The sequence below is a fragment of the Aquarana catesbeiana genome, linkage group LG11 (assembly GCF_042186555.1).
Source record: "Aquarana catesbeiana isolate 2022-GZ linkage group LG11, ASM4218655v1, whole genome shotgun sequence".
Taxonomy (NCBI): domain Eukaryota; kingdom Metazoa; phylum Chordata; class Amphibia; order Anura; family Ranidae; genus Aquarana; species Aquarana catesbeiana.
This window is the reverse complement of record NC_133334.1, coordinates 233,635,780-233,697,182: the sequence shown is the minus strand read 5'-3', so window position 1 is coordinate 233,697,182 and position 61,403 is coordinate 233,635,780. Positions and strand designations below refer to the sequence as shown.

General features: G+C 45.3%; 2 protein-coding genes across 2 annotated transcripts in view; both read right to left on the bottom strand.

Annotated features, from left to right (window-relative positions):
- Positions 1 to 2,837: 2,837 nt before the first annotated feature.
- GCSH (glycine cleavage system protein H) lies at positions 2,838 to 36,918 on the bottom strand. Its single transcript, XM_073605506.1, has 5 exons — positions 36,720 to 36,918; positions 18,421 to 18,500; positions 16,998 to 17,061; positions 11,937 to 12,068; positions 2,838 to 3,411 (listed from the first exon to the last, which is right to left on the bottom strand). The coding sequence occupies exons 1-5, from the start codon at positions 36,829 to 36,831 to the stop codon at positions 3,311 to 3,313; spliced, it is 489 nt and encodes a 162-aa protein (XP_073461607.1). The 5' UTR covers positions 36,832 to 36,918; the 3' UTR covers positions 2,838 to 3,310.
- A 22,893-nt stretch (positions 36,919 to 59,811) lies between these two features.
- LOC141111748 (uncharacterized) overlaps positions 59,812 to 61,403 on the bottom strand; it is a 5,642-nt gene continuing 4,050 nt past the window's right edge. The window contains exon 3 of the mRNA XM_073603884.1: positions 59,812 to 61,054. Within this exon, the coding sequence (XP_073459985.1) occupies positions 61,023 to 61,054 (32 nt within the window). The 3' untranslated portion in view covers positions 59,812 to 61,022. The remainder of the gene's footprint in view (positions 61,055 to 61,403) is intronic.

The window sequence follows — 61,403 nt, the reverse complement described above, 5'->3', positions numbered from 1 at the left end:
GCGTGTGAGGAAAGGAAAGCCGATAACCAGCAAGTCTGTTTACATTGTGATTAGCTGTGATTGGATACAGCTGATCACATGGTAGAGGGCAGCTGTGATTGGCCCTTTACCCTGGATCTGTGATCAGCTGTGTCCTAAGGACACAGTAATCACAGAGTGCATCGGATGTGTGCCCCAGGGGGCATGGTTCCTGGAGGACGTCCACGGACACCCTCCTGGAACAATAGAGGCTGTAGCTATCTTTTGGCTATAGCATGGTAATTAAGTCTTAAAAACAAGGTAAGAGGAGATTATAGACATATTAGTGCACTTGTAACAGAAACAATTGGGTACTGTCTGCATTTTTAAAAAATTTGCACTAATATCCACATTTTCAGGACAAGCTTACGGGGTATAGCCCCTTCAAGGTCTAAGCATTACTAATACACAAAGTTATAGCAGAATGTTAATAAGACAATCTAAGGGGGGAGGAGAGACACAAGCAGACATACACATCAATAGTAATTAAAGTGTTACTAAACCCAGTAAAATCAGTCTGTATATGCAGTAAAGCAAGCTTGTTATACTCACTGTGGAACCTAAGGGATTAATCCTCTGTATTGTGTAAAAAGGATGTTTAATCCTGTCTTCTCTCCTTCACTGTCCCCATTATATGTCCTGATAATAGAGAGCCAGGGAGGAAGGGGGAACAGGCTGGTGTGTATTGCTAGAGAGTTTTTTTTTTTTTTTTTTGGGAGGGTTCATGTGATTAGCACAGGGCCAATCAGCACTGTCAAGACAGAGGGTCAGGGGTCCTGCATCCTGATAGGACAGTCATTGCAGAATTAAAACTTCTGCTACAAGCTTTAACCAGCCACTCATAGAAGTCACAAGACTGCCATATACTGCTGATGAGAAAGGGTATTTAGCAGTTTACATTTACTAAAATAATTGCACTTCCATGTTCTGTGGGAGACCAGATATCGTGAATGCAGAGCCCAGGGTTTAGTAACACTTTAACCCCTTCCCGCCGACCGAACGCACATATGCGTCCTCGGCTTTCCGGGGTTATACCGGGATGATGCCCGCAGCTGCAGGCATCATCCCGGTACCGTTGTTTTCAGCGGGCGATCGGCTACCCGAATATAACAACCGATGCGGCTAAAAGCCGCTCGGCTGTTATACCGGAGGAGCGGGAGGGGACATCCCCCCCCCTCCCGCCGCTGTTACCGGGCCTCCCGTGCGATCGGGAGGCCCGGTGTCCATTCGGGAATCTCCGGCGGCTGGGGGCGGGCTGGAACGAAGCTGTGAGCGGCTTCGTTCCAGCCTTCTAATTGTAAACGCGGAAGCGACGTCATGACGTCACTTCCCGTTTACTCGGCTGCCAATGGCGCCGAATTTAAAAAAGTACACAGTATTCAGAATCGCCGTTTTCGGCGATCTGAATACTTTGAAGTGTAAAGGAGGGATGGGGGGTCTTTTAGACCCCCCATCCCTCCATAAAGAGTACCTGTCACCACATATTACTGTCACAAGGGATGTTTACATTGCTTGTGACAGCAATAAAAGTAAAAAAAAAAAAAAAATTTTTAAACACAATTTATAAAAGTACAAAAATAAATAAAATAAATAAAAAAAAAAAAAAAAAATTTTTAAAGCGCCCCCGTCTCCGCGAGCTCGCGCAGCGAAGAAAACGCATACGGAAGTCGCGCCCGCATATGTAAACGGTGTTCAAACCACACATGTGAGGTATCGCCGCGATCGTCAGAGCGAGAGCAATAATTCTAGCCCTAGACCTCCTCTGTAGCTCAAACCTGGTAACCGTAAAAAATTTTTTAAAGCGTCGCCTATGGAAATTCATAGGTACCGTAGTTCGTCGCCATTCCACGAGTGCGTGCAATTATAAAGGGTGACATGTTTGGTATCTATTTACTCGGCGTAACATCATCTTTCACATTATACAAAAAAATTGGGGTAACTTTACTGTTTGGATTTTTTAAAATTCATGAAAGTGTCACTTTTCCAAAAATTTGCGTTTAAAACACCGCTGCACAAATACCGTGTGATAAAAAATATTGCAACAATCGCCATTTTATTCTTTAGACTCTCTTCTAAAAAAATATATATAATGTTTGGGGGTTCTAAGTAATTTTCTAGCAAAAAATACGGATTTTAACTTGTAAACACCAAATTTCAAAACTAGGCTTAGTCATGAAAGGGTTAAGCTTGTATAGTTAAGTGGGATAAGGCAGGCAGAGAGTAATTGATTGAGAGGGTGGGGGGGAATCAGAGGTCAAACTATTAGATAATGATTTAGAAAACTGAGGTCCACATCTGGTCCATTTTATTTTGTGTCAAATAGAATTATCATTCTTAGTTCAAAAGTTTACCTTTCCTGAGTAGTTTTGAAGTTCCCTATAAGAACTAAAACGTGTCTTCCATAGTGCGGTCTGGTTGTGAGAAATGATGTTCCAGGTGTGCAGAAATACTATTCCTTATGCTCTTTAATGGTGTGTCTGCGTAAATTTGTAATTTCTGTCCTGTTTCCCCAACATAAGATCACTTGCTGCATATTGTGCATTGGATGAGGTAAACAACATTGCTGTAGTAACTGTCTTATTAACATTCTGCTATAACTTTGTGCATTAGTACTGCTTAGACCTTGGACATTGAAGAAGTGGTATACCATGAAAGCTTTCCTGAAAATTTGGATGTTAGTGCAAATAAAAATTAAAATCACGGACCCTGCTCAATTGTTTCTAAAATAAGGATAAAGCAAACCATTTGTCAAATATGTAAAAGAAACATCAGAAACTCATCTCGGTGGATTACTACAAGGAAACAACAACGCCAGCAGACAAGGTGTCAATGTTTTTATTACACAGTATTATTGGTAAACCTGCAGTGGGGCTTTTACGGTCATTCATCATGATTACCAAAAAAATATCATCTTCATTAAACACATTGTTTTCATTTACAATGATTCCGGTACAGGAAAAATATGGCAGTCTTCGGAAAGTATCAAATCTAGTCTTCAAAATTGAAGGGAAGCACACAAAGGGAACCAATATAAAGACTATCCTATTCGGATAATTATAGTTGTATTTACTGTAAAATTTCAGAGTAATTTCTCCTTTAAAATAATAAAAACCACAAAATTAGGAGGATCCTGAAGCTGCTTCTGTGTCGGCCAGTCCAACTTAGGTTACATGGCAGGAAGCTTAGTTAACAGTTACCTCTGTAGTAGGCACATAGCGCCAACATGGGCGTAAACCGCTACTCTGACTCTAAACATGGCTAAGATGTCTAGCTGGACATATTCCTTCATGGATCAGTGTTCCTCAATGGACTTCACATATTTCTCATATGCATCTTCACTCATCAGATCATCCAGTTCAGAGGGAACATCTACAGTCATCTTTATTAACCATCCTGTAGGCAAGAAACAGTACATGAGTAAGGGTCAGTCAGCAATGGCAAATCTCATCTCCACCCACACAACAGCACTTTAGAAACAGAAAAAAAAACTGAACAAAAAAAATTGTTCTGAACGATCTTTTTAAAAAGAACCCCACACATTTGCTTTCTACAATTCAGTGACACATTTCCTATGCCCTATGAATATGCACAGTAAAATGAATCACTGCTTGCAGGCAGCAAGGTATTAATGCAGGGTTAAGAAACCTTCTAGAGGTGGAGACCTACCTGAACAACTTGGGAGAAGAAGTCAAAGATCACAGGGCACAGTGTCGCCTCCTCACACCTGATTTAAATCCCCAATTGCCGTACTATCATGTCACAATCGTGTGCATCGAACGGCAATCATGGGTTTAAATCTGGTGGTGAGGAGGCAACACATCACGAATGTATATGCTACACCCACTAATCATGACAGGGCGTATAACTCTTGCTGCGGCTGCAACATGTGTGCACCCCTGGACACTGCAGCTAAAAGGGATGCGGTTGGGGTGGGGTGATAAAAACACATCTTAAATTGTACCACACCCCAAGCTGCAAATGTAAATGAAACCCTTACTGTTCTGAGCCCCCTATAAGGCTGCTTTCACATTGATGTGCTGTAGCTTTGCCATAGAATTCTGTTATATCCTCCAGGTGTGGTGCACTTTCTGAAAGCGTACCAAAACTCCTGCATTCAGAAAGTGCATCAAACCCACAGGATATAATAGAAGTCTATGGCTAAACACAGCAAACCCTCAGGAAAGCTACAGGCACACTGTAATGCACCTGTGGTGTGGGTAAACTGCAGCACATCAGTGTGAAAGCAGCCCTATACTATTATGCCTGATGTATTGCTTCACACTGACCTGAAGATCTCTTCTTTCCTGCTGCTGGCAACACTCTGGAGAACGCTAGCCGGGATAAGAGGTGGAGTGCATTTGTTATCACTCCGCATGGGACAGAAGCCAGTACTGCAAAGGAGGCGTCGGCTTATGCGGCTCTTACTTCCTACTACAGCTCCAACTTTACAAGTAGTCCCTCTGAATTGCACGTGGTTTGATGCTCTGGAATGGCGGGTCAGCAAGCCCAGGCCGCAATCTACCAGTCACGTGTCCGTAATCTACTGGTAGATCACAATCTACAGGTTGCTGACCCCGTACTAAAGGAACGAACAGAGGAAAGCTGCAATACATGCAGGGAATCCAGGAAGTTGTGGAAAGAGATGGGCAGAAGACAGGCAGCACTCACAACATGAAAGGAGATTTTCAACTAAGCTTATAATGGACGGGGGCGTGGCCGGATGGTGAAAAGAGCAGTCGCATAGACACACAGCTCCGGCTCCCAACGACCATCCTACAGCTATCCTGGGTCCTAGATCCTCGTGGAAGACATCCTCCGGTTCCCCACGGCTGTGGGCATCCTCCAGACTGGCTGACATGGTGAAATACGGGCCGCCGCGGCCCTCACACACGGCGGAACAACTAGCGCGGTTCCGGAGGCAAAATGGCGCCGAGACACATGCAGGGCACTCAGACGCGCTGCAGCCCTCCTCCTCAGCCATCCAGGACTCTGTAACAGGGGTGAGTGCATCTGTTCCTGCTATATTCCGCACACCTACAGAACCCCTGCAGACACCAGAATCACAGCAATCTGCTGAATTTAGTCAGACCACAGACTCCCCCCATGCTGAGCCTACATTATCTACAATTATGCTGGCTATTCAGGACTGCAAGGCCTCCCTCTCCACTCAAATAGCCTCTATCCGTATGGACTTTTCTTTATTGAAACAAGATGTCCAGAATCTCAGAGACCGCACAGGGGATGCTGAGGAACGGATTAGTACATTAGAAGACACTGTACACCCCATGTCTGTTACTATACGTGATACCACAAGTGAGATGGCGGCACTACGCACTAAAATCGACGATTTGGAAAATCGCTCTTGCAGGAACAATCTCAGATTTGTGGGTTTCCCAGAACGCGCGGAAGGTTCCCATCCTGAAAAGTTTCTTTATTCATGGCTGCGGGACATTTTCGGTAAAGATGCACCCTCATTCTCACATGTTATAGAACGTGCACATCGCACTCCCCCTCGTCCACCCCCAGTGGGAGCCCCACCGCAAACCATCATAGCACGTATCCTTAACTTTCAAGATAAAGTTGCCATCCTACGTCTGGCACGTGAAAAAGGCCCGCTCTCATTCAATGGCAATAATATCTCTGTTTATCCGGACTTTTCTGCGGAAGTTCAACGCCAGCGGATCTCCTTCTCAGCAGTGAAGTCTAGATTGCGCACAGAAGGTCTCTCCTACGCCATGCTTTTCCCTGCTAAATTGCGCATTATCCATGAAGGTAGGGCCCACTTCTATACTAATCCTAAGGAGGCCATGAAATGGCTGAATGATCATTATGGTGCAGCACATAGAAGCAGAGGAGACTGAGGACACTCTTAACCTGCAAGGAAAGATCTACATCCTGCTATGCAAGTTACAGCGTCAACAATCTGCATGTCCCCTTATTGCAATGAGGGAGTTTCTCCCCCCCCTTTTTTTTTTTTTTTTGGTTTCTTTCCCCTTTTCATATACCCTTTTTTTTGGGGTCCCTTCTACTTTACAACCCAGCCTGCATTGCTACGATTTGCATCTTGTGAGGACCTGCATACTGGAACAATCATACCAGAACAATTATCCACCAAAGAAGGGGGAGAGGAAGGATATTATTTTCCTTTTTTTTTTTTTTTTTTTCTCTCTCCTCTTCTACACCATTCCTTTTGTTTTGTCTTTTTCTCCATGTGAACAACCAGCTTATCTACCCTTCAACAGGACTTGTCTACTAGGGGGAGGGGAATAGAGAGAAAGAGGATTTTTTTTTTTTTTTTCTCTCTCTCTTTCTCTCTCTTCCCTCTCTCTTCGGTCAATAGTTGGGAGCCTCACCAGACCCCACGTTACCCCCCTTACCAGCTTGTGGCGAGGCCACGGTACAGTTTTTTTCTTCCGCAGTTCCTAGTTAGGAAGGACTTTTAGTATAGGGATCCAAAGCTTGCTGTGTTTGGGATGGCTAAGCGGGGTGGGGGGCACGAAGGTTTAAAGAAAAAGGTGATTGGGGTTTTTTTTCATGTTTTTTGTTTTTCCCTCCCCTTTTTATTTTTTATGTCCTTTCTAACACACCTATATCATTTGCTAATGGAAGGTCATCAAAAATATACCGGGTTATTACATGTAGAGGTTTATTAACACCTCTGTGGTCATTTATATGTCCAATGTTTTTTTCTAAGGTAAAGCAGGGAAAATGTTCATGGTCCATGTTACCTTATCGGCAGACCCACGCATTTTTTTGTTATGTGCTTGTGTGTGCTTCAGGTGGCGCGGCCTATCTACTTATATTGATACCAACTCAGAGGTTTACTTATGCATCTTTACCACTTCCTGTTTTATTATGGCACAACCCCTTAGGATAGTCTCCTGGAACACTAGGGGCCTGAATGCACCTCAGAAAAGATCCTTGGTTTTTTCTGTACTAAAAAAATGTCACCCTCACATTATTTGCCTCCAGGAGACTCACCTGACAGGTTCTAAGGTACGGGCTCTAAAACGTCCCTGGCTCTCTAAGCTATATCATGCCACCCACACTAACTACTCAAGAGGTGTATCTATACTCCTGGCTAAATCCCTTCCAGCTGAATTAATTAGTGTTAAAACAGACCCAGAGGGGAGGTATATTGTTCTTATATTACGAATTTCTACTATAATCTTTACATTGGTGAACGTCTATGTTCCCACTCCATTCTCAGTGGAAGTACTCTCTAAATTATCCCTGCACTTACTGAATAGACCCTTGGGCCCTCTGCTTTATATAGGGGATTTTAATGCAGTCCTGGACCCAACGGTGGATCGCTTGGGTGGGGGAGGCAGATCTTTTCCCTCCTTTGTAGACTGGGCTCAGGTTCATGGACTGACGGAGGTGTGGCGATGGAAACATCCGGAGAAACGCCAATTTTCCTGCCATTCGGATTCCTTCCATACTATGTCTAGGCTAGATATGGCTTTTGCGTCGACGGAGACCCTTCCGGTCGTCTCCGCCGTCTCATACCTGCCCAGGGGGGTTTCCGATCATGCCCCCTTGTCTGTGTCCCTTCTCATCCTTCCAGGTTCGGGACCTGTTTTGTGGCGCCTGAATTCATACTGGCTGGAAGACGAGATAGTGCAGGGTGAGTGTAGGACGAGTATTTCTAACTACTGGAAGCAAAACTTAGACAAAGTAGACCCCCCCACGGAGTGGGATGCGTTTAAGTCCACATTAAGAGGTACCTTTATGTCTATTACAGGAATTCTACGTAAAAATAACAAGATGCGCACTGAGGAATTAGAAAATGCTATGTTAAGTGCAGAATCTGCCTATGCCTCTAACCCTGTCTCTGACACTAGAGAGACATGGCTACAGTGCCGTAGGGAATATGAAATTCGTTTGCTGGATCTCACACAAAAACGCATGTTGTATGTCTCACAAAAATCGTTTGAATATGGTAATAAAGCAGGACGTCTCTTGGCATATCTGACCAAACCTGAGCATACCCCCATTTCTATACCACGAATCCTGACTGCTCAAGGTACGATCAGTGACAGCCCACGGGATATCCTAGACTCCTTTCTAAATTTTTACAGTAAATTGTACACTTCCAGGGTTGACTATGACGACTCCCAGTTGTCTGACTATCTGGCTGACATATCCCTTCCCTCCCTGTCAGATGAGGGACGAGACATGTTAGAGGAACCTATCACGGTAGAAGAGATTGCAGCAGCTATCTCCCAAATGCCGGCACATAAAACCCCCGGACCTGATGGTTTCCCGACTGAATGGTATGCTAAGTTCAAGGATCTCCTATCCCCCTTCCTTCTCCGAACCTATAACAAAGCCCTGGAGGCTGGGATCCTTCCTCCATCAATGAGGGAGGCTTTGATAGTTCTTCTGCTGAAGCCCCGCAGGGACCCACTTCACTGTGAATCTTACCGTCCAATTTCACTTATAAACGTGGACGTTAAGATTCTGGCCAAGATATTAGCAAATCGTTTAAATACTGTGGTCACATCTTTGGTCAATAGCGACCAGGGTGGATTTATCCCGGGCAGGTCTACCAGAATGAACATACGCAGATTGTTCCATAACTTGCAGTATCCACATGACTGCCCTTCTACACGTGTCATTGTGTCACTGGACACCTGTAAAGCATTTGACAGTGTGGAATGGCCGTACCTCTTTCGGGTGTTGCAGAAGTATGGTTTTGGTCCCCGAGTGATAAAATGGATAAAAATTCTATACACCTCCCCAACGGCTAAGATAAGGGTTAATTCATTTATTACTGACTCCTTCCCAATTACTAGGGGCACTCGACAGGGGTGCCCATTGTCACCTCTGTTATTTGCTCTGGCTATGGAACCGCTTGCAGTTCGCATTCGCTCCTCCCCTATAATTAAAGGCCTCCCAATTGAAAATATAGAAGAGCGCATTTCTCTTTACGCAGACGATACACTGGTATATCTGGCAGATGCTGATGAGTCTTTGGGGGCGTTACTGGAAGAGGTCAAGACCTTCGGGGACTACTCAGGATTCCGAGTTAACTGGGATAAGTCCAGTCTTTTCCCTTTAGATGTGAGTGACCCCCCTCAGGTGCACCCAGACTCTAAGCTTCAAGTGGTGTCTTCTTTTAGATATCTTGGGGTGTTGGTTCAGGCTCCTTTATCTTTGTATGCCACTAATAATCTTGACCCTTTGCTGACCCGCCTCCAGGAGCAAACTAAACAATGGATGGATCTACCGTTAGACCTCATGGGGAGGGCCAATATACTTAAAATGATTTATTTACCTAGACTACTCTATATCCTCTCTAACTACCCATGTAAAATATCCAAAGCTACTTTCAAACGCATGGATACGATGTGTACTTCTTTCCTGTGGAGGGGCGGATCCCCCAAAGTGGCACTGGAGACCTTGAGGTTACCAGCCCATCTGGCAGGCCTAGCATTCCCTAACTTTTTCCTTTACTACATGGCATCTCAGCTGGTGCACATACATGACTGGATGAATCCAGATCCAGCTAATGCCTGTACAGCCACAGAGGGGGCTATCGCATCCTCCCATGAAACCTTACATAACATAATATATAGAGGTCAGGTCCCAGACCGCCCTGGAACCTCTCTGCTCTCAGTCTCCCTCTCACTGTTTAAACACATTACTACAAAAATATCGAAACATCCTTGGACAAAATCCCCTAATAACCCCTTGTGGTTCAATCCCAATCTGCAAGAACTATACTCTTTTCCAGATGCCAATCGTTGGTATTCAAAAGGAGTTAAATATCTATGCCATTTATATACTACGCAGGGCTTTAAAACCTTCTCTCAGTTGAGTACAGACTTTGATCTACCAAAATCTCATTTATTTTATTATTATCAACTTAGACATGCCATACATACCCAATTCGGTACCCTAGATGATGTCACTGATCTGCCTCCACTGGAAAAACTACTTAGGCAACCAGAACCCTCTAAATTAGTTTCCACCTATTACGCAGCTTTAGTGACTGACTCAAACCCTAGGTTTCACAGAGCACAGGAGAGGTGGGAGACATTAGATATTGATATGGCAAACGACGATTGGACAGAATTTAGTGACACATATAAAACCTCTGTCATTTCCTCCCGAGACCGTATTATACAAATTAAAATTTTTCATCAAACTCACCTCACCCCGGCCAGACTGCATAGGATGGGTCTATTGCCATCAGCTGTCTGTTTCCGAGGCTGCGGCCAGGAGGCAGACTTTTTACATTGCTTCTGGTCATGCCCAATAGTTAGTGACTTCTGGGAAGAAGTGGGTGGTTTTATTTCAACTGTGTTGGGCCTTCCCAATATAATACACCCTAAGAACTGCTTATTGGGAGTATTTGGAGATTTACACATACCATCACATGCCAAGAGACTGCTCCGTATTCTTTATTTTTATGTTAAAAAATCTATTCTACTGTCCTGGAAAGGTGCACAGGCCTCTTTGAAGTCCATCTGGCTAAAACTTATCAATGACTCTATTCCATTATACAAACTAACCTTTGAAATTCGTAAAAGAAATAAAACCTTTTATAAAATCTGGGGGAAATGGTTGGATAGTCCACTAACTCTTTCCAAAAATTGAATACAATTGATCATTGATAGGCCGTGCCACAGGGACCCCAAGTGCCAGGTCCATTACTATGGTAATGCTGTGTAAAAATGCATATATCTGACTGTTGCGATTACCAATTTCCTAACTCTTTTGAAACGAAATAACATGCCTACAATGACCTGTGTGATCTACCCACTGATTGTATATCGCCTGTGTATACTGAATGGATCAGATATTCATGTGTGTTTTGTTTTTTTTTTGTCTTTTTTTTTTTTTTTTCTTTGTGACTGTTTTGTGTCTGTTGGTTCGTGTAGAACCTAAAACCAATAAAAATATCTTTAAAAAAAAAAAAGCTTATAATGGACTGTCAAAAATAAACATTGTTTGTATTCGTCTATTGATCAAAGCACAGGCTGCACACATTTCACCATACATGTCTCCACATGAGGGGGTGGGTTTCTGCGAATACACTGAAACTTTTGATGGTGCCCACTACAATTCTTTCAAAAAGGTTCATATGGTGGTCTATGCAGAATGGAAGGCATCAAAGCCAGAAGCTTTCTACTGAAGTAGCTACTGAACACAGCACTCAAGCACTGAAATTCAGGCACCTCCAGGAAAAAGGATTTTCAGGAGAAATTGGTTTCTGATTCTTGATAACACAAAAAGATTTTAATCTACTGCAGCTCTCAGTAGTTTTTCTTTTTTTTATGTCGTGGTCGGGAGCACTACATAGGAGGAGAGCCAACCAGGTACAGGGTTTCTGGTTTTCTTGGAAGGCCACTCTAACAACTAAAAGTATCCCTTTTTTGTAGGTTATCAGATTTAAGGCCCTTTCACACGGGCGGTTTGCAGGCGCTATTGCGCTAATAATAGCGCCTGCAAACTGACCTGAAAGTGTCGCTGCTTTGATTCCAGTGTGAAAGCCCCGAGGGCTTTCACACTGGAGCGGTGCGCTAGCAGGACGGGAAAAAAAAGTCCTGCTAGCAGCATCTTCGGAGCGGTGAAGGAGCGGAGTGTATACCGCTCCTTCACCGCTCCTGCCCTGCCCCTATACCACCGGCAAAGCACCTCTGCAGAGGCGCTTTGCGGTGGTTTTTAACCCTTTCTCGGCCGCTAGCGCGGGGGGGTAAAACCGCCCCACTAGCGGCTGAATATCGACGTTAAAGCGCCGCTTACAATAGCGGCGCTTTACCGCCGACGCTGCCCCAGTGTGAAAGGGCCCTTACAGTAACCTTTCCGCAGATAGTGAAATATGAGGTAGACCATGCTGTATAGTAATGACATGACCACAGAAAGGACAAATCTAAATACAACTCTACTTTGCATACGTTTGGGTTTACCTTCATCATAGCAGGATTTGTTCACCAGGCCGGGGTTGTCAGCTAGGGCTCCATTTGTATCTGTTACTTCTCCCGTCAGTGGAGAAAATAGTTCACTAGCTGCCTTTACACTTTCTAAGGTTCCAAACTCGTCTATGAGAAATCAGAGATAGGTTATAAGATGCCCAAATGTAAAAGTGACTCATACAAATCAAGTACACTGTGTAGAGGCATAGCACTACTTCAAAACAAGCACATAACCAAATATGTAAGATTATTTGTTCTGAAAGGGCCTGTACTACAAAAAAGTATACAGATTGATAAAACCAAAGCCAACCTTTCTGCATCAATAGCTATTTAAAGTGTAACTCCACTTTTGTTGAGAAAAAAAAATCCCCTCTGGGTGATCTGTGCATTAGACCCCTTTCACACTGAGGCACTTTCCATGCGCTATAGAGCTAAAAATAACGTCTGCAAAGCGCCTCTTCTTTCACTCCTGGAGAGGTGCACTGGCAGGACGCTAAAAAAAGTCCTGCAAGCAGCATCTTTTAGGCGCTGTAGGAGCAGTGCTTTTAACCCTTTTTCGGCCATTAGCAGGGGTTAAAAGCACCCCGCTAGCGGCCAAAAAGCACTGCAAAAGCGATGGTAAAGCGCTGCTATGAGTAGCGTCATTTTACCGCCGACGCCGCCAGTATGAAAGTGCCCTTAGAGACAAGACATATAATGTGGCCCAAGTTCTCAAAGTTCCTGCTGCACTGATGAGTCTATGATAAAAAGTCTTCACTACATCAGTTATGTAGCTGCAGCAAAAAGAAAGGAAAAGTCCACTGTTCCAGGGCCAGACTTATCAAAGGGATATGCAAAAGAAGAAAAAGATACAGGCGTCTCTGAGTGTAGACTGTTAGATTGTATTCAAATTTCACAAGAAGTAAACTTGCGTGTTAGAAACCAATAACAGGCACATCATGGTGTAAGTATTGTCTGGTGGTGCACCAATCACACGAGTCCATGATATAGAGCTGTCCCAGCCGCTCTGACGTCTGTGTTGGCCGGTGTTCCGTCAAAATAGGCAATTCATCAAGATCTCCAATTACGTCACTTCCGGATACTGTAAACCGTCAGTAACTGGAGATTTCAACAACTTGCTGTTTTGACATAACACCGGCACCCGTATACACTCCGGTACACGGTATTAAGAGGGGATATTGTTAGTCTGCTCTGATACTAACAAATTGGCCCCCTCCGCGGCGGCGACAACTTTTTCCTCCTTACCCGCTGTTGTGTCAAAAGAACAAAGTCTTCGTGTACCGGCTTGTCAGTGTTGTGTCAAAATGGCAAGTCATCGAAATCTCCAATTACTGGTTTACATCAACCGGAAGTGATGTAATTGGAGATCTTGATGAATTGCCTATTTTGACAGAATATCGGCAAGAGGGTAGAGTGATGGGAGAAAGCTGGGCTGAGGCTTGGAAAGCTCCCTGGACTGCAGCACTGGTCAGGATGACGTCACCGGCGTGTTTATGACGCGTTTCCAAGCTGGCGCACCTTTGTGGTGGGAGGAATGCATGCTCTTTTTTCAAGCTAACAAGAACAAAGGCTGTATATGTATTTATATAATGTTGGTACTGCCATCTAGTGGGGAAAAAAAAAAAAATTCAACATGCAGCATTCACTATGTTAGTGCTGCCATCTAGTGGTGAAAATTTAAAATGGCTTCAAATTTAAAACTTCAAAAAGCAGCATTAACCAATTATATAAGGAAAATACAATTTTACATGAATTGGAGATAATATCAGGTTAAAACATGGCACAACAAAATAAATATGCAAATGAAAATAACAACAATCTTTCATGGATATACGTCTTACATTTATCGTAAAATCAGTAAACATAGAATTAAAATTAGACAGAGATAGAATACAGCAATTATATCCGTATTGCTACATTTGCTAGGTACCAGGTGTTGTATTACTCAAAAAAAAAAAACTTGTTTTAGAAAAGGGGGGGGGGATTGGGTAAATTAACATAAAAATGTAATTAAGACATGGCTGGACCATCTCTTCTATATATGGCCCTTTGGCCCTCATGTTGATGGCATAAGGCTCAAAGGTGTTGCAATACCCAATGATAAGGACTGGGGTCTTAAGATGACTCCTATTTACTTCATTAATATGGTCCAGGGAGCGTTTCAAGCCTCAGCCACAGCTTTCTCCCATCTCTCCACCATCTTTCCGGCCAACACAGCCGTCAGATCGGCTGGGACAGCTCTATATCACGGACCCGTGCGATTGGTGCACCACCGGAAGATCCTTACACCGTGATGTGCCCGTTATTGCTTTCCAACATGTGAGTTTACTTATTGTGAAATTTTAATACAATCTTACAGTCTACACTCAGAGGTGCCTGTATCTTTATCTTCTTTTGATCATTAATTGCATTACAGAGATTTTAATAAACTTTGTTGCAGATTCCTACCTTTTGTTATGCTGAAAAAAATCTCTGTGTGTTTGTCTGTGTCCATGTGGTAAGTGAATCTAATGGGAGTGATTTCATAATTATCATTTAGTTGCTGCACCTGCAGGGCTCTGAGGAAAGTGTCAGGGTCTGCATTCCTATAGCTGTGATTTCCTATTGGGAGTATCTCACGAAAAAAATGACATTTTTGTTGCAGGGGATGCCTGTAGTATGGCTCGTTTCTTAGTGCAGACTTCTGTACACCGAAACATCAATTCCTGCTTTTCCCAGAACACCTTCAGGTAGCCATATTGCATTCTACAGAAAATTACAGGAGCTACAGATTTAAATGGAAATGTAAATTATAGATAGGTAGATTTTGTTTTTTTGCCATTCTATTTTTCCTATGAAAGTGGAGCTACCCTTTAACCGCTTGCCAACCGCCTTACGACGATATACATTGGCAGAAGGGCACGTACAGGCAGAATTACGTACTTGTACGTTCCCCTTGAAGAGGCGGTCAGCTAGCGCGCGCCCGCAGCAAGCTCCATGATGCGGGTCCCGCGGACACGTTCGCCGGGGGGATACCCGCGATCGCCTCACGGGGAGGAAGAACGGGGAGATGCTAACGTAAACAAGCATCTCCCCGTTCTGCCTAGTGACAGTGTCACTGGATCTCTGCTCTCTGTCATCGGAGCAGAAAATAGTGACGTCACATACACAGCCCATCCCCCCCACAGTTAGAAACATTCCTTAGGGCATACTTAACCCCTCCCCGCTCCCTAGTGGTTAACCCCTTCACTTCCAGTGTCATTTACACAGTAAGCAGTGCATTTTTTTTAGCACTGATCGCTGTATAAATGACAATGGTCCCAAAAATGTGTCAAAAATGTCCGATGTGTCCGCCATAATGTCGCAGTCACGATAAAAATCGCTGATCGCCGCCATTTAAAAAAAAACAAAAAAAACATTATTAATAAAAATGCCATACAACTATCCCCTATTTTGTAAACGCTATAACTTTTCCACAAACCGATCAATAATCGCTTATTGCGAATTTTTTTACCAAAAATATGTAGAAGAATACGTATCGTCCTAAACTGAGGAAAAACATTTTTTTTTATATAGTTTTGGGGGATATTTATTAAAGCAAAAAGTAAAAAAATAATGAGTTTTTTTTTTAAATTGTCGCTCTATTTTTGTTTATAGCGCAAAAAATAAAAACTGCAGAGGTGATCAAATACCACCAAAAGAAAGCTCTATTTGTGGGGAAAAAAGGACGTCAATTTTGTTTGGGAGCCACGTCGCACGACCATGCAATTGTCAGTTAAAGCGACGCAGTGCTGAATCACAAAAAGTGCTCTGGTCAGGAAGGGGGTAAATTCTTCCGGGGCTGAAGTGGTTAAAGCTATCAATTACATATTAAAAATCACCAAGACAGCAGGAAAAACATTAATTGATATGGGTCATCCTCCTTATGCCTCAGCTGATCAGATGTATGATGTACATTCACAAAGCAACTGGGGGACTTATCAGGAAGCTCCAGCCATATGTGCCAATTAAAATCACTAAGGCATTGCAGCAGAAAAAGCACTGCAGTGCCAAGTTCTTTGGTCATTTCATGTGCTTGCTTTATGAAAATCCATTTTTAATATACCATCCATACAAAGCAATTATATTTTTAACCACTTGCCAACCAAGCCAATTCTGGCATTTAAAAATCATAATTTTTTGCTAGAAAATTACTCAGAACCCCCAAATTATATATATTTTTTTAGCAGAGACCCTAGGGAATAAAATGGCGGTGTTTGCAATTTTTTTGTCACACTTTTTTTGGGGGGAAAAAAAAATACTTTAATGATGAATTTAAAAAAATACAAAACACAATAATTACCCAATTTTTTTGTATAGTGTGAAAGAGGATGTTACACCAAGTAAATAGATACCAAACATATCACCCTTTTAAATTCTTGTGAAATGGCGCCAAACTACAGTACTTAAAAATCTCCACAGGCAACGCATTTTTTTTTTTTTTTTACAGGTTACCAGTTTAGAGTTACAGAGGAGGTCTAGAAGTATGGCTCTAGCTCTAACGATCGCAGCGATACCTTACGTGTGGTTTGAACGCCGTTTACATAATTCGGGCGCAACCTACATATCACTTTTACGCCTATTACAAGGAATGTTAACATCCCTTGTAATAGGAATACTGCAAGCCAGGTCCTCTTTACAGAGAGATCTGGGGTCTATAAGTCCCCACATCTCTCCTCTATGCTGGAAAGCCCGAGAAAAAAAAAAAAGTCGATCTCAGGTTTCCGAGAAAAAAATCAATTAGAAAAATAAAACGTCAGTGTTTACATCTGCCTGCGCCAGTAGTGAAGTTATGACGTCTCTTTTGGCCTCTGACGGTCATAGAGATGGCCAGGGATGATGGCTTTTACAATGTAGGGAATCACCGGCTAAAAAAAATAAAAAATAAAAAATAGATATCTGGATGATGCTTGTAGCTGCAGGCATCATCCAGATATCTTCACTCAAAGTAAATGACGTCATATGACATCTACCCGGGGGAAGTGGATAAAAAGGTTGGAGACAATTTCCACATAAGTATAACCATGCAAGCCTTACCTAGCTTATTCAACTTGGTCCCAATCTCTGGAAGACTACAGTAAACCACATCGCCTAATGCCTCCTAGAGGGAAAAAAAAAAAAAAATACAACATATCAGTAAGAAACTAGAAGAAGCTACTAGCAGAAAACGCATTACCGGTAAATAAACAGTAGCTGAACAGTGGCGCATCAAATAATTAGTAGCTGAACATTATATTATTATATTATAATATTTAGTCCCCTTGTTCCCTACCAGCAGCCATGGGCCACATACAGACCTTTTGTATTTGTTATATGGCCCTTGGGCATCAACTGTCTGTAGTAGGTGCACAGAATGGTAAACAGTTATCCCTACTAGTCCTATGTAAACGTTTATTATAGTGTGCGCCCGTGTATGCCCATGCAAGAATGCACATGCGCACACCTGTGTTGGCACAGCCCCCTGTCCCCAATTTGACTGTTATGTGGGTGTGGATGTACAGCCCGGAATGCATGCTGTCTGAACACAGAAGAACTCCAGCAGGGCAAGCTTAGTGCAAAAGACTCACAGGTACAAGTCCTTAGAGCCTTAAAAGGTGTAATTTCCATCTTATAAATATCCAACACTATACAATTCTGGATAAATAAAAAAAATTGTCTCCAGAGGCCATGAACGATTCTCAACTTTCCCCTGATAGGAAGCCTGAACTTTACACTGTATATGCTTTAAATAGGTCGTGGGGTTCTGTAAAGCTCAGACATCCCATGATCATTTTTCAACCTGTGAGTACTTCAATTCATTAGCTGATATTTTACCTAAACCTATATCTGATTACAGAAGGGCGAGACTACATTTGCTATATCTATGGAAAACCAGTCTCTGCAGATGCCCCTGGGTGCCTAGATGCCCACTGAGAAACTGATGATGTGTATGAAGTGCATTAAATAGAACTGAAATATTGTATCAGAGGCTTAGACATAGTGATACAGTCAGATCCCAACTGTTCTGCAATAAAATGTAGACGTGCATTTAATCGCAGCACACTGTGCCGAATCACATGGAACTGTACAGCAGTGCAGCACTATACATTGCCATGAATGAAGTGAACATTTTGCACACTGCCCCCTACCGCAGCCACAAAGAACAGCTGCCAGAGAGGAAACCACAGCAGTTCACCACTCCGGCAGCTGAACATTATGTGTGATTTTTAGCCTAACTTAGTTTTTTATTTTTTTTTATAATTATATGAACAAAAGGTAACAAGTCTATCCCCCCATAAGTGAAGTAAAAAAATCTATATCATTTCTATACAACTACTCGTTTGTTCCTATTAACTGATCAAGACATCGCCACAAATATAAAATTGTGTTAAAAAAGACAAAGTCCATCCAATGACCCAGATAAGATTCCGCTACAGTTATCTGGCAGATTTCAAAGATCACATTCCAAACAAATCAGTACCTGGGCAAATTTGCTGATTCCCACAGTTCCAATCCCATTTTCAACTGCTATCCATTCATGCTTGTCTGTGAACTTTCGGGCTGAAAGAGAAGAAATAAACAGAATAAGTCTGAGGAGGATGAGCCGACAGATCAAAGTCTGACACAAATGACACCAGCGTTTCACTGTGGGTGAGAGGAGAAAAGATACAAATATACTTTTAAAATACAAGCGACCATATTAAAATATATATACGGCAAAGTGTTCAACACACCCTAGACTGCTATTTTAGCCCCCAGGTTACAGCATGAAAAGACAAGTCTCTTGATGTGGCTATTGTATTTCTGACAGCCAGCACCAGCAATTTTCTGTCTTCAATCAAAGGACGTTGGGTGGGAGGGTGGCGACAGGGACAACCATGTAGCGAGTCTCAACTGATTAAGGAACTGGCTGAAACTTGCACAGTGTATGGCCAGCTTCAGCCTTTAGGATTGTAGGTTTTCTAACAGGGTGGTACCAATAAGGCCACCCATGACTCTAATTTCAGCTAATACAGCAGGAATCTGACAAAATTTGAGCCGTTTATGACCCGCAAAAGAAAAGCTCTACATGCCCATTAAACACCCACACATGTGCCAATGTAACCATGTGTGCTGCATGTACACGGAGCAGCGTCCATCCAGCCTCAGACTAGCCACACTTACACAAATCAATACACATCACATTTAATGTATGCATAATGAAAAATAGACATATAAAACAACAACTAACACCCCCCCCCCCAAAAAAAAACAAAAAAAAACAAAAAAAACAATACTACAATAATTCTACTTGCAATTTAAAAAGCTGCATTATGTTGTTATATGATGTGAATTAGAGCTGCACAATTAATCGTCAAGAATCGTTATCACGATCTTGACTAAAGTGTTTCACAATTCTTTCTATGCAAAGAATTCTCTCTGCTCTTCTGAAGCCATCAAAAGAAAGGAAGAGAAAAACTGGGCAGGCTGCCAAGAATCAAAACAGTCTTTTTGGCTCCTTTCACACTGAGGCGCTAAAGTGCTAAAAATAGCACCTGCAAAGCGCCCCGAAAAGCTGCTCAATGCCCCGAGGGCTTTCACATGGAGCCGTGCACTTGCAGGGCGGTCATAAAAAGTCCTGCAAGCCGCATCTTTGGAGCGCATTAGGAGCGGTGTATTTACTGCTCCTAAAGCGCCCCTCCCCATTGAAAACAATGGGGCAGCGCTGCAAACCCGCCCGCAAAGCGCTGCTGCAGCGGCGCTTTGTGGGTGGTTTTAACCCTTTTTCGGCCGCTAGCGGGGGGTTAAAACCGCCCCGCTAGCATGGTGCTATATTTAGCGCCGCTGTACCGCCGGCGCCCGCACACCCCAGTGTGAAAGTAGCCTAACAGTGGAACTTAAAGAGGAGGGCCAGTCAAAAAAAAAAAAAAAAAAATTAAAAGTCAGCAGCTACAAATACTGCAGCTGCTGACTATTAATTGGACACTTACCTGTCCCGGGGTCCAGCGATGCGGGGGATCGAAGCTCCGCTCGTCTCCCCCTCCGTTCAGCAGCGCCGGCATTGCAACTGTGGGCGCCGGGCTGTGGCTTCACAGCCTGACACCCACTGCGCATGCGCAAGCGGCGCCGCGCGCCGTGATTGGCCGCTCAGTCACCTGGGACCTGTAATGGGTCCCAGATGATTGACAGGAGGGATGGAGCAGAGCTGAGCCCTTCCTGTGCCAAGATGGAAGTGATGTCACCAGCCCAGGCACTGGAAGAGGCAGACTACGAGGGACCCCCTAGCAACAGGCATTTAGAGGTGAGTAAAAAAAAAAAAAAAAATATCCAAATTTTTTTTTGTATTTTTTTTTAGAATTTTTCATGTAGTTTTTTTTTTTGGGTGGAACCCCACTTTAAGTATAAACATTGTAACAATTTGTCTATGGAATAGACTTCAGTGTAAGTGAAAAAAGTTTAACCACTTAAACTCTAAACCTTTTTCTGACATTTGTTGGTTTCAAGTTAAAAACTTTTTTTTTTTGCTAGAAAATTACTTAGAACCCCCAAACATTATATATATATTTTAGTAGACACCCTAGAGAATAAAATGGTGGTTGTTGCGATATTTTATGTCACACTTTCAAAGATTATTTTTTTGGAAAAAATTACTTTAATGAATTAAAAAAAAAAAACCTAGCCCATTTTTTTTTTTGTATAATGTGAAAGATTTTACGTCACGAGAATCGTGATCTTTTTATTCTAAGCAAGAAAATGGTGATTCTCATTTTGCGCAGAATCGTGCAGCTCTAATGTGAATTAGCACTTCTCAATTACCTCCACATAACACAACACGGCGCTATAACTGAACTTTCTATTTACATTACTTTACAGCGCTGTAGGGTGTATGAGCACTAAAATGGAACACGTAGGAGGACATGGGAAGTACAAAAAAAAAAAAAAATGTGACAAATGAACCATAAAATTTCCATGGACATAGACACGGATACCTGTATCCTGAAAACATTACACATCATTAAACATATATTTTTCTCGTCAGACATCTTTTACAGGCAATAGCAGCTCAGTGAGTCGGACAAGAAATCTCTGGCTTAAACCAGATCGCAGGCTGCTCAGCACGTAAAAACAAAGTCTGATTTAGGTTTGCTGAATACACATTTAGTACAATGATCCCGGAGGGGGGCGTCATTTACAACTTGTCCATTAACTCCAACAGCCAAGTGTCATCAGAAAAAGTCCCCACTTCCAGGTTTAGGGAATTTCCCTTTCTTCTGAACGTGTTTGCTTCATAGTGTTTTGAATAATGTTCAGTTAGCTATTTCTGGTGTTTTTAGTTAAATTATAATGAAAATTCACAGTAAAGTTGAATTAGCACTTTGCCCAGCCTGCAATCAAAAGATGACATTCCAAACGTTATCAGATGAGAATTTTTTCCTTGATTCGTCCGAGGAGAACGTTTGAGTGACACCTGCGATCTTCTCTCTCATTTCCCTCACTAGGACAGGGACATTCACAAGTCTTCAGTCTGAAGCCGTCTGTCAGCTTTTCAGATGGATCCAGACTGGACCACAACATATGTCAGTGAGTTCTGTCCATACATTTACGCCGGGGAAAATATATATATATAAAAAAAAACACAAAAATGGAAAAAAGTGTGCATCCTTTCATTTTTCTGGACCCAAACATGACAGATAAAGACACTTGTCCCTTTCTGTTCCTATTCAGCAGGCGATCAGTTCATGGATCCTCATGCTGAACAGAGCAGAGAAGACAAAGTCTGTGTGAAAGGACCCGTAAAGAGCTAACTAACCTCAGCCCTTTATTAGCTTTTCACTGAACTGTGCTCCTTTATAGAAACAATGACTAACTTTACCAATCAGTGTTAATGATTAGAAAACCTGCATGCATTTTTAACTGTATTGCACAGTAACTCTATTTTTAACCCATACTGCAGTACATCATTTTCTTTTTACTTTGCTGCCTTTACCATGCACTGCAGTGTGCCAAGACAAGATCCTCTATTTCTAGTGTACACAAGCCTTGTATGTGCAACAGGACTGCTTGGGGCAGCAAGCTAGCTTCGGTTAAATGTGGTGTCCTTATTAGACTATGATAATAAAGTGTGGCGCTAACGAACAATAAAACACATGTTATTAATCAGGTAACAGTGATATCTATAAAGGAGTATCAGATCCTAAGGTGTGTACTTATTTTATTAGTGATAATTTTTTTGCAAAACATCCCAAAGAAATCAAAGTAAAAAAAGGATAAAATATAGAGAATATCTAAAAGCAGTGAATGCTTGGGTGTGCGAAAACATATAAGGATAGTGAATACTATGTTACAACCTATATATCAATTGAGTATGAGTATTATACATAGGATAACATATTCCAAAAACAAGTGCAATAATATAGGTGTACGGAGTATCACAGTGTACTGTGTGTATAGCTCGGCAAAGATAGTGTTCATCAGGGCAAAAGCCAAAAAGTGAGCGTAAAAGTCCCTAAAAAGGGTAAATATGTGTAAAAACTAGAAGTCTATTAATTAGATGGGTGGAGTGCTCATAGTTAACCCCACAACCGTCTGCAAACAAGCAATCTTCATGTAAAATGTATAGAGGCTGTTTTGGAGGGATCCTTAAATACGGGTGGATTCTTCATTCATGCAGATGGTCTCAACATAGAGAAAGAAAAGCAAAAGGATGCCCTTACCAGACAAGGTGGACTCACAGGCCCTTGGCGGTGAGTCAAGCGAGCTTGTACCGTCAAGCGGTATGGGGCGGCAATCCGTGTGGTAGTCTTGTATGGGATCTCGTCAGATGTCATCGGATGGTGTGCCAAATCGGGATCAGGGGCCTCCAGGGTTCTGCTTCGGTCACCGAGTGATCGTTTCCTCAGTGGTCCATCACATGAACGAGTAAACAGAGGAAAAAAACTTCCACATAGTGTAAATCCTTTTTTAAAAACGTTGTAGCGTTTTATTGAAGAGTAATTTCCAAAAAGTTACAAAAAAGGGCAGTAAAAACTCGGCTCAAAATGACAAAGCAATATAAAAAGTATAAAAAAATTGTGTAAAACAGCGTAGTAGGTGATGGTAGAGTATATTCATAGAAACCCGACGCGTTTCGCCTACAAAGGCTTCAGCCTGTTTACTCGTTCATGTGATGGACCACTGAAGAAACGATCACTCGGTGACCGAAGCAGAACCCTGGAGGCCCCCGATCCCGATTTGGCACACCATCCGATGACATCTGACGAGATCCCATACAAGACTACCACACGGATTGCCGCCCCATACCGCTTGACGGTACAAGCTCGCTTGACTCACCGCCAAGGGCCTGTGAGTCCACCTTGTCTGGTAAGGGCATCCTTTTGCTTTTCTTTCTCTATGTTGAGACCATCTGCATGAATGAAGAATCCACCCGTATTTAAGGATCCCTCCAAAACAGCCTCTATACATTTTACATGAAGATTGCTTGTTTGCAGACGGTTGTGGGGTTAACTATGAGCACTCCACCCATCTAATTAATAGACTTCCAGTTTTTACACATATTTACCCTTTTTAGGGACTTTTACGCTCACTTTTTGGCTTTTGCCCTGATGAACACTATCTTTGCCGAGCTATACACACAGTACACTGTGATACTCCGTACAATTATATTATTGCACTTGTTTTTGGAATATGTTATCCTATGTATAATACTCATACTCAATTGATATATAGGTTGTAACATAGTATTCACTATCCTTATATGTTTTCGCACACCCAAGCATTCACTGCTGTTAGATATTCTCTATATTTTATCCTTTTTTTACTTTGATTTCTTTGGGATGTTTTGCAAAAAAATTATCACTAATATAATAAGTACACACCTTAGGATCTGATACTCCTTTATAGATATCACTGTTACCTGATTAATAACATGTGTTTTATTGTTCGTTAGCGCCACACTTTATTATCATTTTGTACATTTACAACGGTCAGATTGTTGTGTCGGCTGCTTCACCATATATTCCTTAGGAGTTGGCCCAATTTCTACACTTTACATTCATACGTCTTTATTAGACTATCCTGACCAATTTTGATATAGACAAGAGCTGTCAGGACTGGCTGCAGCAAGCTGTCCGAGAACCAGATCAATACCTTTGAATCACCTGTCATAGTGGAGTGGATGTGAGGCTGGCAGGGGAGTGACTACTGCCACTGTCCACTGTGAAGACACAGGAACCACTGAATCTGCAGATAAGGCTGGATTCACACGGGCAACCGCCAGCGAAGGCTCTATGCAGACCCGAATTCTTGCTGAGTAACATTCCCTTGCACACAGTATGTGCAAACAGCAGTGTGCGGCCACCCCAACATATCAATGGCAGGCATCCCTGCTGTTTGCATTAAAGCGATTATAAAGGATTATTTTTAATTTTTTTAAAATAAACATATACTTACCTCCACTGTGCAGCTTGTTTTACACAGAGTGGCCCCGAACATCCTCTTCTGGGGTCTCTCGGCGGCTCTTGTGGCTCCTCCCTGAATCAGATAACCCCCTAGGAGAAGCGCTCCCCCGAGTCCAGCATTTGCATCAACAGACACGAATGCCAGACTCGGCCCTGCCCCAAGCGTCATTGGATTTGACTGACAGCAGTGGGAGCCAATGGCTGCGCTGCTATCAATCTATCCAATCAAGAGCCGTGACCCTGTGGAGAGAAGGACAGTGCGTCCCCGCCAAGGAGATGAAGGGGCTCAGGTAAGTAAAATGGGGGGCTGGGGGGCCAGTGACTGCCAGGTGTTTTTTCACCTTAGTGCATAAGTGAAAAAACACAAGGGTTTACAACCCCTTTAAGGATGCACCGATATATCGGCCGTCTAAAATTATCACCCGAAAATGGAGTTACTGTATCAGCGTTTTGCCATTTTGCCGATGGAAAAAGAAAATTGCAGATAATGGCTGCCGAAAATTATGGCTACTTTCACACTGATCCATAGCAAAAAATATATATGCGTTTTTGCCACGTTTACAGTGTGTTTTTCATGCGACTCAAAAACTGCATCAAAAAACGCAACACTGGTGCATTTTTGCAGTGTGTTCAATGGTGAGGTTCGTTTTTAGGGCAATTTTGTTAACTGACCAAATGAAAACCAAAAATGCGGCAGGCAGGAATTTTAACACACAATGGAAGTGCAACAGACCAGTGTGAAGACATTCATAGAATTTTAAGGGATGCGTTTTTCTTGAGCTTTTTTAAACGCAAAAGTGCTTTAAAAGCTGCTCAGTGTGAAAGCAGCCTATCAATTCATATTCATTTGTATTGAAAAAAATTTATAATATATATACACACACACACACATACGCATTTTTTTTTATCTGTCCATTTCAGTTTTTGGCCAAGTGCAGCCTGAATTTTCGGTTTTCAAGCCAGAACTTTAATTTTGGTGCACCACTAGTTTGCATGTAACCGCTCATTCAGTTACATGGGGTTAGGGCTTTTTTGCTGCAGCTAATCAGCTAACTTGTATCGGACACACAATGCTGCTACATCCAGAGTTGGCATTTAACATCTCTGAACACAGGTACCCATTTCCCCATCTAAATGAGCCCTAAAAGTCCCAGGCACAGCTTTCCATTTCTGTAATTGCTATTCCTGCTAACACTGCAGTCATATCGTTTATTTACAGCTCACACTGAACCTCTGTTGAAGGTAGCTTTACGAGGAACAATTTATAAGCATGGTGGCCGGGGGGCTGGGTGGATTCAGATTCCTATCAATTTTGTACTGCTTGTAATTGTAACAAGGTAGATTAGTATAAGAAAAACAAATGGGCCACAAGTAGATATTATTTTTACTGTAAAGAAAAGTCATTTAGCCCAGGTTCACACTGAGCTGCGGGAAGGAAGCCGCCGATTTGACATGGCATCTGCAATGGCATCGCCCTAATCGGTGCGACGCTGCATTTGCATTTGATTTCGGGCTGCAATTTACATTGACATCTGTGCAGAAACCTGCACAGATGTCTCTAAAATCGCGTCCGAAATCAGGACTGACATTCAGGAGTGAAGCTGAACTCGCACGGCTTCCTTCCCGCAGCTCAGTGTGAACCTGGGCTTAAAATTAAAAAGTGGCGACAGAGTCTCTACAAATACAGATAAAACAATCTAAGCCAAAAATACCTTCACACAAAAGGATTCCTTCCACCTTATGAACCATAATAAAAGGATTAGCACAGTGAATTAGGATTTAAAAGGCAACCACCAAGGCAGAGCCCTATTCATACTGGAGTGCTGCTGGGCATTCACCCCTGTGCATGAGATTTCATGCAAGATGAAAGCACAAGCGACCATCCAACCCTGCTGCCTGCAGCCTGTAAAACTCTACAAGTGCCTGAAAGTTGATGCGACTGGACAGTGCACCGAGTAGTACTAATTTTCGGGCAGTTTGCACCCAGGAACGAATACCCTAAACAATCTTACCACTTGGTGCACTGTCCAGCCTTAGCTACTGTGAGCAGCAGGGCTAGACAATGCACTTGTGTCTTCTATCTGCACGAAAGCCCTGGAAGCTCATGCAGAGGGGCTACACACCCGGTGTGCATGAGGCCTAACACACTTTATGTTGCATGTTGATATGCATTCATTTGAATAGGCTGACAACGTATTAAAACAGACCAGCATCCCCCCCCCCCCCCCCCCCAAAAAAAAAAACGCACCACTACATGTATTGCAGTGTGTTACAATGCACTGTCTTAGTGGGCTGGGATGTAATTGAAAAGGAATGGCACCGTAACACACTAATGCATGTAACATGTTTTGCCGTATGTGACCACACTGTATAGGCGTGAAGTCCTTTGTGCCTTGTCTATAAGGGACAATGTATTGGGAATGTATAGTTCTTTTGCATAGATTTTCTTTGTTATAGTCGGGACTAAATAGAATATTGTTACAAATATTTTTACTTTTCTATAGACACATAAATATAAAATATTGCATCCAGCAGGTGGAGCTCTAGCCTCCTTTTCACATGTGAAGCAGTCTCTCTCTCTTTCTCAGTGCTACTAAAAAAAGTCTGTTGAAGTACTTTCTGTGCCAATACTATTCAACTTCTAGGTGTGGGGAAAAGTGTGTCTGCCCCCATCTGCCCACTGTGGTTCCTCCTGGTATGTTGCTATGGTGTCCCGATGTGAATAGAGGTCAGCAGGAAGAACAAGGTGGATTTTATTTAAATCAAGTCGATTTAAATCATAATTTTTAAAGAGCAACTGTCATTTCTGTCCCGCAGCGGCTCCTCCTCGGATCTGCTGTTGACTCACCGACAGTCCGATTCACTTTAATGGGACGGCTGGTGATGTGGCAGTGACACAACAAGGTGAGGGACATGGAGGCAGCAGGTGAGTGGATGCCCGCTAACAGGCGCTGCAATGGAGGATCTGAAATAACAGGTGCACTTCAAATGTAAGGACTTATTCTTGCTGGTAGTTGAAATCTTTAATATCTGTGAACAAAATGAAATTTTCCTATTTTGAATAATAAGCTGCCAGGTTAGTAAAACAGAGATATCAGAACTGATTCAATCATACAGTTTGTAGTGTACATAGATAAAGGAATATTCCTGAATTTTGTTTCATCTCATGGTTACTGTGAAATTGTGTAAATGCATCAATGCAGTGCATGTTATCTCAGCTTGCAGAGCTTGGATTCACTGAATGAGTTTACCAAAAATGTAAATATTGCAGAATATACAGCCTCATGCTACATAACTAGGCTCCATTTCATGCTAAAAAAAACTAAATTATTAATGTATCTTAAATAGAAAACTATCATTAGATAAAATTCTTTTGGAATAAAAATCTATTAAATTAAATTTGATAAAAAAAAAAAAAAATCAGAGTTAAATAAAAATTGTGATTTTTTTTTTTACATCCACCCTGCGGAGGAACTATAGCGGTCAGCAGAGGCCAGGCTACTTGACACAGCAGTCAGTGGTGGTTGACTTTCTTGATATGGGGGGCCTCAAGTGCAGCCACTGATATCAGTGATATTAGGCTGCATAATAAAATTCAGTGAATGCTCGATATCAGAGAAAGCAGACACACAACAGGATGTAGTCAAAGACTAAGACGACCCCTTTCACACTGGGGCGGTTTGCAGGCGTTATTGCGCTAAAAATACCGCCTGCAAACCGACCCAAAACAGCTGCTGCTGTTTGTTCAGTGTGAAAGCCCGAGGCCTTTCACACTGAAGCGGTGCGCTGGCAGAAGAAAAAAACTCCTGCAAGCCGCATCTTTGGAGTGGTGAAGGAGCGGCGTATTCACCGCTCCTGCCCATTGAAATCAATGGGGCAGCGCGGCAATACCCGGCTATGCGAGCGGTTTTAACCCTTTTTCGCCCGCCAGCGGGGGTTAAAACCGCACCGCTAGCGGCCGAATACAGCTGCAAAAAACGACGGTAAAACAGCGCTAAAAATAGCGCTGTTTTACCGCCGACGCCCCCACCGCCCCAGTGTGAAAGAGGCCTAAAGGCATAATACAAGAGATGGTCAGAAACTGTGGACATAATACAGGAGATTGTAAGAGATTGCAGACATGATACAAGAGACTGAACAGGTTACAGGAGTTGTTGGAGACATATTACACGGAGGTTGCTAGAAATCACTACTGTACGAGGGCAATAGGGACACAACGATTAAAGCGGTTGTATACCTATATTTTAAACTTTTACCTACAGGTAAGCCTATAAAGAGGCTTACCTGTAGGTAAAAAAAATATCTCCTAAACCTGTACGGTTTAGGAGATATTCCCCTCGCAATGAGCCGCTGACTGCAGCGACGCATGCGCACAGGGGGTTCCCGGCTATAAGCCCGGCAGATGCCGGACCTTGCCGGAAAGAAGTCTCCCACGCTCATGCGAAGAAGTGACGACATCGCGGCTCCAGCCACTCACAGCGCCGGAGCCGCGATACCCAGAAGACACGCCATGGGGAAATGTCAGCTCCCTCGGCGTGGACCGGGTGAGATGCCGGCGCCTCGTTCTAAGGTAAGTATCTCATAATGAGCTAGTATACTGTGCATACTAGCTCATTATGCCTTTTCCCTTACAGGTGTAGGGGAAGAAAAAAAAAGTCAGCGGGTTTACTACCGCTTTAATGTCTACAGCCAGCGCCACAGGTTGGGCACCAGTTTTGCTTATTCACCACAAGCTCTTCAAGAGAGTGATATTTTAGAGCATTGCTTACCAGACAGGTAAGTACAAAGGATTTTTTTTTATGCTGCTCAGGTTTCCGATCCACCCTCACCCCACATCCTGCTTTAAAACAAAAAAACACATTTAAAAAAAATTTTTGTTTCTCTATTCCCTTCCAATTTGGAGGCCAAAGTTTGCAGATTAAAGCTGCCTGGGTTTTTAACAGTCCCATTGCACACTTGTAGACTTCAGAAAGTAGATTTTAAGCACTTCTCTGTACATTTTATTTATAGGACTGGTGTACTTTACCTCGCCGGCATTTGCTAAAAATGACAATAACAGCTTTGATGAGCTGCTGACCCTAAATTTTTTAATTTTACCCAAGAAGATGTAAATCAGTCACTGCACTACGCTTACATCACACTTTTTCAAATGCAAACATACTAAAGTTCATCCACCAGCTGGGTGTAAAGGACAAGTGACAGATGTGACAAGGCCTGAAGAATCCCTCATGTCTGTATATGACTGTGTCCTCAGCTACACAGCAGACTCTGCACATTAGAGACTATGAAGAAAGTTAATTATTTAATACTGAAAATCTGTTCCTGTTAAATTCATAACAGTTTAACCGTTTTGTGTTCAAAAGAAACACAACTCATAGCTACAGTAAGGATGAGGGGGCAGAACTGATCACAGTGCATGGAAAGGTGGAATGTCAGTCAGCTTATTGACAAGTTTACAGATAAACACATTTCCAGCAACTTTGGAAGAACTCCTGCAATCAGCTACATAACAGAATTATGCCCCGTACACATGGTCGGACTTTGTTCGGACATTCCGACAACAAAATCCTAGGATTTTTTCCGACGGATGTTGGCTCAAACTTGTCTTGCATACACACGGTCACACAAAGTTGTCGGAAAATAAGATCGTTCTAAACGCGGTGACGTAAAACACGTACGTCGGGACTATAAACGGGGCAGTGGCCAATAGCTTTCATCTCTTTATTTATTCTGAGCATGCGTGGCACTTTGTCCTTCGGATTTGTGTACACACGATCGGAATTTCCGACAACGGATTTTGTTGTCGGAAAATTTTATCTCCTGCTCTCCAACTTTGTGTGTCGGAAAATCCGATGGAAAATGTCCGATGGAGCCCACACACGGTCGGAATTTCCGACAACACGCTCCGATCGGACATTTTCCATCGGAAAATCCGACCGTGTGTACGGGGCATCACTGTGCAGAGAGCAAAGATAAACTGGTCCACTGTACCTTAATAATAATTAAAACCTATGCAGCCTGCCATTGAAAATTCTAGTTATTTGGCTGTCAGCTGAAGCTTCAAACTTTGACTTTGAGGTATATTCTTGTTTCACTTCAATGTCTCAAAATACACAATCCAGAGGGTAAGTTCAACAGCCACCTTCAGAAGATCTGCAGTGGGAGACCCTGTATTTCTTTGCTGGCCAGTTTACATTAGAAAAGCAACCGGTCAATAGCTCAACAGTAATTTGTTACAAGGAAAATATAGGGGCCGCCATTGCTGAACTGCCTCTGAAAAGGCTGTCTGTCGAGCCGATACATTTTCTTCAATACATTTTGAGTAACTGATCCAGAAAAAGTTTGTAGATAAGGAAGAGATCGACCAATATCGTTTTTTCGATACCGATATTTTGGCCACCTCTCAGACCGATAGCCGATATTATGTACATTTAAAAATTTTATTTTTACACCTTTTTTTTGTTTATCAGTTTTATTGCTGTCACAAGGAATGTAAACATCCCTTGTGACAGTAATAGGCAGCACAGGTACTCTTTATGGAGGGATTGGGGATATCTATAAGATCACAAACCCCTCCTATGCACTTGAAAGTATTCAAAGCATCAAGATCGGCATTTTTGAATACTTTATTATTTTTTTTTTTTAAACTGGCGCCTTTAGGATGCCAGTAATCCAGGCAGTGATGTCATGGCATCGCTTCCACGTTACTAAATCCGAGACCCGAAAGAAGCATTGGCTTTGTTTGGGTCTTCGGCCAGCCAGCGGACATGCTGGCTGGTTGCTCAGGCCTCCCGGTAGGACGGGAGAGCTCGGGCGAGAGGCAGGAGGCGGGGGGATTACCCCTCCCTCTGCTTGTAACAGCAGCGGAGTGGCTGCTGAGCCACATCAGTTATTACAAGAAAGCGGACTGTCCGCTCTAAAGAACAGTACCGAGGTGAGGCCTGCAGCTGGCTTCACCCTGGTAAAACCCCTTGAAGAACTATCAGGTAATATCGCTCTAGTTTGCGACCGATATTTTGGAAAATTCCGATATCGGCCTGCAATAATCAGCCTTACCGATAATCGGTCGATTCCTAAGATAAGGAAAGTCAGAAGTCCTTAACTGTAAACTTATCTCAGGTCAGTGACCCAAAATACTAAAACAAGAAAGTCAACATTACAGCCAGGAATTTGGCATTTTCAGAAGAAGCTTGTTTCTCCCAGGGCAGGTTTACTTTTACGAGACCCTGTCAACCACAAAAAACATACCCGAGTTCTGATGTTCCTTGAAAGGGAAAAGTCAATATCTCCATCAGTCCATATTCTTCATTCCACCACTGCAGCCTCCATCAGTCTCTTCAGCAGTAGACACTCCCGGGAGGGATGGATGCCTGTGTCCCGTCACTCACCGTGGGCTCTCCCTAGGTCACTGCTGAGCCTTGTACAGACTGGGAGTCCAGGGAAGGGAGTCATGGTGTGCAGCAGAAGACACAGGCATCAGACACTCCTGGAAGTGTCAATGCCAAAGGATGTAACATAGGCTGCAGCACAGTAGTGAAGAAAAGTTAGAAGACGCAGGTCACTGTGAGAGTAATGTATTCTAAGCATTAAGATAAAAAGCCTTCTGTGTGCAGCAGCCCCTCTAATACTTACCTGAGCCCCATCTAGATGCAGCAATGTTGCAGGAGTGTCTCAGCTGCCCGGGACTCCCCCTCCTCATTGGCTGAGACAGCAGAGTGGCACCACTGACTACCGCTGCTGTCAAAGTTAGTCAGCCAATGAGGAGAGAAAAGGGGTTCCGCCTTTTTGCTTCCTCCCTCCGCTGTCACATTTGGCACCTTCCGGGGGGGCGGATATCTGTCAAAACCAGGTATCTGCTTCCACTTCCACGCAAGATCGCCACAATCATCAAACGCAACGTCCGGCCGCTCCCCCCCGCTGCCTTCTGGGAGACACACAGGTCCCAGAAGACAGCGGACCATTCAGAAAGCGCAGAGCGACTTGTGCATGCGCAGTAGGATACAGGCTGTGAAGCCGCAAGGCTTCACTTCCTGCTTCCTTCAGTAAGGATGCCGGCACCTGCAACCAGAGCCGATGGATGGATCGGCTAGGGGGGCCGATCCGCGGGCTCCCTGGACAAGTATGTGTCCTTATATTAAAAGTCAGCAGCTACAGTATTTGTATCTGCTGACTTTAAATTTGTTTTTGTACAAGCTGGACCTCCTCTTTAAGTGTTAGGCTGTAATGCCTTTTAGAATTTCAAAATACAATATAAACTGTTTCTAGCCGGACTACAAAGATTAAATAAATAATATTAAACTGTGTTTAAAACAAATCTTTCTTATGTTTTCTTGAAGCTTTTTCAAGTCCATGTAATAAAACACCTACAAGTAAATTCCTTCAGTCTCTCTATACCCAGACTTACAATAAACTTTCTCAGGTATACCTGACATACCAAGATTTAAGTACACTGTCTGAAGCCTACACACCCTATGATATGATATGAAAAATATTTCAGGAGCATGGTTTTGGTGAGTGTGCCTGCAATGTAGAGCAGAGTGACAGTCAGTGAAAGGGTCGTGTGAAACAGACAGGTGTATTCTACCAGAGTAGAGGAAGGAACATGAGAATGTATCTGACAGCTGGAGTCTGATTGGACTGCTTTGAACAACTCCCACATTATCCCCTTTCCTCCTCAGTTATGGAATGTCCCAGCAGAACAGCTGTAGCACATACATGGGACATCACATGCAAAGGATTCCTTGTCACATGCAAGGAAATCACGTCATTTTGTTTAGTATGAAGCAACAGTGATGCACAGTAAGGTTTACATTAAATTGCTGAGTGGTTCTCACTTCTGTCTGGCAGCACAATTGTTAATGACACCCTCATGCATCAGCTGAGATGTGAGTATTCACATGCACCAAAAATGTTATTTTGAAGAAGGGTTCCGCCTCCAATTTGCAGAACAGGCTGATGTTAGGCTTAAAGTGGAGCTCCACCCTAAAGTGGAACTTGCGCTCATCGGATTCCTCCCCCCCTTCGGTGTCACAATGGGCATCTTTCAGGGGGGAGGGGGGTGCAGATACCTGTATAATACAGGTATTTGCACCCACTTCCAGGAATAGCTAGCCGCAGATGCCCTCCCCCGTTGTGTTCTGAGAAACACACAGTTCCCACAACACAACGGGGACCAGTGAAGTCGCGCAGCGCGACTTGCGCATGCGCAGTATTTGTAGCTGCTGGCTTTTGATCATTTTTTTTAAGGTGGAGCTCCTCTTTAATGACTATAATTGTAGGCAGGACTTTCAAACATGCTCCTTTACCTCCCCATTGGGCAGAATATGACCTCAGGGGAACATGATATACATATCAATGTCGGGTCCACAGCTATTTACATATGAATGCTGGTTATTTACATGTAAACACAGGCTCTGCCGGGGAGTCATCTGTACACAATAGGGCAGAGCTGGGCCATAGCAACAGAACTTTACACTGAGATATCGAGACACAGCAGGGGACTAAAACTTAAAGGGATCAGGGAATTTGAACTGGGATAGTTGGCAAGTATGAGGCAGCTGCTTCGGGCCCCGCAACAATGATGGGGCCCAGGGCAGCTGCCCCTTTTGCCCTGCCTTAAAAACGGTCCTGGTTCTGGATCATGGGCGATCCCCGCCACTTTCAATGGCACCCAAATCGCAATGCAATTTTGATTTGTCGCCTGACGAATTGCAGTAAAACTGTGCAAACAGAATCGCACAAACGCCTGTCACCCAAAAGAAGTTCCGTAACTTTTGGGCGACAGGCGTCCCTCGATTCTGCTTGCGCGGTTTTGCGATTTACGATTCGTCCGGCGAAAATCGCAGCAAAAGCTCACCGCGATTTGGGTGCCATTGAAAGGAACGAGGATGGCAATCGTGTTTTGCAGCTATTTGGAAACGTGGCGATTCCGCCCGCGATCCGGAGTGCCATGGTGTGAACTGAGCCTTATTGGCAGGAGAAAAATGCCTGTTTTTTAAAGGCTGCCAGTAAAAATACTGATGGTTGGCAACACTGGTAAGCATGGGCACCCTGACCAGTCTCCAGGCAGCAGCTCCATACACTACAAACTACAATGAACAATTTTTCTGCTTATACCACTTCAGGGACAACATGTTTACCTGCTGCCTTATAGATCTTACTGACTTTCAGGCACCATTGTAAGGAGATAATCAGTGTTACTGGTCACTAATCATAATGTTATGGCTGTGTGGTGTGGCGACAAGAGCGAACGAGCTGCGGGGCGACAAGAGCGAACGAGCTGCGGGGCGACAAGAGCGAACGAGCTGCGGGGTGTACAGGGAGAAGAGTAGGGCTGCAACTAACGATTATTTTCATAATCGATTAGTTGGCCGATTATTGTTTTGATTAATTGGTTAATAAACTTAAAAAAAAGTGTGGTGTATAATTTAGTTAATATGTAAAGTTTTAAAATAAAGGCAATTTATTCTTAAATATCTCTATGCAGTGGTAAATATAAATAACCAACTATATGGTTAATATCTAATCCACTCTGAGAATAACTGACAGAAGAGATATACTCTATATACTATTAGAAGAGATATAATGTATATGCTATTAGAGGATATACTGGCCGATTAATCGATTATGAAAATAGTAATCGATTAATTTCATAATCGATTAGTTGTCGATTAATAGATTTGTTGTTTCAGCCCTAGAGGAGATTTAATGAGCTGCAGGGTGAGAAGTGTGAATGAGCTGAGCGGTGTACAGGGATAGTCCCGGGTTCTCTATGGTGTACAGGGATAGTCCCGGGCTCTCTATGGTGTACTGGGATAGTCCCGGGTTCTCTATGGTGTACAGGGATAGTCCCGGGTTCTCTATGGTGTATAGGGATAGTCCCGGGTTCTCTATGGTGTACAGGGATAGTCCCGGGTTCTCTATGGTGTACAGGGATAGTCCCGGGTTCTCTATGGTGTACAGGGATAGTCCCGGGTTCTCTATGGTGTACAGGGATAGTCCCGGGCTCTCTATGGTGTACAGGGATAGTCCCGGGCTCTCTATGGTGTACAGGGATAGTCCCGGGTTCTCTATGGTGTACAGGGATAGTCCCGGGCTCTCTATGGTGTACAGGGATAGTCCCGGGCTCTCTATGGTGTACAGGGATAGTCCCGGGCTCTCTATGGTGTACAGGGATAGTCCCGGGTTCTCTATGGTGTACAGGGATAGTCCCGGCTCTCTATGGTGTACAGGGATAGTCCCGGGCTCTCTATGGTGTACAGGGATAGTCCCGGGTTCTCTATGGTGTACAGGGATAGTCCCGGGTTCTCTATGGTGTACAGGGATAGTCCCGGGTTCTCTATGGTGTACAGGGATAGTCCCGGGTTCTTTATGGTGTACAGGGATAGTCCCGGGCTCTCTATGGTGTACAGGGATAGTCCCGGGTTCTCTATGGTGTACAGGGATAGTCCCGGGCTCTCTATGGTGTACAGGGATAGTCCCGGGCTCTCTATGGTGTACAGGGATAGTCCCGGGCTCTCTATGGTGTACAGGGATAGTCCCGGGTTCTCTATGGTGTACAGGGATAGTCCCGGCTCTCTATGGTGTACAGGGATAGTCCCGGGCTCTCTATGGTGTACAGGGATAGTCCCGGGTTCTCTATGGTGTACAGGGATAGTCCCGGGTTCTCTATGGTGTACAGGGATAGTCCCGGGTTCTCTATGGTGTACAGGGATAGTCCCGGGTTCTTTATGGTGTACAGGGATAGTCCCGGGCTCTCTATGGTGTACAGGGATAGTCCCTCCCGGGCTCTCTATGGTGTACAGGGATAGTCCCGGGTTCTCTATGGTGTACAGGGATAGTCCCGGGTTCTCTATGGTGTACAGTGACTAGTAATGACTCTGGAGGTCTGGCATGGGATGAACTCAGTACAACTCTGTGAAGCACAGAGAATAGTGAGCCATGCTACAACTGTGTGTGGTGAAGCCGGTGTATATGTAATGAAGGAGCTGTATATGTAATGAAGGAGCTGTGTGTAGTGAAGGAGCTGTGTGTAGTGAAGGAGCTGTGTGTAGTGAAGGAGCTGTATATGTAATGAAGGAGCTGTATATGTAATGAAGGAGGTGTATATGTAATGAAGGAGCTGTATATGTAATGAAGGAGGTGTATATGTAAGGAGCTGTGTGTAGTGAAGGAGGTGTATATGTAATGAGTTGTGTGTAGTGAAGGAGCTGTATATGTAAAGCGGTGTGTGTCCTCAGGGAGTCCTCGGTGCTCCTCTCCTGTATGGCCTCTGGGTCGGATAGTTCTGACATTACAAACACGGACCATGATATGAGGACGGGTCTCTCGGAGGGGCACTTACCGGCCAGCAGTCTGGCGGCGTTGCTCAGCAGTCTGACGGGACAACCCCTCCAGGGGACGAGTCTGGCGGCACCGCTCGCACTCCTCAGCCCGCTCAGCACTCTCAGCGCCATCTTCCACAGCGCGCGCCCCTCACTCCGGCGGGCACAGCGTCCTCCGAGAACACAGAACTGCGCATGCGCCACCGGCAGCGGACTCTGGGATGGGGTGTCGTGGGTGGCGCGTGTCATCCATGTGCTCAGTGATCACACTGCCCTGACACACACTGTACACATGGAACATTTCTTTGGGGTCTAAATGTGGGAGCATTGATGGACTTTGTTGCTGTGGGGGGGGGGGGGGGTGAACAGTAGGTTGACACATAAGACCCCTTTCACACTGAGGCGCTTTACAGGCGCTATTACGCCTGTAAAACGCCTCTCCTGTTACTCCAATGTGAATGCCAGAGGGCTTTCACACTGGGGGCATACCTCCCAACCGTCACTGATTGGCCGGGACCGTCCCGGAAATCAGTCCCTCTCCCGGAATCCCGCGAATCAGTGCTGAGTCCCGGAATGCCCGTGGTGTGTGCGGGTTGTCATGGTTCCCGCACGCCGCGAGCAACACATGTTATAGCAGCCAGTATCAGGGACAAGAAGGATGGAGCTGGGATGGGATGAGAGGGGACAAGAAGGATGGAGCTGGGATGAGATGAGGGGGGGGGGGGCAAGAAGGATGGAGATGGGATGAGGGGGGGGGGACAAGAAGGATGGGATGAGGGGGGACAAGAAGGATGGAGCTGGGATGGGATGAGGGGGGACAAGAAGGATGGAGCTGGGATGAGGGGGTGGGCAAGAAGGATGGAGCTGGGATGGGATGAGGGGGGACAAGAAGGATCGGGATGGGATGAGAGGAGGACAAGAAGGATGGAGCTGGGATGGGATGAGAGGAGAACAAGAAGGATGGAGATGGGATGAGGGGGGGGGGGCAAGAAGGATGGAGTTGGGATGGGATGAGGGGGGCAAGAAGGATGGAGCTGGGATGAGGGGGAAAAAGAAGGATGGAGATGGGATGAGGGAGGAGACAAGAAGGATGGGGATGGGATGGGGGGGGGGACAAGAAGGATGGGGATGGGATGAGGGGGGGGGACAAGAAGGATGGGATGAGGGGGGAGCCAAGAAAGATGGAGCTGGGATGAGGGGGGGCAAGAAGGATGGAGCTGGGATGGGATGAGGGGGGACAAGAAGGATGGGGATGGGATGAGGGGGGGACAAGAAGGATGGAGCTGGGATGGGATGAGGGGGGACAAGAAGGATCGGGATGGGATGAGATGAGGGGGGGCAAGAAGGATGGAGCTGGGATGGGATGAGGGGGGGCAAGAAGGATCGGGATGAGATGAGGGGGGGCAAGAAGGATGGAGCTGGGATGGGATGAGGGGAGGGACAAGAAGGATGGAGCTGGGATGGGATGAGGGGAGGGACAAGAAGGATGGAGCTGGGATGAGAGGAGGACAAGAAGGATGGAGCTGGGATGAGAGGAGGACAAGAAGGATGGAGCTGGGATGGGATGAGGGGTGACAAGAAGGATGGAGCTGGGATGGGATGAGAGGAGGACAAGAAGGATGGAGCTGGGATGAGATGAGGGGGGGCAAGAAGGATGGAGTTGGGATGGGATGAGGGGGGCAAGAAGGATGGAGCTGGGATGAGGGGGGGACAAGAAAGAAGAAGCTAGGATGAGGGGGAAAAAGAAGGATGGAGATGGGAGGAGGGGGGTGGGACAAGAAGGATGGAGCTGGGATGGGATGAGGGAGGGGACAAGAAGGATGTGGATGGGATGAGGGGGGGGGACAAGAAGGATGGGATGAGGGGGGAGCCAAGAAGGATGGAGCTGGGATGAGGGGGGGCAAGAAGGATGGAGCTGGGATGGGATGAGGGGGGGGACAAGAAGGATGCAGCTGGGATGGGATGAGGGGGGACAAGAAGGATGGAGCTGGGATGGGATGAGGGGGGACAAGAAGGATGGAGCTGGGATGGGATGAGGGGGGACAAGAAGGATCGGGATGGGATGAGATGAGGGGGGGCAAGAAGGATGGAGCTGGGATGGGATGAGGGGGGGACAAGAAGGATCGGGATGGGATGAGATGAGGGGGGCAAGAAGGATGGAGCTGGGATGGGATGAGGGGAGGGACAAGAAGGATGGAGCTGGGATGGGATGAGGGGAGGGACAAGAAGGATGGAGCTGGGATGAGAGGAGGACAAGAAGGATGGAGCTGGGATGGGATGAGGGGGGACAAGAAGGATGGAGCTGGGATGGGATGAGGGGGGGGGGCAAGAAGGATGGAGTTGGGATGGGATGAGGGGGGCAAGAAGGATGGAGCTGGGATGAGGGGGGGACAAGAAAGAAGAAGCTGGGATGAGGGAGACAAGAAGGATGGAAATGGGATGAGGGAGGAGACAAGAAGGATGGGGATGGGATGGGATGAGGGGGGACAAGAAGGATGGAGCTGGGATGGGATGAGGGGGGGCAAGAAGGATGGAGTTGGGATGGGATGAGGGGGGCAAGAAGGATGGAGCTGGGATGAGGGGGGGGGGGACAAGAAAGAAGAAGCTAGGATGAGGGGGAAAAAGAAGGATGGAGATGGGATGAGGGAGGAGACAAGAAGGATGGGGATGGGATGAGGGGGGGAGGGACAAGAAGGATGGAGCTGGGATGGGATGAGGGAGGGGACAAGAAGGATGGGGATGGGATGGGGGGGGGCAAGAAGGATGGGATGAGGGGGGAGCCAAGAAGGATGGAGCTGGGATGAGGGGGGGACTAGAAGGATGCAGCTGGGATGGGATGAGGGGGGACAAGAAGGATGGAGCTGGGATGGGATGAGGGGGGACAAGAAGGATCGGGATGGGATGAGATGAGGGGGGGCAAGAAGGATGGAGCTGGGATGGGATGAGGGGGGGACAAGAAGGATCGGGATGGGATGAGATGAGGGGGGGCAAGAAGGATGAAGCTGGGATGGGATGAGGGGAGGGACAAGAAGGATGGAGATGGGATGAGGGGAGGGACAAGAAGGATGGAGCTGGGATGAGAGGAGGACAAGAAGGATGGAGCTGGGATGAGAGGAGGACAAGAAGGATGGAGCTGGGATGGGATGAGGGGGGACAAGAAGGATGGAGCTGGGATGGGATGAGGGGGGGGCAAGAAGGATGGAGTTGGGATGGGATGAGGGGGGCAAGAAGGATGGAGCTGGGATGAGGGGGGGACAAGAAAGAAGAAGCTGGGATGAGGGGGACAAGAAGGATGGAGATGGGATGAGGGAGGAGACAAGAAGGATGGGGATGGGATGAGGGGGGGGACAAGAAGGATGGAGCTGGGATGGGATGAGGGAGGGGACAAGAAGGATGGGGATGGGATGAGGGGGGGGGACAAGAAGGATGGGATGAGGGGGGGAGCCAAGAAGGATGGTGCTGGGATGAGGGGGGGCAAGAAGGATGGAGCTGGGATGGGATGAGGGGGACAAAAAGGGTGGAGCTGGGATGGAATGAGGAAGGGGGACAAGAAGGATGCAGCTGGGATGGGATCAAGGGAAGGATGGAGCCGGAATGGGATCGGGTGATGGATAGAGCCGGAATGGGATCGGGGGATGGTTGGAGTCAGGATGGGATCAGGATGGTATGTGGGATAGATTGAGCCAGGATGGGTTCAGGGGATGGATGGAGCCAGGATGAGATAAAGGGAATGGATCGAGTTGGGATGGGATCAGGGATGAATGGAGCCAGGATTGGATCGGGGTGGTGGATGGAGTCGGGATGGGATTAAGGGAATATATGGAGCCCCCCCTGCATAAAACTAAAAAATCTCTCCTGTGCTCAGGTAGCTAGTTCTTCAATGTGTGGTAAGACCGAATGCTTCAGTGGTATCTGCCGTCTTGCCGCCTTCCTTAGAATAATGGGTATTCATGGACTATAAAAAAAGGAAAGAAAGGAGGGCGCGCAACCTAGTGCATTACCACTGATAGCATTTATTAAAGAAAGTTAAAACAGCAAATGGATACTCACAAACAAGCGTAAAATCAGGCATGAACAACCCGCTGTCAACCCGCTTAGGCTCTGAAGAAAGGGGTTCTTCCCCGAAACGCGTCAGCCATTGCCTTATCCACCTGATGTCCGGTCCCGGTTGTTTGATGTATGCTACTGCGCACTTGCAGTTATTGTTCATGCCTGATTTTACGCTCATTTTTGAGTATCCATTTGCTGTTTTAACTTTCTTTAATAAATGCTATCAGTGGTAATGCACTAGGTCGGTGCGCCCTCCTTTCTTTCCTTTTTTTGCCGCCCCCTGCATTCCATATATTACATACTCCTGTCCCCTGGATTCTGTACATTACACACTCCTGTCCCCTGGATTCTGTACATTACACACTGCTGTCCCCTGGATTCTGTACATTACACACTCCTGTCCCCTGCATTCTGTACATACACAATCCTGACCCCTGCATTCTGTACATTACACACTCCTGGCCCCTGCATTCTGTACATTACACACTCCTGTCCCCTGCATTCTGTACATTACACAATCCTGACCCCTGCATTCTGTACATTACACACTCCTGACCCCTGCATTCTGTACATTACACACTCCTGACCCCTGCATTCTGTACATTACACACTCCTGTCCCCTGCATTCTGTACATTACACACTCCTGTCCCCTGGATTCTGTACATTACACACTCCTGACCCCTGCATTCTGTACATTACACACTCCTGTCCCCTGCATTCTGTACATTACACACTCCTGACCCCTGCATTCTGTACATTACACACTCCTGTCCCCTGCATTCTGTACATTACACACTCCTGTCCCCTGCATTCTGTACATTACACACTTCTGTCCCCTGCATTCTGTACTTTACACACTCCTGACCCCTGCATTCTGTACATTACACACTCCTGTCCCCTGCATTCTGTACATTACACAATCCTGACCCCTGCATTCTGTACATTACACACTCCTGTCCCCGGCATTCTGTACCTTACACACTCCTGACCCCTACATTCTGTACATTACACACTCCTGACCCCTGCATTCTGTACATTACACACTCCTGACCCCTGCATTCTGTACATTACACACTCTTGTACTATATATACACAATATTGTACATTATATACTTCTCATTGTCTCAACAGTTGCTTATTGCTATGCAGTCCCTGACTATTTTAAGGACAAAGACAAAGCAATCAAAGCATATTTTATAGGTACAAGGAAACCTGTGTTCTTTTTAACCACATCCCTTGAGCCCCCCCCCACTGCTAAGCACTTGGTCATGCCCGTACTTTACCGCAGCATACTGTGCGCACCACAGATCTTTTCCCTCCTCCAGTGTCCCTCATTCTGAAGTTCAAATGTTGGGAGGTATGACATTGTTCTGTCATCAAACGCTGCAACTGTGCCCATCTGCCACTGTGCCCATCAATCGCTGCAACTGTGCTCATCTGCCACTGTGCCCATCAAACACTGCAACTGTGCCCATCAAACGCTGCCACTGTGCCCATCAAACGCTGCCACTGTGCCCATCAATCGCTGCCACTGTGCCCATCAAACGCTGCAACTGTGCCCATCTGCCACTTTGCCCATCAAACCCAACTGTGCCCATCTACCACTGTGCCCATCAAACGCAGCCACTGTGCCCACCATATGCAGCCACTTGTGCCTGTCGTACGCAGCCAGTTGTGCCCATCATATGCAGCCATTTGTGTCCGTCATATGCAGCCACTTGTGCCCATCAAATGCAGCCACTGTGCCCATCATATGCAGCCACTGTGCCCACCATATGCAGCCACTTGTGCCCGTCATACGCAGCCACTTGTGCCCATCATATGCAGCCATTTGTGCCCGTCCTATGCAGCCACTTGTACCAATCAAATGCAGCCACTTGTACCAAACAAATGCAGCCACTTGTGCCCATCATATGCAGCCATTTCTACCCATCAAATGCAGCCACTGTGCCCACCATATGCAGCCAGGCGAGTCCCTCGGCTTTCACTTCACTAACCCCCTTCACTAACCCGGGTGTCCCCGTCCTCCGGGGGAGAGAAGGGTGTCCCCGTCCTCCGGGAAGAAGGGTGGCACCCTCTCCTCCTCCAACCACCCAAGGACCAGCTCTTCCAATTTTGGCAAACCCTGGGGCCATCTCCTCCTCTCTAAGCCACCAGTGACCCCAAAGCAGGGTCATGCGCTCTGCCCTCGGTGGACCGGTACCCACCGCCCTGGGACGCCATGTTGATGGTGTACATGTCTCCAGTGTGAGGGCAACAGGTAAACTCGCACTCAGCTTCTTTGGCCCCTGATTGGAGGAAAGGCAGCGGAGGCGATCCAGCCCCCAGCACTTGACAGAGATCAAAGCCCAGTGGCAGACACATGAATTACTATGGCGGGGATAGGCGGGGGATGTGTATTTTGAAGCATGTGATTAGAGCCAGAGGCTCTAATAGGCTTCAAAATAGGGTGGGCTCGGGGCGCAGAGCACTGTGTCCCGATCCCACCGTTAATGTGAAAATAGCGAAAATTAATTTGCTATGCCACACAACGTTCCTCCCTGCCAATCAGCAGGCAGGTCAGTGAGACCTGTCTCCCGATTGGCCAAAGCATTAGGCGATCCTATTGGATGCCTAACGCTTTGGCGGAAAAAGAGGTACGGCAGAAGAAGCCAGAGGAGCCGAGCGGACACAGGAGCCACAGCCGCCGCTACAGAAGAGGAAGCCCCGTCAGTCGGTAAGTGCCGCCAGACCGGCCACGCGGGGGGGTGGGTTTAGTGAAATGACAGCGAGCTGGGGGACGCGCCTGGCTGCATTTGATGGGCACAAGTGGCTGCATATGATGGGCACAAGTGGCTGCATATGGTGGACACAGTGGCTGCATATGGTGGGCACAGTGGCTGCATTTGACGGGCACAGGTGGCTACATATGACGGGCACAGTGGCTGCATATGATGGACACAAGTGGCTGCGTATGACGGGCACAAGTGGCTGCATATGGTGGACACCACAATTGCGCAGTCATGCAACACTCTACCCATATGAGACTTTTATCATTTTTTTCACACAAATAGAGCTTTCTTTTGGTGGTATTTTATCCCCACTGGGTTTCTTCGTCTTTTGCAAAATGAATAAAAGACCGAGAAAGATCTGAGAAAAAAAAAGTGTGGGGGGGGGAGAAAACGTGGTAGTTAAAAGTGGAGTTCCACCCACTTTTACAACTCTTCAGCATCCCTCACTAAACTGTGCACTGCAAACTAATTGGATATTTTTTTATCTTTTTTCTCAGCATCTACTGTATATCTGCTGTATTCATTTTTCACTTCCTCCTCCCTGGCCGCGGCCCATCGCAACATTTCCTGTTTGCAATGCCTTCTGGGAAGGGGCAGCAACTTCCTCTGACACTGCCGTTGCTATGGAAACCTGACCTGAAACCTATTACACTGCTTGTGCTGCACTGAGCATGTGCGAGATCTGCAAGGATGAGATCCAGGAAGAAATACAGTCTGGCTTCAGATGCCCACACTTAAGATGGCCACGGCCTGCTGTAAGTTTATAAAATAACAAACTTCTGCTATAAACTAACAAAACAGACCTTAGTTTACAGACTAACTTTACTAAAATACATTAAGCTTGTGTATTATAGGGGTATTTTTATTTAAAAAGTATAATTTTGGCCGGAACACCACTTTAACCCCACAGAAAAAAAGGGAGACATAGCAGTAAAGCAAGCCTAATATAGGCACCTGCTAAAGTCTAGCACAATATTGGGAATATGAAAATGGTAATAAAAACTAGTAAATAAATAATTAAATTTATCCCTTACGGGATAAATTTAATTATTTATTTACTAGTTTTTATTACAATTTTCTCAGATGACCAAGGGGCAAGTGGCCTTTTGAACCCACGGTGATAGTCCTCAGTGGTAGGACGCCCTTTGTGTTCAGTCCTGGTGGTGGTCCTGTGTGTCCCCAAATGTGCTAAATTAGGTTTTTTGCATGTTTAATGTATACGACCATAAAATCGCTCTATAACGGTTATGTCCGCTTACTCTGGAATTTTTTATAAAATACTTTCAGATAAATTTCAGATACATATTTCACCATCAGCCCTTGAAGAAGAGGTCTAACTACTTACAACCTTGAAACGCGTTAGGCTTTCTGTCCCAGCCCATTGCTTGGACAGCTGTGTGTGGTGCCTTTTTAGTATTGTTGTATCAGATCTATATACAGATCTTGTTTGCTAACATCCGACTTTTTTATTATTGTCATGTTTTAACTTTTTGTAATAAATTTATATTTTTGAATCAATTACTGCTTGAAGACTCCTGCCTTTTAAAGTCCCACAAGAGGAAAAAACCTTTGCTTTTTGCAAAAATGCATTAAGAACACGCGTGCAGAAACGCATCCGGAACAGATCTGTAGTGCATTTTTGTGGCGCGAACACGCCCTAAGTTACTGATATACCGTATTTATCGGCATATAACACGCACCCCAAGTTTAGGAGGGAATTTTAAGGAAAAAAACTTACATTTAAATGCCCATCAATGCAGCCTTATCAGTGTCCATCTGCAGCCTTGTCAGTGTCATTGCAGCCTTGTCAGTGTAGCCATGTCATTGCAGCCTTGTCATTGCATCCTTGCCAGTGTCATTGCAGCCTTGTCATTGCAGCCTTGTCAGTGTCATTGCAGCCTTGTCATTGCAGCCTTGTCATTGCAGCCTTGTCAGTGTCATTGCAGCCTTGTCAGTGTAGCCTTGTCATTGCAGCCTTGTCAGTGTCATTGCAGCATTGTTATTGCAGCCTTCCAGTTTAAAAATGGCGCAGCCGAGATACAGAGCCAGATGTCCTGTGTATCTTGGCGGCGCTCGGGGGCTCTCGGCTCCTCTCGCAGTCCCGCCCTATGATGGACATAACACAGGTCCAATGGCGGGACTGGGTGTGACTGTGAGCGGAGCCAAGTGCCGCCGAGATACACATAGCCGAGTGTCCTCGGCTAGGCTCGGCTCCACTCACAGTCACGCCCAGTCCCTGTGTTATGTCCATCATAGGGGCGGGACTGGGCGTGACTGTGAGCCGAGCCGAGCCTAGCCGAGTACACTCAGTTATGTGTATCTCGGCGGCTCGCTCCTCCGCTCACAATCAGCGGGGGATCGGCGTATAACACGCACCCACGATTTTCCCCTGATTTTAAGGGGGAAAAAGTGCGTGTTATACGCCAATAAATATGGGTATATCACTATATATATATATATATATATATATATATATATATATATATATATATATATATATATACCGTATTTATCGGCATATAACACGCACTTTTTTCCCCTGAAAATCAGGGGAAAATCGTGGGTGCGTGTTATAGGCCGATCCCCGACGATTTCTGTGTCATCGGAGCGATCGCGGCAATTGCTGCGGTCGCCGCCGACATACACAGCCGTGGGTAGATTCAAAAATGGCGCCGAGACTGCAGGGAGCCGAGATACACATACCCGAGTGTTCTTGGCTTTTTCTGGCGCCGCCGTCCCGCCCAGTCCCGCCCCTGGACCTGTGTTATGTCCATCATAGGGTGGGACTGGGCGTGACTGTGAGCGGCGCCGAAAAAAGCCGAGAACACTCGGGTATGTGTATCTCGGCTCTTGTCGGATCCGAGATACACATACCCGAGTGTTCTCGGCTTTTATTGGCGCCGCTCACAGTCACGCCCAGTCCCGCCCTATGATGGACATAACACAGGTCCAGGGGCGGAACTGAGCGTGACGGCGGCGCCGGAAAAAGCCGTGAACACTCGAGTATGTGTATCTCGGCTCCCTGCAGTCTCAGCGCCATTTTTTGAATCTACACCGAGTGCACAAAGCTGCACTGACATGGCTGGACTGGGGCAAACCTGCACTAACAAAGCTGCACTGGGGCAAGGCTGCACTAGGGCAAAGCTGCACTGAGGCAAGGCTGCACTGACAAGGCTGCACTGGGGCAAAGCTGCACTGGGGAAAAGCTGCACTGAGGCAAGGCTGCACTGACAAGGCTGCACTGGGGCAAAGCTGCACTGAGGCAAGGCTGCACTGACAAGGCTGCACTGGGGCAAGGCTGCACTGGGGCAAAGCTGCACTGACAAGGCTGCACTGACAAAGCTGCACTGACAAGGCTGCACTGACAAAGCTGCACTGACAAGGCTGCACTGACAAAGCTGCACTGACAAGGCTGCACTGACAAGACTGCACTGGGGCAAGGCTGCACTGACACTGAAAAGGCTGCAGATGGACAGATAAGGCTGCATTGATGGGCAATTTAATGTAAGTTTTTTTTCCTTAAACTTCCCTCCTAAAATTTTTTTTCCTTAAAATTCTCTCCTAAACTTGGGGTGCGTGTTATACGCCGGCGCGTGTTATACGCCGATAAATACGGTATATATATATATATATATATATATATATATATACATCACTTTAATATACTAGGAGTGGGTTTTATTAGCTCCCCCCCCATGTAATCCTCCATAGCTAGTTATAAATAGCGCAGTTTGTCATTTTGTTGTGTTTTTTTTCCCCCCTCGGATTCAAACATATCCCGGCTGATTCTCCAACATCACAATCAGAAAGGGAAGAAAAGACACAATGCAACAGTTGTGAGGGGTGCAAGCGCGCCGCCCTCGCAGGATAATTCCGTAGGCGCCGCGCACACATAACATTGCACAATGAGAACGCGCAGTCGGAGATGTGACGAGCTCGCCTGCGAGTGACCCGGCGTACAGAGAACGTTTCTGTTGTCTTTTGCCATCTGCTGTTCTCATCATTAAATCTGAACACCCATCTGCTGCGCAATCTCATCTCCCCGCCGCCTCTGAATTCCCAGCGAACGGCGTCACTCGCTATAATGCGCTTGCTTCATCTCTGCTGTAATTATTATAAACAGAGCGCGGCTGCCACCATCTTCACATGCGGCGCATTACGAATGATCTCTTAGCACTAGAAACCTGAACTACATTAACCTCTTCAGCTCTGGAAGGTTTTAACCCCCCCTTCATAACCAGGCCATTTTTTGCGATACAGCACTGCGTTATTTTAACTGACAATTGCGCGGTCGTGCGACGCTGTACCCAAACAAAATTGATGTCCTTTTTTCCCACAAATAGAACTTTCTTTTGGTGGTATTTGATCACCTCTGCGTTTTTTTATTTTTTGCACTATAAACAAAACAAAAAACACTATTTTTTTTACTTTCTGCTATAAAACACATCCAATAAAAAAAATTTTAAAAATCTAATTTCTTCATCAGTTTAGGCCAATATGTATTCTGCTACATATTTTTGGTAATACAAATCCCAATAAATGTGTAGTGATTGGTTTGCGCAAAAGTTATAATGTCTACAAACTATGGGATATATTTATGCAATTTTTATTGATTGATTTATTGATTTTTCTTTTTAGTAATGGCGGCAATCAGTAACTTATACCGCTATAATTTGCTGATCGCCACCATTACTAAAAAGAAAAATCAATAAAACAATCAATAAAAATTCCATAAATCTATCCCATAGTTTGTAGACGTTATAACTTTTGCGCAAACCGATCAATACACATTTATTGAGATTTGTATTACCAAAAATATGTAGCAGAATACATATTGGCCTAAACTGATGAAGAAATTAGATTTTTTTTACATATTCTTATAATGACTGCGATATTGAGGCGGACAAATCAGACACTAAGTGACACTTTTTTGGGGACCTGTGACACCAATACAGTGATCCGTTCTAAACAATATGCACTGTCACTGTACTAATTACACTGGCAGGGAAGGGGTTAACATCAGGGGGCGATCAAAGGGTTACATTTGTTCCTAGGGAGTGCTTGCTAACTGTGTGGGGGGGGGGGGCTTGTACTGTAAGAAGACGGAGATCCGTGTTCCTGCTTAGCAGAAACACAGGATCTCTGTCTTCTCCTGTCACACAACGGCGATCTGCCTGGTTTACATAGGCAAACTGCCGTTCTGTCCGCCTTGGGAACGACGGAGACCAGGTCCAATCACAGCGGGAACGGGTTGCCGGCGGCGAGCATGCGCGCCCCAGGAAGGGGGTGTTGCTGAACACAGCTATAATATATATGTATATATAGAAGCTGGGCTGCCCACCCTAAGCTGGTCTACTAATGGGAGGGTTGGAAGGTGGGAGGATGGGGGTGCAGCTGGACACAGCTATTATATATATATATATATATATATATATATATATATATATATATATATTTAGTAGCTGAGCTGCCCAACCTGACCTGGTCTTCTAAATGGTGGTGGGGGGGGATGGGGGTACAGCTGGACATATCTATTTTAGATATAATATACACATAGTAACTGAGCTGGTCTGATAACGGGGGTGCTGCTGGACACAGCTATAATATATATATGTACAGTAGCTGAACCGCCAACCCTGAGCTGGTTCTGATAAAGGGGGGTGACACCATGATTTTACGCACCAGGTGACACCAAACCTAGTGACGCCACTGGGCTTGTCTCAGCTCAGTGAATGCAAACAAGAAGAAGGATCATTTTAGTTGCAGCACATCCAACAAAATCTATAGGTAGCGATGGTCAGAGCAGCCTCAGACCAGACTCCATCCAGGCCATGCCCCCCAACTCGTTTCGCCTGCCCGCGGGGCTGTGTCATAGAGGTCCTCCAAGGCCAGTGGACAGGGCGAAACATGTCAGGGTGGGCAAGGCCTGGATGGAGTCTGAGCTGAGGCGGTTGTTACCATCACTACCTATGGGTTTTGTTGGATGTGTAGGAATGATCCTTCTCCTTGTTTGCATATTTCAGAGGAAATTGAGATATTCACGCATTTATTTCCTTGGTGAGTCAGTCTATTTCTTGGCCTATTCCTCTTTATTTCGGCCTCCCATCTTTTTTCTTGCGCAGTTAGCACTTCACGAGCACTTCATTGAGGGTCACAGATCATTCCCATCTATTCTGATTTTCATGGCAGTTTCCGTTGGCTTTCGTTCTTTACTTTTCGACCTTAGTATCCTCCTTTTACCTTTATAATCCTCTTGGTACTACCAGCTCCTCCTGAGCCCTCAGGAGTGGAATGGCCCACAGAGTAAAGAGTAATGACCTTCTATTTGCTTGGTGTCCATCCTCTGAGGAAAAGGCTTCTACAACAGCGGCCTGCTATGCAGTGTATTGAAACATCTCCTTTTAGCAGGCCTACATTTACAGCCATGTCTCCTCCTTCTTTCTACGGCTCCCCTCTGAGGATTCAGTCACACAAATCTTCCCAAATTCAGGCTTTGTCTGCTGTGCTGCCTGCCTCTTTAGATAACCCATAGTGCTCTGGGAATTTATTTTCTTGTCATCTGTTTGATGTCTATTGACAACAGAAAAATTGTATATGTATAATATCGATACAATGCATTAAGACTGTCTTTACAAGAATGACAACTACCCAAGTTTTTTTTTTTTTTCAAATATGAGCTTTATTCAACTGTAACGGAGGGAGAGGTCCCAATATAACAGACATTTAGACAATACAGTACATATTACATACACCACAAACATTGTGAAAAAGTATAGGTAATTGTGATATACCGAATCTTAAAATACACAGGAGAAGGTAGTAAATAACCTATGGAGTAATATATAACATTTATTCCATGTGCGTCCCGACGCCAATGGGCCTCTACCCTGCCTTTCCCCTTTTTCCATAAAAAAAGAACTGTTTAGAGAAACAAAAGGGATGAAAAGGAGGTCTAGAAAAGGAAAGTGGGAGAAAGAAAGGGAGGAAAAGAGGCGGAGGGGGGGGGGGTGTGCTAGAGCGAGGGTAGGCCTAAAGAAACAATCTATGTTCCGGAATATTGGCATAATAAGCTATGAACCCAGGAGAGAGACTCCTTCTTCTGAGTAAATAAAAATATTCCAGATTGTCCAGGTGTCTGTGTATTTCTCACGTTTATGTTGCGCTGTGAGGAAGAGGTCTTCCATTTTGTTCAGTTCTTCCACCTTGCGGAGCCATTCCGCAATGGTTGGTGGGCACTGTTGCTTCCAATGAAGCGGTATACATGCCTTGGCGGCATTCAGTAAGTGACGTATCAGGGATTTTTTATATCTTTTAATCGGGATTGTTGAGAGGTGCAGGAGGAAGAACGCCACATCGTCAGGGATCACATAATCAGTAAATTTCTGAGTAATGCGACGAACCTCCTTCCAGAAATTCTGTAGGTTAGGACCAAAAGATGTGAAGCATTGAACCCTCTCCCTCCCCACATCGGCAGCATCGATCTGAGGTGGCCGGAAAACATTTATGTAATCTGGAGGGGGTGAGGTACTATCTTGTTAGAATTTTATAGTTCGTCTCCTATATTTTGGTGCACAGTTGATGATCTTTTGTTTTTGTATCTCCGAAAAATTGCGGTTAAGGTCCCTTTTCCATCTAACTAGACAGGGTAGATGTGGTTGTGTAGAGGGCGTGTTGAGTAGCATGTACATTTTGGAGAGAGTCTTCGCTAATGGTTCATTACCTGTGCAGTACTCTTCAAAGGTCATCAGTTGTCGGGAGAAGTCTTGAGGGTTAGGGATTGAATGTAAGAAGTGATGCACTTTCACCGCTTTCCAAAAAGGAAGTTGGTACATGCCTGTCGCGTTCGTTAATTCTGGTAGCGTTGGCCAACGTCCATCCATCACAAATTTGGCAGCATGGTCAAAGCCCGATCTTCGCAGGGAGTCAAATTCAATGGAATGGATGCCCGGCACAAAATTTGGGTTTCCCAGGATCGGATATAAAGGAGAGTTGCTCGAGGTAAGGGAGTATTGAATAGACACCTGACTACTGTATCGTAATTTTGGTACCCAATAGGGGGTGTGTTTTCAATCCCGAGGGGAGGAGGTCATAACACCAGAATGCACTTTTCAATGGTATGTCAGTTTGAGCTTGTTCTATCTGAACCCAGAGCTTAGTCCTCGCGTTGCGTCTCCAGTCAAGAATACGACCTAACTGGGTAGCCAGAAAGAATTGTCTGATATCTGGGAGCGCTAGGCCTCCATATTGTTTGGGAAGTGAAAGCATTGTCCTACGTATGCAAGGTTTTTTGTTGGCCCAGATAAATCGGGTAAATAGAGCATGTACTTGTTTAAAGAATGAGTGCGATATGTGGACTGGGAGAGCTTGAAGCAGATATAAAAATTTAGGTAAAATACAAATTTTTATGAGGTTACATCTGCCGAATCAGGAATGTAGACCTCTGTTCCAATTCTCTAAAAGGGAGCGAGCTTTAGTCAGAATGGGGGGGAAGTTCAATTCATATGTGCATTTGATATCAATTGGAATATTCATACCTAAGTATTTTGGAGCCACTGACGTCCATTTAAAACGGAAGCTGGCTTGCATAGATTGCATGGCAAGGGGGGTGATTGCAATGCCCATAGCGGCCGATTTGGTGAAGTTGATTTTTAAATTTGAAAGAGCACCATATGTGTCAAATTCTTTAAGGAGGTTTGGTAGAGAAATCGTGGGGTTAGATAGTGAGAAGAGTAGGTCATCTGCATATGCTGAGATTTTGCATTGGTTATCTCCCATGGGGAGCCTTTGAATGTCTGGATGTTGTCTTATTTTACATAAAAATGGCTCTAGGGAAAGTGCGAAGAGAAGGGGTGACAGAGGACACCCCTGTCTCGTTCCATTTGTGATGGGGAAAGGGGACGAGAGTATCCCGTTCGCCTTCACTTGCGCCGTGGGATTGGAGTATATCTTGTTTATCCATCTAATCATCCTGTCTCCTATGCCTATATGGCGAAGTACTGTAAAAGGACAACATCCTTTTACAGAAGTACTGTAAACATGAAGTTCCAATTGACTCTATCAAACGCTTTTTCAGCGTCTGTGCTTAAAAATGCACATGGGGAGCCATTAGCGTTCGCCGTATAGAGGAGATTTAATACTTTTATAGTGTTATCTCGAGCCTCTCTGCTGGGTATAAAGCCCACCTGATCTAAGTGGATTAATGACTGGAGATGTTGGGACAAACGGGTTGCTAGAATTTTGGAAAACAATTTTAAGTCAATGTTCAGCAAGGATATGGGTCTGTAGCTCCCACATGAAGTCGGGTCTTTACCTTCTTTGGGGATAAGCGATATGTGGGCCTTTAGCATGTCTCTGGGAAAAGTTTCCTTCGCTCCAACTTTATTAAAAAATGCTACCATATGTGGGCCCAAAAGGGGAAGGAAAGTTTTGTAATATTGGGTGGTGTACCCATTGGGTCCCGGGGCTTTTCCTGGTTTCATGGCGCCGATGGCGTTTTGGAGTTCTTCTAGAGTGATTGGTGAATCTAGCTCCTCACTTATTTCGGTGGTGAGAGAGGGAATTTGAGAAGATTGTACGTAATCGTCCATAACAGTTTGGGAGGCTGGGTTGTGTGGTATGTTATATAGTTTGTCATAGAAGTCTCTAAACACATTTGATATCTGTTCTGGCAGTGTAACTTTATGGGAATCCGGCCCTACTATGTGTGGGATGTAGGCTGCTTGTTTCTGTTCCTGAACTGCTCTGGCTAGAATCTTCCCACATTTGTCGCCGGACTCGTAAGTGGTTTGTCGGCAGCATTGCAACGCTGCTTTGGCCTTATAATGTAGTAAGTCTGTAATTTGTTTGCGTAACGTCCCAAGTTCTATCGCTGAGGTCTGGGATGGGGCATGTTTATGGCATGCTTCCACAATAGACAGGGCATCGAGGAGCTTTGTCAACTGTTCATTTCTTTCCCTCTTTATGCGTGCTCCATGTTTAATCAGTAGGCCCCTAAGGACTGCTTTATGGGCCTCCCACAAAACACCGGGGTCACATTCCTGTTGATCGCTTTCCCGAAAGTATGAGGTCAATGATTGTGTCGCGTCAGCTAAAACGTCGGGAATCTGGAGGAGACTCTCGTTCAGTCGCCAAACCCTTGACCTAGACGCGGATGTCCCGTGAGAGTGTATGTGAGGGTGATAGGAGCATGGTCTGACCATGTGATGAGGCCTATGGATGAGTCTACCACCGAGTGTAGTTGATTATGGGGTATCAAAAAGTAGTCTATTCTGGAGTAGAGTTTGTGGGTTTGCGAATAGAAAGTATAGTCACGCTCTCCCGAGTGTTGGAGTCGCCACACGTCAACCAATTGCGCTTTATGTAGGGAGTTAGCTATGCACTTTCTATGTGTCGGAGGTACTGAGGAGTGTCCAGAGGACGTATCCGAGGATGGGATAAGGGGGATATTAAAGTCCCCACCTAGGATCAGCTGGCCAGCCGTAAACTCCCCCAGTTTGTCTAAAATGCTTGTGATAAAGGTGTCCAGATGTTCATTAGGGGCGTAAATCGATGCCAATGTGAGTGGGGTGTCGCCGACTAGCCCTCTTAAGAACACGAAACGTCCTTCCGGGTCTTTGAGCGCTGCTTGGCACTGCCATGGAAGTCTACTCGAAATTAATATAGATACTCCCTTAGTTTTGGCTGCGGGGTTCGTTGAGTGATATGCCACCGGGAAGAATCTATTTTTAAGCAACGGGAACTTATCGTGCTTAAAATGGGTTTCCTGGATAAAGGCAACATCTGCCCGGGAGTTCCGGAGGTCAGTTAAGAGCATCCGTCTCTTTTCTGGTATATTTAAGCCCTTCACGTTGAGCGAGACTACTTTTATGGAATCCATCGCCCTGGCTGCCAACGGGGTAGGGAAGGGAAAAAAGTAGGGAGTGGAAGAGGGGAGTAGAAAGAAGAAGTGGATACTGAGGAAGATTAGAAAGAGAAGGTCCACCCAGAAGGGGAGAGAGAGTGAGTCTCGCCCCCTATGTGAGGACGGTAGTACAGAACAGGTCACAACTCAAAGACCTGAATCTACTAAGGTAACAAGTAATGACTTGAATATACACGTCACCACCCAAAAGAGCCCTGGGGATGCGTGTGGGCCTAGTTGGGGGAGGAGTTAGATCGTGACTGGAAGAGAAAGGTCCCGACTCTCCCACCCACCCAAGTAGGAACTTGGAAGTAATTATAGAAGCAAAATGAATATAAAATGAACAGTGATGACATAGAACATAAAACATTAAATCAAGAACTATCACTGAGGGATCCCAAATACAAGTAAAGGAAACCAATAACATTTTCCCAGCCAATCTGTAACACCCTGTAACTTACTCTCCCACTACTACTCCTGTCCTCAATACATCTCCGTGCCCGAACCTGCTGCAGAGGAACTCCTCTAGCACATCTGGATAAGGGATAAGGGGTGTTCCCGGTGCTTCCTACTCATCCCACCCCCCCTACATTAGGATATCCTTCAGGCTCTTCTCCCCTACATACAACAGAGCCCCCTCCCGTAGATGGCCCCTGCTTGGGATCTATCTAGACTAAACTGGAACCTCTCTTCTCACTGTCGTATGGCCCTTGCCAATGATCGCCCAGTCTGGCGAAAGGTACGCAAATAACCTTATGTCCTCTTCTAAGTTGGGTATTAACATATCGCCTTGCCGGTCTCCCCATGCTTTACCCAGAATACCAGTAAAGTGTTACAGCACATATGTCCCTCCGAGTAGACACCCCACATTATGGAATGATAGGAAGTAATACTACGGATCTATGTAGTAGATTAAACAGTAACCTCAGCTTGTCTCTTCATCTTTTGGGAAGACTAGTGTTTAGCCACAAAAATAAACATCATAGTTTCTAACACCATTAGTAATATATGACCGTTGTCTACACCATATTCAATATGAGTTCTAGCGACTGTACCAGGAGAGAGTCAACCTTCTCAGGGCATGTAGGTGGTCCGGCATCCACAATTGTCCTCCGGATAACAGTGATTTGTTTTGTGTCTCCTCTCAAGTTTCACTATTCCCACCTCCGAAATCATTCCGACCATAGACAGAAAGATAAGTGTCCAGCGTATTGGTCAAGTTATTGTATTCCCACAAAATAGAAAGCAAGATGCCCGTCGTAAGTCAGGGATGTACCGGGGGAAGAGTTTGGGCGCTGTCAGTCCAAATTTAAATGATGTTTGCATCAGGGGTGGGGGACCGACTAACCATTATGCCAACTGGGCAGTACAAGGTGTAAAAAACCCGGGTTGCTCGGGGGGGGGGGGGGGTGGCTTGTTCCAAAACCAGTGTCTGAATGGGCGATCCACATCAAGACCGCGTGTAGGTGAAACCCCATAGCATGCCAGGCATCAGGGGGAGACCAGGGATCCCCGGGGGGGCAAAAAGGCTCTCACTCATAGCCAGAAGGGAATTCCAGTCGAGTCCAGCTGAGGCACAGGCGGGAACAAAGGGATCTGTGGAAGGAGATCCTCCTAAACTTTGGATCCCGGGAGCAGGATCTCACTATGAAAAAACTAGGCAGTGGGAGAGAAACCAAAAAAAAAAAAAAGGGTGCTATGGCGGGAATGTGTGAAGGGAGAAGATACTCATGCTTCCTGAATGTCCTCAGGTGATACTGCACGGGAGCCTCGCCTATTCCTCAGAGGTCTGGGAGGCAATTCGCCGCTTGGTGTGGAGTTGTTTCTATGACTCTGAAATCTCGGTATGAAGCCCAACCAGTTCGGGACATCGATCGGCTCCGCTGTCAAGAAATCGAACAGAGCAGGCAGCGAGTCTGGTGAGCGGAGCGTGAAGGAGCGCTGATCTTTCCGAAAAGTAACCGATAGGTGGAAGCCCCACCGGTAGGTAGCATTGTGTCTCCGTGCCAAATCCAGGAGAGGTTTCAAAAGCGCCCGGCGTTGAAGCGTTGCCCTGGAGATATCTGGTAGGATTGTAAGTGCCGCTCCGTCTAGCTCCAGGTCTTGTGTTTCCCATGCCTTACGTGCGATAATGTCTTTATGGGCATAATGGTGAAGCCGGCAAATGACGTCCTGGGGTCTGGCGGGATCCTCTGATCTGGGACCCAGTGCCCTATGTATGCGATCAAACTCCAGACGACCTTGTATTTGGTCGCCCGCCACCCTCCAGAAAATGTCAGCCACAGTGTCTGCTAAATCCGCCGGCCCCGTTGCCTCAGGGAGGCCGCGGAGTCGCAGATTATTCCTGCGACTCCTGTCCTCCATTTCTTCCATGTGCAATTGTAAACCCAGCGACATCTCAGCCTGGGACCTGTGTTGTGCTTCAAGTGCCGTGACTCTACGGTCGATCACCAACATAGAGGTCTCTCCCACCGTGAGTCTATCGGACAAGGAATGTACCTCCTGTTTGACCGCGTGGAGCTCTTTGCGGTGCGCCGCCTCCACACGACCTATCAGGGTTTCAATGTCAGCCTTCATTGGAAAGGCCTGAAGAATGGCCCTCAATTCCTCATCTGCTCCAAACATCAGGGGTGGCTGCGGCGACATCCGTGGATCAGTCGATAGGGATGGCGGAAAGTTGGAAAAGATCTCCGGGCTTTGAGATCTTGTAGGTGAGTTTAGTTGAATGTTGTGCATAGGGCTTGAAGAAGGGAGGCATGTGCTGTCACCATCTTGAGTTCCGGAGATCCCGACTGCAGATGTTGAAATATCCTCAGTATTTCCCCCTGTGCCGAGACCGAAGGAGTCGGTTTGTTGGTCTTTTTGTTCTTCTTTGACGTATGTTTCTTAGAAGAGAGCATTATGCAGTCAAAGGAGCTATACTAGCTGGGTGAGATAGGAGAAGGTCAGGAGCTTCACTCAAACGTGTCTCTACTCAGCCATGTCCAGACCACGCCCCCCCTTTTTTTTATATATATATATATATATATATATATATATATATATATATATATATATATATAATTGTAGTTTGTATTAACCCTTTCATGACTAAGCCTATTTTTGAAATTTGGTGTTTACAAGTTAAAATCCATATTTTTTGCTAGAAAATTACTTAGAACCCCCAAACATTATATATATTTTTTTAGAAGAGAATCTAGAGAATAAAATGACGATTGTTGCAATATTTTTTATCACACGGTATTTGTGCAGCGGTGTTTTAAACGCAAATTTTTGGAAAAGTGACACTTTCATGAATTTTAAAAAATCCAAACAGTAAAGTTACCCCAATTTTTTTGTACAATGTGAAAGATGATGTTACGCCGAGTAAATAGATACCAAACATGTCACCCTTTATAATTGCACGCACTCGTGGAATGGCGACGAACTACGGTACCTTTGAATCTCCATAGGCGACGCTTTAAAAAAATTTTACGGTTACCAGGTTTGAGCTACAGAGGAGGTCTAGGGCTAGAATTATTGCTCTCGCTCTGACGATCGCGGCGATACCTCACATGTGTGGTTTGAACACCGTTTACATATGCGGGCGCGACTTCCGTATGCGTTTTCTTCGCTGCGCGAGCTCGCGGGGACAGGGGCACTTTAAAAAAATTTTTTTTTTTTTTTTTATTTAATTTATTTATTTTTGTACTTTATAAATTGTGTTTAAATTTTTTTTTTTTTTTTTTTACTTTTATTGCTGTCACAAGCAATGTAAACATCCCTTGTGACAGTAATATGTGGTGACAGGTACTCTTTATGGAGGGATCGGGGGTCTAAAAGACCCCCCATCCCTCCTTTACACTTCAAAGTATTCAGATCGCCGAAAACGGCGATTCTGAATACTGTGTACTTTTTTAAATTCGGCGCCATTGGCAGCCGAGTAAACGGGAAGTGACGTCATGACGTCGCTTCCGCATTTACAAGAAGAAGGCTGGAACGAAGCCGCTCGCAGCTTCGTTCCAGTCCGCCCCCAGCCGCCGAAGGCAGCGGACCGGACACCGGGCCTCCCGATCGCACGGGAGGCCCGGTAACAGCGGCGGGAGGCGGCGGGAGGGGGGGGATGTCCCCTCCCGCTCCTCCGGTATAACAACCGAGCGGCTTTTAGCCGCATCGGTTGTTATATTCGGGTAGCCGATCGCCCGCTGAAAACAACGGTACCGGGATGATGCCTGCAGCTGCGGGCATCATCCCGGTATAACCCCGGAAAGCCGAGGACGCATATATGCGTTCGGTCGGCGGGAAGGGGTTAAAGTTTCACCCAAAAACAGTATACAATACAAGACAACTACCCCACGATTTTTTTTATAATTGCAATTTTTATTAAAGTTTTGTGTAAAAACAGTATACAAAACAGGACAACTACCAGAGTTTTTTTTATAAATTGTAGTTTTTATTAAAGCTTTATTTAAAAACAGTATACAAAACCGGACAACCAACCCAGTTTTTGTTTTACAAATGTAGTTTTTATTAAAATTGTATCTAAAAACAGTGTACAAAGCAGGGCAGATACAGCAGTTTTTAACTAGCTTTTGAAGTAAGGTGCACATGGAAGGGCTTTGCACAGCAAAAAAACAAAAGATTTCCCAGCACACTTACCAGCTAACCTGCAAATAAATCAAAAAGGCACAATCTAACACTTGGCATTAAAAACAGAGGTCTTAGTTGCATACATTTGCATGTGGGGAAGCCGCACTTCTTCACCAAGGCTCCTCTGTAAAGTGCGTTCCTAAGGCCTTGTTCACACAAGGCGTATGAATCCGTACCCCGTGTGAGGGCGGTGGGTACAAGCGCTCCGTGCATCCCCCATACAGGCAGTCATATTGCACACATTTGCAAATGTATGTGGAAGCTGCACTGCCTCGTCAAGGCTCCTCTGTACAGTGCAGTTTTTTTTTTTTTTGTATGATTATCCAGACCCCACAGTTGATGTAGAGGAAGGCGAAAAAAACCCAGATGAAGCATGGTCTAATTTGCTCCAACAGGGAAAAAATTCCTTCCTGACCCCCGAAGACGATCGGATTGCTCCCTGGATTATACATCTGTGGGTGGACATCACAATATCTTTTGATGGTTTTCAGTTTAAAACTGCTTGTTTGATGAATATCAAGAAGTAAAGTCCAAAAATGAGGAATCTTTCTTCATCTGGATCTTCTGAAGATAATATCAATGTCTTTACAGATGAACTGTCCTCTCCAAATTTCTCATGAATATATCGGTATATACGTCCAAATCAGTTAGTAGGTCACATCAAGAACTATTGTCCAAATATGAGGAATCTTCATCATCATGTCCATCCACCCCTTTAAGGGGACGCAGCGGCTGGACAAACACAGCCCTAATTTGACAGGTGTGCAGGTGCGGTGAGTGGCCCTGAATGCACACAAATTAGGACCTGTGTTCCCCGGCTGCCCCGCTGCTCCGTCCCCATAGCGTAACATAGGCTGACAGCACCCTGCTGTTGGTGGGCTTGCTGGTTGGCATCCTGCTGTGGGTGGCTTGCTGGTTGGGACCCTGATGTGGGTGGGCTTTTTGGCTGGCACCCTGCTGTGGGTGGACTTTGTGGCTGGCACTCTGCTGTGGCTGGCTTGCTTGCTGGCACCCTGCTGCAGGTGGGCTTGCTGGCCGGCACCCTGCTGTGGGTGGACTTTGTGGCTGGCACCTTGCGAGTGCACCAAAAAAAATTTCAATGTGTCCTCACTTCCTCTCTATAGGATCACAATGTCTTCTATGAAGCTCTTGAAAAGAACTAGCTCTGGTATATTTTTTCACAAAATTGCTTTGTCTTCCCATTGGCTTAACAAGATGCACTGGGGGCATATTTGGTTTGTCATAGCTAGTTTTAGTGTTCCTCCCTGTAGTCCCAGTATTATTCGCCCCAGGATGGGTGGGTGTTTCCACCACATCCCTTTCTATGGCCTCTGACAGAGCCTCTCTATTTGGTGATGGCTCCCTGGAGTCAATAACCTCATTGATGTTTAATTCCTGCCACTTATATACTTTGTTTTCTCTAAAGTCGTTCCAATCCTTTTGGTATTTTTAATGTTTGATGTCTTTATCAGCTTTAGCTAAAAAACTTTTGTCTTTGAGCAGATTTTTCTTTGTATCCTGACATATCTTTGAATGGACTAAATTTTTCTTTTAATTCAGCTATTTTTGTGGCTATTTTTTGGAGTTGGAGCAGTGTGACCGCATGCAAACGGAGGTGTGCCAGAGTCACAGGGTCTAAGAAGCCACCTGGTCTTCAGGCCTCGCAGTCATAGGGGCCTTGCACAGCTGGCTAGTTTCTTTCTTTCCTTCCATCTTTCTTTCTTTCTTTCCTTCCATCCTTCTTTCTTTCTTTCTTTCGCGGTGGCCTCAGGCCTCGCAGTCATAGGGGCCTCGCACAGCTGGAAACGGAGGTGTGCCAGAGTCACAGGGTCTAAGAAGCCACCTGGTCTTCAGGCCTCGCAGTCATAGGGGCCTTGTACAGCTGGCTAGTTTCTTTCCTTCCATCTTTCTTTCTTTCTTTCCTTCCATCCTTCTTTCTTTCTTTCATTCGCAGTGGCCTCAGGCCTCGCAGTCATAGGGGCCTCGCACAGCTGGCTAGTTTACCTAATTAAGAAAGATGTATATAAATAACACTGCGCTAACCCAATATGCAAAAAGCAGCTACATAGAATATGACCAATATTAAAAACACAAATACAAATAAAAATGTAGCGCTAATGATAATGACCAATGGTGGAAAACACATCAGTGATGGTGGCCATTAGAGAGGGCCCATGAATGAAGCACATGTGACGTGATATCAATTAGTATGTGATGGGAAAAATACAATAAAGTCCCAATATGTAGCCATAAACCAGACAATGAAAAGTCCCAGAATCAAGTTAATTGATCAGTTCTTGCTGAACTGGCCGTGATTCGAGGCAGGGAAGATGGTAACCCATGAAGTGGGGGA

Bases quoted from the DNA above. Each gene is read 5' to 3' on its own strand.
- GCSH (XM_073605506.1), bottom strand. From the start codon at position 36,831: ATGGCGCTGAGAGTGCTGAGCGGGCTGAGGAGTGCGAGCGGTGCCGCC. The intron at 18,501-36,719 runs GTAAGTGCCCCT...CTTCTCTTTCAG, and splicing joins CGCCGCCAGACTGCTGGCCG to CCCGAAAGTTCACAGACAAG. The intron at 12,069-16,997 runs GTAAGGCTTGCA...GATTTCTCATAG, and splicing joins GACCAAGTTGAATAAGCTAG to ACGAGTTTGGAACCTTAGAA.